General features: G+C 43.1%; 5 protein-coding genes and 1 long non-coding RNA gene across 6 annotated transcripts; 3 read left to right on the top strand and 3 right to left on the bottom strand.

Annotated features, from left to right (window-relative positions):
* Window positions 1–9,477: 9,477 nt before the first annotated feature.
* Window positions 9,478–12,097, top strand: LOC308108570 (tripartite motif-containing protein 16-like). The gene has a single exon (XM_080461643.1). The coding sequence runs from the start codon at window positions 9,509–9,511 to the stop codon at window positions 11,183–11,185; it is 1,677 nt and encodes a 558-aa protein (XP_080317769.1). The 5' UTR covers window positions 9,478–9,508; the 3' UTR covers window positions 11,186–12,097.
* A 279-nt stretch (window positions 12,098–12,376) lies between these two features.
* LOC308120944 (VPS35 endosomal protein-sorting factor-like) lies at window positions 12,377–15,559 on the bottom strand (the record flags this gene model as incomplete). Its single annotated transcript, XM_080481897.1, has 3 exons — window positions 12,377–12,720; window positions 14,016–14,185; window positions 15,520–15,559. 3 exons carry the CDS (start codon window positions 15,557–15,559, stop codon window positions 12,622–12,624), a joined length of 309 nt encoding a protein of 102 aa, XP_080338023.1. The 3' UTR covers window positions 12,377–12,621.
* Window positions 15,560–17,906: 2,347 nt separating this feature from the next.
* Window positions 17,907–32,860, top strand: LOC308120936 (uncharacterized protein; the record flags this gene model as incomplete). Its single annotated transcript, XM_080481884.1, has 2 exons — window positions 17,907–19,586; window positions 31,382–32,860. The coding sequence occupies exons 1-2, from the start codon at window positions 17,913–17,915 to the stop codon at window positions 32,858–32,860; spliced, it is 3,153 nt and encodes a 1,050-aa protein (XP_080338010.1). The 5' UTR covers window positions 17,907–17,912.
* On the bottom strand, window positions 25,396–28,338 carry LOC308108577. The gene is made up of 3 exons (XR_013935287.1): window positions 28,276–28,338; window positions 27,034–27,183; window positions 25,396–25,739 (listed from the first exon to the last, which is right to left on the bottom strand). It is a non-coding gene; the product is annotated as an uncharacterized lncRNA (long non-coding RNA).
* A 1,199-nt stretch (window positions 32,861–34,059) lies between the features above and the next one.
* On the bottom strand, window positions 34,060–46,599 carry LOC308108564 (VPS35 endosomal protein-sorting factor-like). Its single transcript, XM_080461631.1, has 25 exons — window positions 46,521–46,599; window positions 45,241–45,369; window positions 45,077–45,161; window positions 44,943–44,999; window positions 44,735–44,831; window positions 40,759–40,806; window positions 40,543–40,636; window positions 39,695–39,895; window positions 39,545–39,591; window positions 39,295–39,406; window positions 39,082–39,198; window positions 38,936–38,989; window positions 38,781–38,861; window positions 38,648–38,710; window positions 38,468–38,553; window positions 38,306–38,386; window positions 38,148–38,211; window positions 37,871–37,969; window positions 37,683–37,760; window positions 37,472–37,586; window positions 37,246–37,385; window positions 36,746–36,911; window positions 36,359–36,477; window positions 35,700–35,849; window positions 34,060–34,403 (listed from the first exon to the last, which is right to left on the bottom strand). Exons 4-25 carry the CDS (start codon window positions 44,968–44,970, stop codon window positions 34,305–34,307), a joined length of 2,139 nt encoding a protein of 712 aa, XP_080317757.1. The 5' UTR covers window positions 44,971–44,999; window positions 45,077–45,161; window positions 45,241–45,369; window positions 46,521–46,599; the 3' UTR covers window positions 34,060–34,304.
* Window positions 46,600–47,763: 1,164 nt separating this feature from the next.
* Window positions 47,764–52,742, top strand: LOC308120929 (tripartite motif-containing protein 16-like; the record flags this gene model as incomplete). The annotated part of the gene is given in 4 exon segments (XM_080481872.1): window positions 47,764–47,865; window positions 51,382–52,517; window positions 52,519–52,530; window positions 52,664–52,742. Coding segments are annotated over 4 exon segments (1,329 nt in total).
* Between the last annotated feature and the right edge of the window lie 2,529 nt (window positions 52,743–55,271).

Here is a 55,271-nt window from a genome sequence, read left to right as displayed (position 1 = left end):
ATACCCCTAAACACAAACACACCCAAAGTCCCCATATAACCACAGAACAAAGGGGACAGCAGTGTTTCCTGCAACATCCAAGAGTCGTCCACAAGAATATGGAACGACCCAGAGACTGAGCTGAGCTAACAAAAAAAAATACAAAGAGAAAAAGGCTAAAGGTGGGAAAATGAGAATAATATGAGAAAACAACAAAGATAAACTTAAATATATTTCCCCACATCACATATATGTAAGCAGCAAAGAACCCAAACACACACAGGCAAAAAAAATAAAATAAAAAGGGAAATAAATAATATAATTTAAAGACATGAGAACAGGCCATGTCATGTTCAGAAAAATGCAAATAGCATAAAATGAAACATGATACAAAATAGTATAACCTTCTTATTTAACAACAGCATATATATATATATATATATATACACACATACACATACATATATATATATATATATATATATATATATATATATATATATACATACATACACATATACACATATTAAACAAAACTAAATAACAATGACACTAATTTAGTGAGTGCAGTAGAAAACAAAACAGATTAAATGCTGCTCGAACAAACTATTAAGGCAAGTGAGCCCATAATGTAGTTCAGCTACCAGAACTCACCCAGGAATAATTTTTTTAACATAGTCACTGGCTTCCTCCGCTGAGACGAAGTCCTTCTCAACACCATTGTAAGTGATGCGGAGTCGCGCTGGATGAAAAAGACCATACCGAGCACCGTCAATGCCCCGGAGTTGACGTTTGACCTCGTTAAATGCAGCTCGAGCCCGAGCTATCCTAGCAGTGTGGTCAGGGAAGACGGAGATGGTCAGGTCTCCAGCTTTAATCCGCTGAAGTTCTCTGGCGCGGCGCAAAATGTCCACACAGTCACCATGATAATGGAACCTGCACACAATGGCCCACGGACGATCACCAGGCTTGGGTTTCGGCTGGAGGGTCCGGTGGGTACGATCCAATAGCGGCTCCTTATCCAGACCGAACGCTTCCTTCAGTAAGGCGGCTACAACAGTGCTGGTGCTGGTGTCGGGACCCTCCGGTACTCCTACAATCCTGACGTTGTTACGCCGTGATCTGGACTCCAAGTCCTCACATTTATTCTCCAGCTTGGCGACATTGGCTGTGAGGGACTTAATAGTGGACTTCATCTCGGTGATATCATCGGAGCATTCAGTGAGTGCCTGCTCCATCCCGCCGACTGTCCCCTTGATCTCGGAGATGGCAGCATCGGTATCAGCCCTGTCTTTCGCCAGCTGTGTCTTCACCGCCTGCAGGTCGAGTTGAATGTTAGCTAAAACATCCCAGAGAGCATCCTTAAGCTCTTTCTTAAATATATCGGCAATATCTTTCCTCAGCGAAGCCAGCAACTCAAGCTTGAGTGCCTCAGTGTCAGGCGAGCTTGGGGCGACCTCCGCAGGAACCAGCGGGTCCCGCGAGGACGTGGTCGGAGTGAGCTGAGCAGGCCGCAGCTGCGTCTGCGTAGTATTGCGGGTTTTTGAGTTCCTCCCAGTCATTTTACTCACTTCAGAGTTGAACCTCCAAACAAAAGGTGTGCCAAAGTAGAATAAAAATGAATATGTGACCAATAAGCGCGAAGGAATTACAATTTTTTAACGAAATCGGCAGGAGCCCCCAAACTCGCGTCCTACTCCATTTAAGCCCCGCCTCGCTCCCCATGCTAAACTTTTCTGAAACGAATGCGCGAAAACGATGCGTTGCCACTCGACATGTCGTGTAAACAGGGCCTTTGTTTTCTTTAGATTTGTAGATTTTTGCTGAAGTTAAGAATGGCACCTGCTTGGCATCTTGTAATACCGCTTTTTGACACAAGGTGATATTTTGAGTCTGTTCTGGTCTAAGAAGACTACATCTTGGACGGTGGATTTTCACACATCTTTCCAAGTAAATGAAGCGATAGTGAGTCCTTGCTTTTTTCCTAATGTTTCCAGATAAGAACTGTGAGATCGTCCAGCTGGCCGCAGTCAGTGGAGACCACTCGCTGAACCTCTACGTCGTCCCGCGATGTCGGATGCAGAGAGGAGCGTCCGAAGTGACCGGCTTCCGTGTGCGCAGGCGGAGGCTGTACCAGCACCGCCAACACCGTCCGAGAGGTGGTGGTCTCCTTCATCGCGTTCCTCCGGATGCTCCGACGGCCCCTCGTCTTGGGCCACAACATTCAATTCAATTCAATTCAATTTCATTTGTAAAGCGCTAAATCACATCAACAAACATCTCAAAGCGCTCTTACAATGATAGAGTACAACAGAACACAACTAAACCCTTCCAAAGCAAGCAGATGTAACAAGCAACAGTGGCCAGGAAAAACTCCCTCGCATGGAGAGAAGTTCATAAGAAGTCCCTCTTCAGGAAGAAACCGTGGGACGGACCCTAGACTCTGGAAGGGTGGCCATCTGCCTTGACCGGTTGGGGGGAGAAGTACATGGGATAGGACAGGGAGGGAGAGGAATAGAAGAGGGAGAGAGAGAGTGGCAGACAGGCCAGATAAATACAAATACTAAGAAACGTCTATGATGAGCGTTGGTCTGATGATGAACCAATCTCAGTCTAGAGTTTAAGGGCCGTGCCGTTGCGGTGGGGTCCCGGTGCTGTGGTGGGGTCGGGTAGTAGGACCGTGGTAACTCCACTCTGTGAGTCTTGGGTCTGATCCCCTGGATCCTGCTCCCCTCCTGTCAGGGAGAAAAAAAGACGGCGGCAGTATCTGGTGGCTACAGTAATGTTGTTACACAGAGAGAAAGAAAGAAAGACAGGAAACCGAAGCTCCAAATGTAGAGTTACTCCCTTTAACGGGAGAGAGAAAATCCCCTTAGCAGTCTAGGCCTATAGCAGCTCAACTTAGTGCTCCTATTTTATTCCTAATGATAAGCTTTATCAAAGAGGAAGGTTTTTAGTCTACTCTTAAATAAACTAATGGTGTCGGCCCTTCGGACCGAGGCTGCTAGTTGATTCCAGAGTAAAGGAGCCATATGGCTGAAACTCCTGCCTCCTGTTTTACTTTTATGGACTTTAGTGATTACCAACAGTCCTGCATCCTCAGAGCGAAGGGCTCGTGGAGGGTGAGACACTTCTAGAAGTTTCTCGATATAGGACGGAGCCTTCTGATGAAGAGTTTTATTTGTGATCAGAAGGATCTTGAATTCTATTCTAGATTTAATTGGAAGCCAGTGTAAGGATGCTAAGACTGGGGAGATGTGCTCTCTTCTTCCAGTTCTGGTTAGTAAACCTGCAGCAGCGTTCTGCACTATCTGTAAGATCCTAACAGAGGAGTTTGGACAGCCTGACATTAGGGAGTTACAATAATCTAATCTTGAAGTCACAAAGGCATGAAAACAATTTTCTGCATCTTTGAAGGACAAGAAGTTTCAAATTTTTGCAATATTCCTTAGATGGAAGAAGGCTGTCCTGGAGACATGTTTAACATGGGAAATAAAGGACAGATCCTGATCAAAAATAACACCCAGGTTCCTAATATCACTGTTAGAGGTTAAGGTAATATTATCTAAGGTAATCAGACGATCTGAAAAGTTATCCCTGAGCTTTTTAGGACCTACGATTATAACCTCAGTCTTGGATGTGTTGAGCATTAAGAAGTTGATAGACATCCAGGACTTAACGTCCCTGAGGCAGGACTCTAGTTTAACAAGTTGGTCGGCCTGATTGGCTTTAATTGATAAATATAGCTGAGTATCATCTGCATAACAATGAAAGTTAATGTTGTGTTTCCTAATAATATTTCCGAGTGGTAACATATAGAGATTAAACAATATCGGTCCGAGGACGGAGCCTTGTGGTACTCCACACAGGACCCGTTCATGCATTGAAGATTTGTTATTTACATGAACAAATTGAAACCGGTCAGATAAATATGATTTAAACCAGTTTAAGGCTAAGTTTTTAATGCCAACAGCATCTTCTAATCTCCTTAAAAGTATATTATGATCGACAGTATCAAATGCGGCACTAAGGTCCAGAAGAACTAAAACAGATAGAAGACCTCTACCAGTTCCTCTGTTATGGGGCTAACGGACGGTAGGGTTTGATGGATGTTATCCCTAAGCGTTGTAATTTTATTTTGAAAGAACTTCATGAAGTCCTCACTACATATATTGATGGGAATGGTGGGCTTGACGCTATTTTGGTTCTTGGTCAGTTTGGCTACAGTACTGAAAAGAAAGCGAGGGTTGTTTTTGTTTTCTTCTATTGAGGATGAGTAGTAATTAGTTCTACTTCTACTCAGAGCTTTCTTATAAGTTTTGAAGCTATCCTTCCAGGCTATATAATCTATGTCTGTTTTTGTTGAAGGCCAAGTTCTTTCTAATCTACGGGAGCGTTGTTTAAGCTCGCGGGTTGATGAGTTAAACCATGGGGATGACTTTTCCTGTTTTTTCATTTTCATTTTTTCAGGAGCTATGTCGTCTAGCGTTGTTTTTAGCATATCTGTCAGACTGTTTGTTAGGTATTCAATATCTGAGCTAGCAACAGTATACGGTGTGTAGATGTTTATGGGTAGGCCCGTCTACTACCTGAGAGAAACCTAGAGAGTCAAGTGTAGATTTAAAGCTGGCACTGAAACTATCATTTTCTACGTCAACATGAACATTGAAGTCTCCTACCATGATAACCTTATCTTTAGTCAGGGCTAGATCTGACAAAAATTCAGAGAATTCAGTTAAAAAAGTTGAATAAGGTCCAGGAGAACGATAAATGATTACAAATTCTACAGAATTTACTATTTTATTTGACGGGTGTCGCATGGTCATGCTCAGACTCTCAAAAGAACTAAAGTTGGATTTTGGGTTAATACTAATTAGTAACAGAGTTATAGATGGCTGCCACGCCCCCTCCTCGACCACTTTCACAAGCTATTTGAGTGTTAGTATGACTTGGAGGGGAGGCTTCATTTAGACTCACATACTCATCTTTACGTAGCCAGGTTTCTGTTAATCCAAAGAGATCAATGTTGTGTTCGGTGATCAGATCATTGACTAGAAGAGCTTTGGATGATAAAGATCTAATGTTTAGGAAACCACATTTAATTTTTTTGTCTTGATTTTGTCTAGTTTCACACTTGATACGGATTAAGTTTTTGTAGTCATTAGAAGTTGTTTTCCTAGGTTTAGATAGTTTTATACTTGTGGTGGTCCGAGGGATAGACACAGTCTCTATGGGATGTTTAACTAAGTTAGCTATGGTTGGTGACTGCCGAGAGGGAAACTCAGAGAGGCGTGTAGGACTGCGACTCTGTTGCCTGGTCCCCACTCTGGTGCGTCAGGATGGAGGAGCTAAGCTTTTAACTATGTTTCTAGATAAGAGGTACGCTCCATCCAACGTGGGATGGATGCCGTCCCTCCTGATGAGACCAGGCTTGCCCCAGAAGGACTTCCAATTATTAATGAAGCCTACCGAGTTACTGGGACACCACCCTGACAGCCAGCGGTTAAAAGATGACGTGCGGCTAAACATCTCGTCACTGATGAGGTTTGGGAGGGGGCCAGAGAAAACTACTTCGTCTGAAATGGTCCGCGCGTATGTGCACACTGACTCTACGTTAGCTTTGAGGACCTCAGTCTTCTTCAGGTGAACGTCGTTTCCACCGCAGTGGATTACAATCCGTTTAAATCTCCGTTTACTCTTGGTCATTAGCTTTAGCTGGGACTCAATGTCGCCTGCTCTGGCCCCAGGCAGGCAGCTAACTGTGGCCGCTGGTTGTCCTAGGTTAACGTGTCTCACTATTGAGGAGCCAATAACCAGCGTGTCCTTCTCAACCAACGTGCTGCTGAGTGGGGCAAACATATTGGAGACACTGACGGAGGCCTGCGGGGTGTAGAGGGGATGTCCGGTAGACTTCTTGCTGCTACGTTTACCCCTGGCAGTCACCCAACCGCCCTGTTCCCCCGGCTGCTCGGGAGCCACTGAGGGGGGGCTAAAGTTAGCTGCTACCTGCGCTGCTAAGCTAGAACGCTCCGCTCCAGCTAAACCTGGTGGCTGCCTACTAGCTACAGGGCTAGCCCTAAGCTCGACAGAGAGGAGACGTTCCTCAAGCTGACTCAGCCTCGCCTCAAGTGCTACAATAAAGCTACACTTTTCACAGGTCCCTGTGTCAGTAACTGAGGTCGAGGTGTAGCTAAACATCTGACATTTGGAGCAGGAAAAAATAGGAGGAGAGGAGGGGGAAGCCATGACGAGACAGGTGCTAATAGGAGCTAAAACAGAGCACAAACAGAGAGAAACTGGAAGGCAATCACCTTTTCGGTTTAGGAATCCGGTTTTTTCCGTCCAGTAGTTGGGTTTAGCCGCTCACCTGCTCTGAGCACCGCTCACCTTCACAATTCACTAACCGAGTAAATAAAGTACAACAGTGAAGAGTTTGAGAATGTCTGGGAAAAAAACCTAAACCGTCTCCTGTTTGTTTATTACCATCATGTTGTGTGTTTCTATCGCTGCTACCTGCAGCTTTACAACACCAGAAATATTAATAGGAGCCCCCGGAACTGTGAGCAGTTACAGCAAAGAGGCATCTTCTGCATCCAGGTGGGAAGATCTTAAGATGTTGGGAAGAATCACAGCAGGTAAAAGTGATAAACATGAAGGCCTCATGTCATGTTTAGGTTATTAAGTCTGTAAGATGAACTGAAGTAAAACAAGTTTTATGTACAGAGTACTTTATATACAATAAAATGCAGCACAAAGTGCACACACACCTACCACCATAAAAATCGGATTATAAAGACAAATACTGGCAAAGTTAACAAAGCTCATTGGCGGCACTCACCTTTTCCTCCTCCAGATTAAACTTCTATTAAAAAGGCCCAGACATTCAGAACAGTGCTGCCTGGATCCTGATGAGAGCAAATATGAACACATCACATCCGTTCTTCAGTTGCTTCACCGGCTCTCCATCTCAGCAACAATGAGTCAGAAAAATCAACTTTATTAATGATCCAACTTCGTTGAATGTTTGTGCAGCTCGCCATTGTTAGTCTTTATAGCATATTGCATGTGTTTGTGGTTTTATTACAAAAATAAACAACTACGATTCTTCAGAGTGCAGGGGAATTGGCAGCCTTTTATCATCTTGGATATTAAGTGACATTTAAATCCTATAACGGCCCTTGGGTTGAAAGAACAAGACGCTGGAGTCTCGACTGATGCTTCTCAATGCCCCTTTTATTTCGCAGTTGAGCATAGCTGAGCACCGTGAAAACTACAAGACAATACAAAATAAAAGTTATTTAATTAAAAATTCTCATACAGTGCAAACAATTCATAAACATACTTTATTTAACCATTTCAATTTTGTAAAACCAGACACAAGTAACTGTCAATCTTTAATATTGTACCATTCATTAAACCTTAATATTAAATAAATAAACGGAGTAAATAAATGCAGGTACAGGAAACCCGATGGCGAGCCACCTAAGGATCCATTGAACTGTGTGTGAGTCCTGAAAAGCAAACCCCCTTTTTTTGGAGGTTCTGTGGGTTCATCAAAACCTGGTATTGATCCACACTTCTCTGCAACCTGCAGCGGTCTGGGAAACACAGGATTCATGCATGAAGGAAAAGAGACAATTGATTGTTCAGTCGTTTGCTGAATTTAGTTTGAGTTGTGATTTTCATAGGTTTTTTTTTTTCAATCATACATGAAATGCAAAATGGTGTTAAATGAACTATGGTTGTAATTTCTGTGCAAAAACTGAAATGGTTAATAATTGAAACGAACCTTAATCAACTGGAATTAGAATTTTGGAACTAAAGAAATGAACTAAAATTCCAAATAAACCATGAGTTAACTCGAATAATAAAAAGGGAAAGACAAACCTTGAATTTAAATAACCTAATCCAAGTGCAACTAGTATCTCAAAGCCCTAAAGGGCTATTCCTCTAAAAAAGGGAAGTGGAACTTGTTCATTGTATGTCAACTGTCTGTTAATTACATGTCAACTGTTGTTAATTGTATGTCAACTGTTTCTGTTTTAATTTTATAAACTTAAGCCGGCAAAAATTTTAATTATTCTCTGGTCTGTGGTCATTGAAGTATGTGGTACTCATTACTGCTCCAGTAGTCGAACCTAGCACTGACCCTAGTACTGACTTAGGCACTGTAATGACTCCAGAAGTGTTACAAAGCTCATTACAAAAATGATTATTATCAATGGAAAGATGTGGCTGAGCACCAGAACAAGAGAGGAAACACGATCAAATCCATGGGGGCCCTCAGTAACAGAACCCCGGACCACCCGGGGGCCAAACAAGAAGCCTGGTCAGACCCGTGCAGGGGAAGAGCCCAGACCGCCAGAAGGCCATGGCAGGACCAGGACCTCCCACCTCACCAGGGCAGAGCGGACCCCGAGCCAGCGTCACCCGGGACAGAACCAGGAGCCCCCTCCCCGGTGCAGGGGGCTCCGACTGAGGAAACACTGGAGTCCAAAGAAAAGTCCAGCACAATAAACCAAAATATTACCAATGTTGTCAAAGGTGTCACTGGAAATAATGTGAGAATGTAAAAACAGTTTGTAAAAAGATCAAATTAATGAGGACCATGCCAAAAAGTAAGAACAAAAATAAATACCGGTAGTTTGAAACTATGAAATGACTAAACAGCTCAAATGGATAAAAATGAGTCAAAGAGCATGTGGAATACTGAATATTAAGGCTGTTAATATAATGTAAACATGTTACAAGGTTTGCCCAGTAGAGGGCGACCTTCCCTAATGTTACCTACTGAAAGCTACGTTCAGAGTTAGAAACACAGAAGAAGCTGGACTCTAGAAATGTTCTTGTACCTTGTTCACTAAGATAAGTAAAGAGGGAACGTAAGTTTGAGATGTTGTGCAGTTATTTCAGCCACGAAGCAACAGAGCACAAATCAATGAAAACTGCCAAAGTAAGCAAAGCAAAAAAAAAACAACTAATTATTTAATAAAAGTCATTTAAGCAGCTCAAACAAAATGTACAATATGTAAACAAGCTTTGTTTTAAATGTTTGTAGTTCTAAATCGTAGAGATAATCCTTTATAAATAACCTAACAGACATCCATCCATCTTCTATACAGCTTTATCCAGTTCAGGGTCGCAGGGTGCTGCAGCTGAGTTTTTGAACTGAAAACTAAAAATCTACAACTTGATCAGCTTCATCTTTAATTAAAAAAAAAAAGATTTTGGAATTGATTGAGCAATATCATTTATGTCATGTATTGTAACTGTGAAGTTATATACATGTTTGTTCTGTGTAATTACATGATTCAATCCAGACTGAAGTTAAACTAATGAGCTCCACCCCTCCACATAGAACCTTGTTCCCTCCCCTTCAGATCTCTTTGGAAGGCGGAACCATCAGAGGTGGGGAGCAGCAGCTGATAGGCTCCAGGCATTGAACAAACACATGACGTGGAGATCACTTCTCAAAGCAGTTTCTCTTGTCAGGAAGTGAAACTAACAGTCGGAGCCACAGAGAGGAGAAATGGCGCAGAAAGGAGTTGAGCTGGACAGAGAGAGCTTCTCTTGTTCCATCTGTCTGGATCTCCTGAAGGAGCCGGTGACTATTCCCTGTGGACACAGCTACTGCATGAAGTGTATTCAAAGCTGCTGGGGTGACGAGGATGAGGAGAAAGTCCACAGCTGCCCTCAGTGCAGGCAGACGTTCCCAGCCAGGCCTGTCCTGGTGAAAAGCACCATGTTGGCAGTTTTAGTGGAGGAGCTGAAGAGGAGCGGACTTCAAGCTGCTCCTGCTGATCACTGCTATGCTGGAGCTGAAGATGTGGCCTGTGACGTCTGCACTGGAAGGAAACTGAAAGCTTCCAAGTCCTGTTTGGTGTGTGTGGCCTCTTTCTGTGAGCAGCACCTTCAGCCTCATTATGATGCAGCTGCATTGAAGAAGCACAAGCTGGTGAATCCCTCCAAGAAGCTGCAGGAGAACATGTGCTCTCGTCACGATGAGGTGATGAAGATGTTCTGCCGCACTGATCAGCAGTGTATCTGTTTTCTCTGCTCCGTGGACGAACACAAAGGCCACGACATCGTGTCAGCTGCAGCAGAAAGGAGGGAGAGGCAGAGGGGGCTGGAGGAGAGTCGACAGATCATCCAGCAGAGGATCCAGGACGCAGAGAAAGACGTGAAGCTGCTGGAACAGGAGGTGAAGAACCTGGACGTCTCTGCTGATCAGACAGTGGAGGACTGTGAGAAGATCTTCAGCCAGCTGATCCGTCTCATCCGGGAGAGAAGCAGAGATGTGGAGCAGCAGGTCAGATCCCAGCAGCAAACACAGGCGAGTCGAGTGCGAGAGCTTCAGGAGAAGCTGGAGCAGGAGATCGCTGAGCTGAAGAGGAAAGACGAGCAGCTGGAGCAGCTGGAACACACAGAGGACCACAAGCACTTCCTGCTCAGCTTCCCCTCACTGTCTGCTCTCAGTCAGTCCACACACTCCTCCAGCTTCCAGACGGCTCCTCTCAGATACTTTGAGGACGTGACAGCAGCTGTGTCAGAAGTCCCAAAGAAACTACAGGACGTCCTGAGTGAGACGTGGACAAACATCTCACTGAGAGTGACTGAAGTGGATGTTTTACTGCCTCAACCAGAGCCAACGACCAGAGCTGCTTTCCTCAAATACTCTCGTAAACTCACACTGGATCCAAACACAGCAAACACCCAGCTGCTACTGTCAGAGGGAAACAGAAAAGTCACATTAATGAAGAATGAACAGCCTTATTCTCAACATCCAGACAGATTCACTTCATATTATCAGGTTCTGAGTAGAGAGAGTCTGACTGGACGTTGTTACTGGGAGGTGGAGAGGAGAGGAGGCATTCGTGTAGCAGTCTCATACAAAAATATCAGCAGAGAAGGCTGGGCTGAAAGTTTATTTGGTTCTAATGACAAATCATGGGCTTTACTTTGTTCTGACAGCGGCTCTAGTTTTTATCACAACAACGCTAAAACTCCAGTGTCAGGCCGTCCTTCCTCCAGAGTGGGAGTGTACCTGGATCACACAGCAGGTATTCTGTCCTTCTACAGCGTCTCTGAAACCATGACTCTCCTCCACAGAGTCCAGACCACATTCACTCAGCCGCTCCTCGCTGGAGTGGGGATTGATGATTGGTCCTTCTCTGGAAGCAGTGCAGAGTTCATGAGACTGAAATAGACTGAGGTCACAACAGGTGCAGTGATTTGCTTTTATTTTGTAGTTTTCTTTCTACACTGCACACAGATCAGGTGTCAATCAAACAGCCATCATCAACACTTGTTCATCTTTTCTTCTTCTGCTGATGTTTGTTTCTGCAGCTTCTCCACACTGAAGTTGTCTCTCACAGCTTTGTCACAGAAACATGAACAGAGATTCATTTCTTTGTGTTTTAGAAACTTTTCATCAAGTCTGGATGCAAAGAGGGTTTTTGTTTTGAGTTGTGATGTTGTTTGATGCAGATAAACTCCAGAGGAGGCGTCACGTTGGTGCAGTGTGGAGCTCTGTTGTTAAAGTTTGAATCCGCTTTTGTTTTGTCAGTCATCTTGTGTGAGGTGTAATCTGTTAATCTGAAAGCAGCAACATGTACAAATGGGGGAATAGTTGGTCATTTTCATAGTTTTATTTCTTTATTTGAAACTACAATTATTTCTATTTTGATGCAGGTAGTAGATTTTTGTTGTGATCTCTGGATGATTTGGATTCTTGTTTGTTTTCATGACATTTGCATTTGATCATGTCTTTGATTTATATCTTGTAGTGTATCTGTGTTTTCCCTCGGCTGTAGTGTGTGTGTGTGTGTGTGTGTGTGTGTGTGTGTGTGTGTGTGTGTGTGTGTGTGCGTGTGAGAGACTCGGGGTGAGGGATTAACATAATTGCTTGAAAAATGTATTATTGAATATAATTTTCATAAACTTGTTCAGAGAGAAACTGATTAGTCTTTTTATAAAGGTTAATAAATGTGATTTGTAAATCTTTGGAATCATTTCCTAAAAGTCCAATAAGGAAGGTCTGATGATAGTTGATGAAATGTACTTTTCTGTACTGATTGATCAAACACGGATTGAATAAAAAAGTGTTTCCAGACCGTTGACTTTTTAACATTAGTCTATATATTGTTGTTGTTTCGACAGAAAACATGAAGGAATGTTTGAAGAGTGAAGAAAATGACCAGAAGCTTGAATTCCATTAATCAAAAAGCACTTAGTTGTTATTTAATCTTTCAGCTTATTTAATGTGAGAAAGCAATGACGTTTTCTTGGTTGAGCCATAAAGCTTCTTCTCTTTTCTCCTGAAACACACAAGGACAAACCCTCGACTCGGAGTTTCATAAAACTAGTTTGAAAAGATTGACTCTCCAACAACTTCAAACAATTCTTAGTTTCTTTAATCAAAGTTTATTTCTTGACCAGAATGAAAGGGACTGGAAACGGTTTCAAAATGCTTCAATGTTGAACAAAATCAGCCGTTTTGTGGCTGCAATTAGTTTATTATTCATCACAATCTCAACTAAGTGTGTGAATCTGTCAAACCTAAAAGGGCTCTGAAACATTTCTTCAAGATAATTTGTGTTTTTATGGACACGACATTTCTCCAAACGGCCAGACGGTCGGTGTTCAGGTGCGGGACTGTAGCGCCAGCCTCTGGACTGTGTCCGACAGGTGAGCCGTGTCAGGCTGCTGAGCCTGATGCTTGATGGACTCCAGAGTCCGAACCTGAAGCACAAAGAGACCAGAACACCGTCGGTCCACAGTCAAAGAGATCAGGCTTCAGCAGCGAGTCAAATACATTGAAAACGTTCTCCTGCAGATTGAAAGCAACGAGGCAGTCGTATGAAACACTCTGGATGTGGATTTATACGGGAAAACTGATTCAACTCAACAGAAGTCCTGAGAAGATCTGGGACATGGTGTGTTGAGCTGCAGTGTCTGGTGTCCTCAGTCGGTTGGGAGAGAAATAAACATCTCCACTAAACTACAATACAGTGGAAATCTCACATTTTTCATATGATTTAACCCTCGAGAGCTCACCAGTCCATCGCAGGCAAACACGGAGCAATCTCATCCGTCTAAGTTCATCAGATTTCATCAACTTCTTCCTAAAAGTCAGTTGTTTCACTGTTTGACTTAAGACTGCAGATGTTTAGCTCAGATTGCCCGTCTTTCCTGGCGCAAGACATCAAGGAACTGTTCCAGCCGGATTTATTTTCGTTCACAAGAAAGCGTGTTTCTTCAAATGGAAATAACCTCCAGCTGTATGAATCAATAATAATGGCGCAGATAAATGAAGAGTAAAGTAAAACAGCCACCATTTGTGGCTTTCACTGCATATTATGGTGCAAAAGAGTTTTATCTTCTCTTATTTAGACACCAATTATCAAAAATTATCTTGTTACTAAAAGGGCAAACCTTCTAAACCCAGCATGGAAAAACACTGCTCAAAATTGCAAAAATTGCTTCAAATCCATGAGAAAATGTGGAAAGTGAGGAACACTTAAAAAGGCTCAAAATGGTTCAAACAGTTGAAAATCCTGCTTTGAAAAAGCAGTCACATCTACTAAAAACTATTAAAAGTCGAAAAAGATGAACATGTTTTGTGGATTTTATTTGGTGGAAAGTGACAAAAAGTACTTTTCAAAAGTATGTCACACCCAAATATCACACAACATACAAAACATAAAGATCCAAATAAAAGAAACTGGTGTCGTCAGAAAGCTCAAACAATGTTTGTTTGTTGGAGAATTGAACTTTTTGAAAGGAAAACTTGAACTGAACTCTCCTGACTTCTGCTCTTTTGTTTGGTTGCATTTTGTGAACTGTTCTTAAAACATAGCGATTCATTAATGAGACCTGGAGCCCCCTGCAGCGACTCAACAGCACTGCCGGATGTGGGGGAAAAAGGTTGCCATTACAGGACCAGACCGACGTGTGGAGAGGACGGTACTTTCTGGACTATAAGTGAGGTAAGCATGGCTGAGCTGCTGGACAGAAGAAGTGAAACACCAACTCACAGACATCGGAGTCTCGCAGTGTCCGTGTTTGTGGCTGAGGTTCCACAAGTTGACGACCAGCTGGCTCAGCTTGTTGTTCCTCAGCTCACCGTGAGCCAGCAGGACGCCGAACAAGGAGAAGGCCAAGGCGCTTTGGCGCCGTGTGCTTTGCTGCAGGACGGAGGGGAAAACTTGCAAAGGACTCAAAGAAGCACAGTTTCACTGCATCGCTGAAGAATTGACCCATCAAATCTGGATCACATGTTGGTGTGTAAGATTCTATCCTGCGAGTATAAAATACCAGCAGAAGTTTGGTTTCAACATGTAACTGCTGACTAAATATTCTAGGCAGTGAAACAAACAGACTTTATAAGCTTCAGGAACATATTGAATTGTATCTGAGATATAGAAGAAGAGGTAGGATCAAATAAGCTTTGCTTCTTCCTTCCTTTGACTGGTGAGCCCTTAGGACAGGGGTGTCCAACTCAGGTCCTGGAGGGCCAAGCCCTGCATGTTTTCCATGTCTCCCTTCTTCAACACACGTGAATGTCATGATGGTGCCATCACCGAGTTCAACACAACGCCTGATAACGAGCTGCTCACTGCAATCAGCTGTGTTGAAGCAGGGAGACATGGAGAACATGCAGGGCTCGCCCTCCCCAGGAACTGAGTTTGACACCCCTGCCTTAAGAAGTAGGAGCAGTATTGTCATACCTCTGTTTGTGTCGTATCTGGTGACCAATGGCACTTCTGTGTGTATTGATAAGCAGACTGTATCATCACGTGCTGAACAGAATCAGAGTGTTTGCCTCTGCAACAATTCACTAACCAAGTAAATAAAGTACAACAGTGAAGAGTTTGAGAATGTCTGGGAAAAAAACCTAAACCGTCTCCTGTTTGTTTATTCCCATCATGTTGTGTGTTTCTATCGCTGCTACCTGCAGCTTTACAACACCAGGAATATTAATAGGAGCCCCCGGAACTGTGAGCAGTTACAGCAAAGAGGCATCTTCTGCATCCAGGTGGGAAGATCTTAAGATGTTGGGAAGAATCACAGCAGGTAAAAGTGATAAACATGAAGGCCTCATGTCATGTTTAGGTTATTAAGTCTGTAAGATGAACTGAAGTAAAACAAGTTTTATGTACAGAGTACTTTATATACAATAAAATGCAGCACAAAGTGCACACACACCTACCACCATAAAAATCGGATTATAAAGACAAATACTGGCAAAGTTAACAAAGCTCATTGGCGGCACTCACCTTTTCCTCCTCCAGATTAAACTTCTATTAAAAAGGCCCCGACATTCAGAACAGAGCTGCCTGGATCCTGATGAGAGCAAATATGAACACTTCACGTCCATTCTTCAGTTGCTTCACCGGCTCTCCATCTCAGCAACAATGAGTCAGAGAAATCAACATTATTAATGATCCAACTTCGTTGAATGTTCGTGCAGCTCGCCATTGTTAGTCTTTATAGCATATTGCATGTGTTTGTGGTTTTATTACAAAAATAAACAACTACGATTCTTCAGAGTGCAGGGGAATTGGCAGCCTTTTATCATCTTGGATATTAAGTGACATTTAAATCCTGTTTTTTATTTATGCTTGCTTTTTTCACTTTTCCTACACGTGGAACTTTGAGATTTTCTTTTACAAAAGGTAAAGTTCTTTATGAAAATGATTATCATCAATTGAAAGATGTGGCTGAGCACCAGAACCAGAGAGGAAACACGATCAAATCCATGGGGGCCCTCAGTAACAGAACCCCGGACCACCCGGGGGCCAAACAAGAAGCCTGGTCAGACCCTGTGATGGAGCGGCTGCATCAGCAACGGGGCAACAACACACGCACGCGCTCGCCCGCACTCCGCCCCTGCTGTTACGCAGGCAGCGGAGACCCTCGGTCAGTGAAAGCGCAGTGACACTTGAACTCATACACACACATACACACCCTGCGTAGCAGACTGCACACCACGATACACGCCCACGATACACGCCACACTCATTTCCTCATTCCCCTCCGTATTTCTCATGACATCATTCACTGAATTCATCTTTCGTTCCCCACCTGTGAGCATAGTCAGCCAGGGGTGCACACCTGGACTGGAAATGTTTTACCCGTGCAAACATTCAAACATCCTCACGCGCACACAACACTTACCGGTGACATGACGCCCGGGAGCTGGTGACAGGCAAGACGGGGTGGAGTTAACCCGGGTTTATAACAAAGCCTGAGCGCGACTTTAGGGTCATGTGATCATTTGGTGTTTTGTTTAATTATTAATTTTTGTTTATAAGGGGAATTATTTCATGACTTTATTTGGAAAATGTTTTTGTTCATTTTAGTAGAAAAATGAAGTGTCCTAAAGTAGGATGTGATTATTATTGGTTTTATGAAATCATGATTGGTGAAGATGACTCAATCACACCCCTGGGAGGAGTGTAACAGTATAAAAGCAGTGGGCAAAGCTTCAGAAGGGAGTCATTCCTTGAAGTTGCACTGTGGAGCAACACCACTCAGACTAGAACTGTTTTTTTCAAACCCCCCAGCTAAAGGAAGAGCTGGGATCAGCTTATGTTTTTCTGTTCTTGTTGTAAATATTTTTCTCACTGTAAATAACGAGCACCGGCACTGTTTGGGGACAATAAAAGAAAAAGTCGACTTGCCACTTGGAGTTGCTGTGGTTGTTGTTTGAACGGGAGCGCACCCCGCCACAGACCCGTGCAGGGGAAGAGCCCAGACCGCCAGAAGGCCATGGCAGGACCAGGACCTCCCACCTCACCAGGGCAGAGCGGACCCCGAGCCAGCGTCACCCGGAACAGAACCAGCAGCCCCCTCCCCGGTGCAGGGGGCTCCGACTGAGGAAACACTGGAGTCCAAAGAAAACTCCAGCACAATAAACCAAAATATTACCAATGTTGTCAAAGGTGTCACTGGAAATAATGTGAGAATGTAAAAACAGTTTTGTAAAAAGATCAAATAAATGAGGACCATGCCAAAAAGTAAGAACAAAAATAAATACCGGTAGTTTGAAACTATGAAATGACTAAACAGCTCAACTGGATAAAAATGAGTCAAAGAGCATGTGGAATACTGAATATTAAGGCTGTTAATATAATGTAAACATGTTACAAGGTTTTCCCAGTAGAGGGCGACCTTCCCTAATGTTACCTACTGAAAGCTACGTTCAGAGTTAGAAACACAGAAGAAGCTGGACTCTAGAAATGTTCTTGTACCTTGTTCACTAAGATAAGTAAAGAGGGAACGTAAGTTTGAGATGTTGTGCAGTTATTTCAGCCACGAAGCAACAGAGCACAAATCAATGAAAACTGCCAAAATAAGCAAAGCAAAAAAAAAAACAGCTAATTATTTAATAAAAGTCATTTAACCAGCTCAAACAAAATGTACAATATGTAAACAAGCTTTGTTTTAAATGTTTGTAGTTCTAAATCGTAGAGATAATCCTTTATAAATAACCTAACAGACATCCATCCATCTTCTATACAGCTTTATCCAGTTCAGGGTCGCAGGGTGCTGCAGCTGAGGTTTTGAACTGAAAACTAAAAATCTACAACTTGATCAGCTTCATCTTTAATTAAAAAAAAAAAGATTTTGGAATTGATTGAGCAATATCATTTATATCATGTATTGTTACTGTGAAGTTATATACATGTTTGTTCTGTGTAATTACATGATTCAATCCAGACTGAAGTTAAACTAATGAGCTCCACCCCTCCACATAGAACCTTGTTCCCTCCCCTTCAGATCTCTTTGGAAGGCGGAACCATCAGAGGTGGGGAGCAGCAGCTGATAGGCTCCAGGCATTGAACAAACACATGACGTGGAGATCACTTCTCAAAGCAGTTTCTCTTGTCAGGAAGTGAAACTAACAGTCGGAGCCACAGAGAGGAGAAATGGCGCAGAAAGGAGTTGAGCTGGACAGAGAGAGCTTCTCTTGTTCCATCTGTCTGGATCTCCTGAAGGAGCCGGTGACTATTCCCTGTGGACACAGCTACTGCATGAAGTGTATTCAAAGCTGCTGGGGTGACGAGGATGAGGAGAAAGTCCACAGCTGCCCTCAGTGCAGGCAGACGTTCCCAGCCAGGCCTGTCCTGGTGAAAAGCACCATGTTGGCAGTTTTAGTGGAGGAGCTGAAGAGGAGCGGACTTCAAGCTGCTCCTGCTGATCACTGCTATGCTGGAGCTGAAGATGTGGCCTGTGACGTCTGCACTGGAAGGAAACTGAAAGCTTCCAAGTCCTGTTTGGTGTGTGTGGCCTCTTTCTGTGAGCAGCACCTTCAGCCTCATTATGATGCAGCTGCATTCAAGAAGCACAAGCTGGTGGATCCCTCCAAGAAGCTGCAGGAGAACATGTGCTCTCGTCACGATGAGGTGATGAAGATGTTCTGCCGCACTGATCAGCAGTGTATCTGTTTTCTCTGCTCCGTGGACGAACACAAAGGCCACGACATCGTGTCAGCTGCAGCAGAAAGGAGGGAGAGGCAGAGGGGGCTGGAGGAGAGTCGACAGATCATCCAGCAGAGGATCCAGGACGCAGAGAAAGACGTGAAGCTGCTGGAACAGGAGGTGAAGAACCTGGACGTCTCTGCTGATCAGACAGTGGAGGACTGTGAGAAGATCTTCAGCCAGCTGATCCGTCTCATCCAGGAGAGAAGCAGAGATGTGGAGCAGCAGGTCAGATCCCAGCAGCAAACACAGGCGAGTCGAGTGCGAGAGCTTCAGGAGAAGCTGGAGCAGGAGATCGCTGAGCTGAAGAGGAAAGACGAGCAGCTGGAGCAGCTGGAACACACAGAGGACCACAAGCACTTCCTGCTCAGCTTCCCCTCACTGTCTGCTCTCAGTCAGTCCACACACTCCTCCAGCTTCCAGACGGCTCCTCTCAGATACTTTGAGGACGTGACAGCAGCTGTGTCAGAAGTCCCAAAGAAACTACAGGACGTCCTGAGTGAGACGTGGACAAACATCTCACTGAGAGTGACTGAAGTGGATGTTTTACCGCCTCAACCAGAGCCAACGACCAGAGCTGCTTTCCTCAAATACTCTCGTGAACTCACACTGGATCCAAACACAGCAAACACCTGGCTGCTACTGTCAGAGGGAAACAGAAAAGTCACATTAATGAAGAATAAACAGCCTTATTCTCAACATCCAGACAGATTCACTTCACAGTGGCAGGTTCTGAGTAGAGAGAGTCTGACTGGACGTTGTTACTGGGAGGTGGAGAGGAGAGGAGGCATTAGTGTAGCAGTCTCATACAAAAATATCAGCAGAGAAGGCAGGGCTGAAAGTTCATTTGGTTATAATGACAAATCATGGGCTTTACTTTGTTCTGACAGCAGCTCTAGTTTTTATCACAAGAAAGCTAAAACTCCAGTGTCAGGCCGTCCTTCCTCCAGAGTGGGAGTGTACCTGGATCACACAGCAGGTATTCTGTCCTTCTACAGCGTCTCTGAAACCATGACTCTCCTCCACAGAGTCCAGACCACATTCACTCAGCCGCTCCTCGCTGGAGTCTGGTTTGATGATTGGTTCTCCTCTGCAAGCAGTGCAGAGTTCATGAGACTGAAATAGACTGAGGTCACATCAGGTGCAGTGATTTGCTTTTATTTTGTAGATTTTTGTTGTGATCTCTGGATGATTTGGATTCTTGTTTGTTTTCATGACATTTGCATGTGATCATGTCTTTGATTTATATCTTGTAGTGTGTCTGTGTTTTCCCTCGGCTGTAGTGTGTGTGTGTGTGTGTGTGTGTGTGAGAGAGACTCGGGGTGAGGGATTAACATAATTGTTTGAAAAATGTATTATTGAATATAATTTTCATAAACTTGTTCAGAGAGAAACTGATTAGTCTTTTTATAAAGGTTAATAAATGTGATTTGTAAATCTTTGGAATCATTTCCTAAAAGTCCAATAAGGAAGGTCTGATGATAGTTGATGAAATGTACTTTTCTGTACTGATTGATCAAACACTGACTGAATAAAAAAAGTGTTTCCAGACTTTTTAACATTAGTCTATATATTGTTGTTTAGACAGAAAACATGAAGGAATGTTTGAAGAGTGAAGAAAATGACCAGAAGCTTGAATTCCATTAATCAAAAAGCACTTAGTTGTTATTTAATCTTTCAGATCATTTTTTTTTATTTACATTTTTTTATTATTTTTCCACAAACAAAATACAATTATATATACATATCAATGCTTGTATAAAACTCTTCAAACCCATGTAAGACATGTTTTCATATGCAGCAACCTTTGACAGTTCAGCAGTCCATTCATCAAATGGGGGAGTTCCTGGGGATTTCCAGTGTCTGAGCAGAATTTGTTTTCCAATCATGATCACAGTCTGTGTCCAGTCCTTCAGTGCATTAGGCAAGTTCAGCAAAATCCAAGTGTACACCTGATACATTTTGTATAAAATGATGTATTCTCATCCAGAACAATTGAATTTGTGGACAAGACCACAGCACATGTATCAAAGAACCATCAAAGTGTTTACATTTCCAACATAAGTTGAATCTAGCAACCCCATTCTAAATAATCTACTTGGTGTCCAATAAAAGCGGTGTAATATTTTAAACTGCGTTAGCCTCACTCTTAGGTCTCTGGATAAAGTACGACCATTGGCACATATTTTTGCCCATTCCTGGTCATCAAAAGAAATCCCTAAATCTTTTTCCCATACCCATTTCAGAGAGGCCATGTTTTTATTCTCATAGAGGCTGAACAACAACTTGTAATATTTTGAAGCCCCCCCCAAATATCTTAAAAATTGCATTTACTGGATCTGCAGTCTGTGGGGCCTGATAGTGTGAACTAAACACTCCTTTCGAAGCATGACAAATCTGAAAGTACTTCCACATGTGGTTCCTGCCCAGCCCATATTGTTGTGATAGATCCTCGAATGATTTAATTATATTCCCACTGTACAGGTCCCCCATAGTGCCAATCCCTTTATCCAACCATTCGGTCCATAAGAAGGAAACTTTATTAATACAAACTTTTGGATTCAGCCAAATACTCGATGTACAATTTAGATAAGGGTCAACATCTACAATCTTTAGAATTTTTTTCCACATCTCCTGAAGATGTGATATAATAGGGTGGAATTTGTCACCATTCCTAATTTTGCTTGACAGACAGTTTATTAGTGGTAAAGGTGCTGCTGCAGATTGCTCTATGGAGTGCCATGGTGGGGCCCTTTCTGGAGGCAATGCCCAATGTGCACGGTGTCTCAAGCTGTATGCATAGTAATAAAAGAGTAGTCTTGGAAGTCCCAGGCCCCCTCTTTCTACAGGCTGTTGAAGTTTCCCAAGATGCATTCGTGGGCGCTTACCATTCCAGAGAAAATCTTTACAAATAATATCAAATTTATTGAAATAACTTAGAGGGATCTGTAGGGGGAGAGAATGTAGCAGATAGTTGAGTTTTGGAATTGAATTCATTTTAAGTGCATTAACCTTACCCCAGAGAGACAAGGACAATGATGACCAGCGTTTCACATCGACAGAGATTTTTTGCATCAGTGGGTCAAAGTTCACTTTAATAAGATCATCCAGATGAGGAGGAAACAGAATGCCAAGATATTGTAAACCCCGCCTAGGCCGGGAGAAATTACCCTCCTGAAACAATGCTGTGGGACAAAACTTTGTCAGTGGCAGGGCCTCTGATTTTGCCCAGTTAACTTTATACCCTGAAAATTTGGAGAATGAGTTAATTATATTAAGCACTGAAGGAATAGATACCCGAGGATCTGATACAAACAGCAAAATATCGTCCGCGTATAACATCAATTTATGAATAGATCCCTCGATGTCAATTCCGCAAAAGTTCTCATCCTGTGGGATCGCTGCTGCTAGTGGTTCTAATACTAAGCTAAACAAACCCGGGCTGAGTGGTGAGCCTTGGCGGGTTGCCCTGCTTAGTCTAAAGTAAGGAGAAATATATCCATTTGTTTGAACTGCGGCCTCTGGTTGACAGTATAATAATTGTATCCACCTGATAAATATCCCGCCAGATCCCAAAATTTCCAGTAATTTAAACATATACCCCCACTCGACCCGATCAAAAGCTTTTTCAGCATCAAGCGAAATAGCAGCCATTGGAGAGTCCAAGTCTGAAACTGCCCACATAACATCAATAAACCTTCTTATATTGTCTGATGAGTTTCGTTTATTAATGAACCCCACCTGGTCTCTATGTATTAGAGAGGTGATAACTTTGTCTAATCGATTGGCTAACATTTTTGACAATATCTTGGCGTCCAGAGATATCAGAGAAATAGGAAATAGGCCGATAATTTTTGCACTCATTTGGGTCTTTGTCTTTTTTCACAATAAGGGTAATCAGAGCTTGAGATAGCGTTTGAGGTAGTTCCCCTCTCTCAAATGATTCCATGTACATATCATATAATAGAGGAGTCAACTCGGTCACATAACATTTAAAAAATTCTGCCGTATACCCATCAGGGCCTGGAGCTTTATCATTTGGTAAGCCTTTAATAACCCTCACAATTTCCCCCTGAGTTATTGGTGAATCAAGATCTTTCTTTTGTTCTTCGGATAATTTTGGTCGGTCTAATTTCTCAAAAAATTCTTTCATATTCTCATCCTCATTACTACAGTCCGACGTATACAGCTCCCTATAGAAATCTTTAAAGGTATTATTGATATCAATAGATTTAGTGAGGAGGTCTCCTCCTGGATTTTGGATTGCAGGGATCAGTGAAGATAGTTCCCTCTGTTTTAAGCCATGAGCTAACAATTTGCCCATTTTGTCCCCAAATTCAAAGTATTTTTGTCTCATCCTAAAAAGAAAAAACTCTACTTTCTGAGACAGGATACAGTTATATTCATATTTTAGTTTAGTTAATTCTCTGAGACCATTAGTATTGAAGCACCTTTTCAAACCAGCTTCCAATTTCTTAATTTTGCTTTCAAGTTCCGTCTGCTTTATAATATTTTTCTTTTTCTTATGTGACGCATATTCTAGACAAACCCTCTTACCACTGCCTTAAGAGCCTCCCAAGCTACTCCAGCGGAGGGCGCAGTGGTAACATTTTCGGCAATGTAAGTTAATATGACCCCTCAACGCCTCCCTGAATTCAACTTCTTGCAGTAAAGAAGAATTGAACCTCCATCTTGGCATTCGAATCTTCTCAATAACAGGAAGCATCTCGAGCACCACTGGGGCATGATCTGATATCAAGATACTCCCAACTGAGCATGTAATGACCGACTTCAAAAGAGATTTGGAAATCAGATAGAAATCTATACGAGAGAAGGTCTTATGAGGAGCAGAGAAGAATGTGTAATCTCTGTTGGTTGGTTTAAAGTTCTCCACACATCAATTAATCCCAAATTCTCACACATACTTTTGACTGTCTGTGCAGCTTTCTTGCTCCTACACCTCACTAAGCTACTTTGGTCCAGAATTGGATCCATCACTAAGTTAAAATCTCCTCCATTTACAATTTGATAATTTCCCATTTGTTGAATTTTAGCCTCCAGCTCTCCAAAGAAATCTGGCTCATCCCCATTTAGAGCCTAAATATTGACTAATGTAACCAGTTGAGACTGTATTTCCGACAAAATTATAATTACCCTACCTTCTGTATCCTTAAATACCTTAATACATTTAAACTGCAGTTTTTTATTAATTAGAACTATAACTCCCCTACTCTGACCCGAGCCCCCACTACTATACACATGACCAACCCAATCTCTGCATAATTTATCCGACTCTGACCCGGATAAATGTGTTTCCTGCATAAATACTATATCATACTGTTTGGACTTCAGTACTGACATAATTTTCTTCCGCTTATTTAAATGCCCGAGTCCCTTTACATTCCAGGAGGTGAAATGCACGTTATTTATTCTAGATGACATATAGACAGATTACAAAAGAAAAGAACCAGGTACACATACACAAAGCCATATTTCCTATCCTATTTCAAAACTGTAACATTGGTCTCCCCCTCTAACCCCCTCCCCCCAACTAAAAAAACAAGGCGCATTAACCTGAACTCTGCGCCTAATAGGAACAACACAGCACACCTGTCGGACCGTGATCCGTCGATTGAGTGACTCACCCATCACCTCCACCAGCATATACTTTGGAACAGTCCACAACCAACCAAATTTAGCAATTATTATCATGTGATACTCTGCCTGTAACGGCCAGCGCTATTAACCAAGTAATTTCTGCACAGTTAGACTCACGTGAAGTTCAAATGTCACTGAGCTTCCATTTTTTCAATGAAGCCCATCGCTCGTTTCGGGTCTTTAAAGCTCTTGTGGCCCCCGCTGCACTCGATCCAAAGGGTGGCGGGGAACAGCAACGCAAACTTTACATTTCGAGTATGAAGGATCTTCTTGCACTCCCTGAAATGCTCCCGTTTCGCCTGAGTGGCTCTCGCAAAATCAGGAAAAATCATGATCCGCTTGCCTTCCCACCGCAGCTCTCCTTTACTCCGTGCCGCTCCAGAACCAGCTCCCTCTCCCCCGACCTCAGGAACCGGACCAGGATTGTGCGCGGTCTCTCCCCGGGGCTTGGCCGCGGTGCGGGGGCTCGATGGGCCCGTTAATCTCCGGTAGCTTCACGGTGTTTTCCCAGCCGAGAACCGATTGTAAAAACCTGCCAACAAACTCCGTCAGGTCTCCAGATTCGCTGCCTTCTGGTATTCCCACAAACCGGAGATTATTACGCCTGCTGCGGTTTTCTAGATCCTCGAGGTTGTTGCGAAGATCGTCCAACTCAGCCCTGGTAGCCACTGGGTTAGCTTCCAAGGATGTTTTCATCGTCTTGTCCACGTCCTCCAGCCACTCCACCCTCTTCTCCACGTCGGTCACTCGCGTAATAAGTGAAGACAACTTCCCTTCCACCGACATCGTGGTGCGCCGGATATCATCCAGGCTGGCCAGGTCAGTTGAAATCTTCTGCAGCGCAGTGAAAATATTTGCGATGTCTTGAGCAAATTGCTGCGGTTCGGGACACGTGGCCCCGACATCGCCGCCATCTTGGGATGTTGTTTGAGCCCGCAAATGCTTTTTAATATCTCCACTGGTCGCGCTCTTCTTTGGTTTCGACATCCTCGTGCAGTTATGCAGTCTTCTGGCACGCTACATCCGTTGGTTCGTGGTCGTGGACAAAATTTTCAGGATAAATTAAACACTGCTTGACGGAGCGTTTTACCTAGGCAGCCATCTTGCCAATCGTGTCACGTGACTCAGCTCATTTAATGTGAGAAAGCAATGAAGTTTTCTTGGTTGAGCCATAAAGCTTCTTCTCTTTTCTCCTGAAACACACAAGGACAAACCCTCGACTCGGAGTTTCATAAAACTAGTATGAAAAGATTGACTCTCCAACAACTTCAAACAATTCTTAGTTTCTTTAATCAAAGTTTATTTCTTGACCAGAATGAAAGGGACTGGAAACGGTTTCAAAATGCTTCAATGTTGAACAAAATCAGCCGTTTTGTGGCTGCAATTAGTTTATTATTCATCACAATCTCAACTAAGTGTGTGAATCTGTCAAACCTAAAAGGGCTCTGAAACATTTCTTCAAGATAATTTGTGTTTTTATGGACACGACATTTCTCCAAACGGCCAGACGGCCGGTGTTCAGGTGCGGGACTGTAGCGCCAGCCTCTGGACTGTGTCCGACAGGTGAGCCGTGTCAGGCTGCTGAGCCTGATGCTTGATGGACTCCAGAGTCCGAACCTGAAGCACAAAGAGACCAGAACACCGTCGGTCCACAGTCAAAGAGATCAGGCTTCAGCAGCGAGTCAAATACATTGAAAACGTTCTCCTGCAGATTGAAAGCAACGAGGCAGTCGTATGAAACACTCTGGATGTGGATTTATACGGGAAAACTGATTCAACTCAACAGAAGTCCTGAGAAGATCTGGGACATGGTGTGTTGAGCTGCAGTGTCTGGTGTCCTCAGTCGGTTGGGAGAGAAATAAACATCTCCACTAAACTACAATACAGTGGAAATCTCACATTTTTCATATGATTTAACCCTCGAGAGGTCACCAGTCCATCGCAGGCAAACACGGAGCAATCTCATCCATCTAAGTTCATCAGATTTCATCAACTTCTTCCTAAAAGTCAGTTGTTTCACTGTTTGACTTAAGACTGCAGATGTTTAGCTCAGATTGCCCGTCTTTCCTGGCGCAAGACATCAAGGAACTGTTCCAGCCGGATTTCTTTTCGTTCACAAGAAAGCGTGTTTCTTCAAATGGAAATAACCTCCAGCTGTATGAATCAATAATAATGGCGCAGATAAATGAAGAGTAAAGTAAAACAGCCACCATTTGTGGCTTTCACTGCATATTATGGTGCGAAAGAGTTTTATCTTCTCTTATTTAGACACCAATTATCAAAAATTATCTTGTTACTAAAAGGGCAAACCTTCTAAACCCAGCATGGAAAAACACTGCTCAAAATTGCAAAAATTGCTTCAAATCCATGAGAAAATGTGGAAAGTGAGGAACACTTAAAAAGGCTCAAAATGGTTCAAACAGTTGAAAATCCTGCTTTGAAAAAGCAGTCACATCTACTAAAAACTATTAAAAGTTGAAAAAGATGAACATGTTTTGTGGATTTTATTTGGTGGAAAGTGACAAAAAGTACTTTTCAAAAGCATGTCACACCCAAATATCACACAACATACAAAACATAAAGATCCAAATAAAAGAAACTGGTGTCGTCAGAAAGCTCAAAAAATGTTTGTTTGTTGGAGAATTGAACTTTTTGAAAGGAAAACTTGAACTGAACTCTCCTCACTTCTGCTCTTTTGTTTGGTTGCATTTTGTGAACTGTTCTTAAAACATAGCGATTCATTAATGAGACCTGGAGCCCCCTGCAGCGACTCAACAGCACTACCGGATGTGGGGAAAAAGGTTGCCATTACAGGACCAGACCGACGTGTGGAGAGGACGGTACTTTCTGGACTATAAGTGAGGTAAGCATGGCTGAGCTGCTGGACAGAAGAAGTGAAACACCAACTCACAGACATCGGAGTCTCGCAGTGTCCGTGTTTGTGGCTGAGGTTCCACAAGTTGACGACCAGCTGGCTCAGCTTGTTGTTCCTCAGCTCACCGTGAGCCAGCAGGACGCCGAACAAGGAGAAGGCCAAGGCGCTTTGGCGCCGTGTGCTTTGCTGCAGGACGGAGGAGAAAACATGCAAAGGACTCAAAGAAGCACAGTTTCACTGCATCGCTGAAGAATTGACCCATCAAATCTGGATCACATGTTGGTGTGTAAGATTCTATCCTGCGAGTATAAAATACCAGCAGAAGTTTGGTTTCAACATGTAACTGCTGACTAAATATTCTAGGCAGTGAAACAAACAGACTTTATAAGCTTCAGGAACATATTGAATTGTATCTGAGATATAGAAGAAGAGGTAGGATCAAATAAGCTTTGCTTCTTCCTTCCTTTGACTGGTGAGCCCTTAGGACAGGGGTGTCCAACTCAGGTCCTGGAGGGCCAAGCCCTGCATGTTTTCCATGTCTCCCTTCTTCAACACACGTGAATGTCATGATGGTGCCATCACCGAGTTCAACAGAACGTCTGATAACGAGCTGCTCACTGCAATCAGCTGTGTTGAAGCAGGGAGACATGGAGAACATGCAGGGCTCGCCCTCCCCAGGAACTGAGTTTGACACCCCTGCCTTAAGAAGTAGGAGCAGTATTGTCATACCTCTGTTTGTGTCGTATCTGGTGACCAATGGCACTTCTGTGTGTATTGATAAGCAGACTGTATCATCACGTGCTGAACAGAATCAGAGTGTTTGCCTCTGCAACAATTCACTAACCGAGTAAATAAAGTACAACAGTGAAGAGTTTGAGAATGTCTGGGAAAAAAACCTAAACCGTCTCCTGTTTGTTTATTACCATCATGTTGTGTGTTTCTATCGCTGCTACCTGCAGCTTTACAACACCAGAAATATTAATAGGAGCCCCCGGAACTGTGAGCAGTTACAGCAAAGAGGCATCTTCTGCATCCAGGTGGGAAGATCTTAAGATGTTGGGAAGAATCACAGGAGGTAAAAGTGATAAACATGAAGGCCTCATGTCATGTTTAGGTTATTAAGTCTGTAAGATGAACTGAAGTAAAACAAGTTTTATGTACAGAGTACTTTATATACAATAAAATGCAGCACAAAGTGCACACACACCTACCACCATAAAAATCGGATTATAAAGACAAATACTGGCAAAGTTAACAAAGCTCATTGGCGGCACTCACCTTTTCCTCCTCCAGATTAAACTTCTATTAAAAAGGCCCCGACATTCAGAACAGAGCTGCCTGGATCCTGATGACAGCAAATATGAACACATCACATCCGTTCTTCAGTTGCTTCACCGGCTCTCCATCTCAGCAACAATGAGTCAGAGAAATCAACATTATTAATGATCCAACTTCGTTGAATGTTCGTGCAGCTCGCCATTGTTAGTCTTTATAGCATATTGCATGTGTTTGTGGTTTTATTACAAAAATAAACAACTACGATTCTTCAGAGTGCAGGGGAATTGGCAGCCTTTTATCATCTTGGATATTAAGTGACATTTAAATCCTATAACGGCCCTTGGGTTGAAAGAACAAGACGCTGGAGTCTCGACTGATGCTTCTCAATGCCCCTTTTATTTCGCAGTTGAGCAAAGCTGAGCACCGTGAAAACTACAAGACAATACAAAATACTAGTGATTTAATTAAAAATTCTCATACAGTGCAAACAATTCATAAACATACTTTATTTAACCATTTCAATTTTGTAAAACCAGACACAAGTAACTGTCAATCTTTAATATTGTACCATTCATTAAACCTTAATATTAAATAAATAAACGGAGTAAATAAATGCAACAACTGTATTTAAAGATGAGACAACACAACCCGCTTCACCTGCAGTAAGAGGTCAAATAAGATACTGCATTACGTACCTCATTCCGCGCACCAAGGGCGTTAGAAAAAAGGAGTCTTTCATAGTGTAGGGGACTTGTCTTGGACTTGTAGATGCACCACTATTTGAAAGCGCCACGACTTGTAGATGCACCACTTTCACGAATCACGCTGCCTCTGAGCGCACTGCTCTTGTTTGACAGCTCGCTCTGACAGCTCGATCTGAAGGCTCGCGCTGGCTGCTCCTCCCATTACTTTCCATACCAGGAAAAAACGCCGCTCGACACCCCCTTTATTCTGCCTGCACAGGTAAGAGTGCCGCTGGGTCCTCAACCCCATGCAGTTTAGGCGCTCCGACAAGGAATCCTGATGCCCAGTGGAAGCTACAGGTAACTGCAGGGATGAGTTGTCTCAAACACACCAAATCAATTGTCCAAATGACATCCAATACGAAAACAGTGCCCACGACTCCCAACAAGGGAGCCGAGGGTCAGTCACACTGACATTCCGTCAGAATTTGGACTCCAGGTACAGGAAACCCGATGGCGAGCCACCTAAGGATCCATTGAACTGTGTGTGAGTCCTGAAAAGCAAACCCCCTTTTTCTGGAGGTTCTGTGGGTTCATCAAAACCTGGTATTTCTCCACACTTCTCTGCAACCTGCAGCGGTCTGGGAAACACAGGATTCATGCATGAAGGAAAAGAGACAATTGATTGTTCAGTCGTTTGCAAAATTAGTTTGAGTTGTGATTTAAATATTTTTAATTTTTTTCAATCATACATGAAATGCAAAATGGTGTTAAATGAACTATGGTTGTAATTTCTGTGCAAAAACTGAAATGGTTAATAATTGAAACGAACCTTAATCAACTGGAATTAGAATTTTGGAACTAAAGAAATGAACTAAAATTCCAAATAAACCATGAGTTAACTCGAATAATAGAAAGGGAAAGACAAACCTTGAATTTAAATAACCTAATCCAAGTGCAACTAGTATCTCAAAGCCCTAAAGGGCTATTCCTCTAAAAAAGGGAAGTGGAACTTGTTCATTGTATGTCAACTGTCTGTTAATTACATGTCAACTGTTGTTAATTGTATGTCAACTGTTTCTGTTTTAATTTTATAAACTTAAGCCGGCAAAAATTAAAATTATTCTCTGGTCTGTGGTCATTGAAGTATGTGGTACTCATTACTGCTCCAGTAGTCGAACCTAGCACTGACCCTAGTAATGATATAGGCACTGTAATGACTCCAGAAGTGTTACAAAGCTCATTACAAAAATGATTATTATCAATGGAAAGATGTGGCTGAGCACCAGAACCAGAGAGGAAACACGATCAAATCCATGGGGGCCCTCAGTAACAGAACCCCGGACCACCCGGGGGCCAAACAAGAAGCCTGGTCAGACCCGTGCAGGGGAAGAGCCCAGACCGCCAGAAGGCCATGGCAGGACCAGGACCTCCCACCTCACCAGGGCAGAGCGGACCCCGAGCCAGCGTCACCCGGGACAGAACCAGGAGCCCCCTCCCCGGTGCAGGGGGCTCCGACTGAGGAAACACTGGAGTCCAAAGAAAAGTCCAGCACAATAAACCAAAATATTACCAATGTTGTCAAAGGTGTCACTGGAAATAATGTGAGAATGTAAAAACAGTTTGTAAAAAGATCAAATAAATGAGGACCATGCCAAAAAGTAAGAACAAAAATAAATACCGGTAGTTTGAAACTATGTAATGACTAAACAGCTCAACTGGATAAAAATGAGTCAAAGAGCATGTGGAATACTGAATATTAAGGCTGTTAATATAATGTAAACATGTTACAAGGTTTGCCCAGTAGAGGGCGACCTTCCCTAATGTTACCTACTGAAAGCTACGTTCAGAGTTAGAAACACAGAAGAAGCTGGACTCTAGAAATGTTCTTGTACCTTGTTCACTAAGATAAGTAAAGAGGGAACGTAAGTTTGAGATGTTGTGCAGTTATTTCAGCCACGAAGCAACAGAGCACAAATCAATGAAAACTGCCAAAATAAGCAAAGCAAAAAAAAAAACAGCTAATTATTTAATAAAAGTCATTTAACCAGCTCAAACAAAATGTACAATATGTAAACAAGCTTTGTTTTAAATGTTTGTAGTTCTAAATCGTAGAGATAATCCTTTATAAATAACCTAACAGACATCCATCCATCTTCTATACAGCTTTATCCAGTTCAGGGTCGCAGGGTGCTGCAGCTGAGTTTTTGAACTGAAAACTAAAAATCTACAACTTGATCAGCTTCATCTTTAATTAAGAAAAAAAGATTTTTGAATTGATTGAGCAATATCATTTATATCATGTATTGTTACTGTGAAGTTATATACATGTTTGTTCTGTGTAATTACATGATTCAATCCAGACTGAAGTTAAACTAATGAGCTCCACCCCTCCACATAGAACCTTGTTCCCTCCCCTTCAGATCTCTTTGGAAGGCGGAACCATCAGAGGTGGGGAGCAGCTGAAGAGGAGCGGACTTCAAGCTGCTCCTGCTGATCACTGCTATGCTGGAGCTGAAGATGTGGCCTGTGACGTCTGCACTGGAAGGAAACTGAAAGCTTCCAAGTCCTGTTTGGTGTGTGTGGCCTCTTTCTGTGAGCAGCACCTTCAGCCTCATTATGATGCAGCTGCATTGAAGAAGCACAAGCTGGTGGATCCCTCCAAGAAGCTGCAGGAGAACATGTGCTCTCGTCACGATGAGGTGATGAAGATGTTCTGCCGCACTGATCAGCAGTGTATCTGTTTTCTCTGCTCCGTGGACGAACACAAAGGCCACGACATCGTGTCAGCTGCAGCAGAAAGGAGGGAGAGGCAGAGGGGGCTGGAGGAGAGTCGACAGATCATCCAGCAGAGGATCCAGGACGCAGAGAAAGACGTGAAGCTGCTGGAACAGGAGGTGAAGAACCTGGACGTCTCTGCTGATCAGACAGTGGAGGACTGTGAGAAGATCTTCAGCCAGCTGATCCGTCTCATCCAGGAGAGAAGCAGAGATGTGGAGCAGCAGGTCAGATCCCAGCAGCAAACACAGGCGAGTCGAGTGCGAGAGCTTCAGGAGAAGCTGGAGCAGGAGATCGCTGAGCTGAAGAGGAAAGACGAGCAGCTGGAGCAGCTGGAACACACAGAGGACCACAAGCACTTCCTGCTCAGCTTCCCCTCACTGTCTGCTCTCAGTCAGTCCACACACTCCTCCAGCTTCCAGACGGCTCCTCTCAGATACTTTGAGGACGTGACAGCAGCTGTGTCAGAAGTCCCAAAGAAACTACAGGACGTCCTGAGTGAGACGTGGACAAACATCTCACTGAGAGTGACTGAAGTGGATGTTTTACTGCCTCAACCAGAGCCAACGACCAGAGCTGCTTTCCTCAAATACTCTCGTGAACTCACACTGGATCCAAACACAGCAAACACCCGGCTGCTACTGTCAGAGGGAAACAGAAAAGTCACATTAATGAAGAATGAACAGCCTTCTTCTCAACATCCAGACAGATTCACTTTATATTTTCAGGTTCTGAGTAGAGAGAGTCTGACTGGACGTTGTTACTGGGAGGTGGAGAGGAGAGGAGACATTTGTGTAGCAGTCTCATACAAAAATATCAGCAGAGAAGGCGGGGCTGAAACTTTATTTGGTTATAATGACAAATCATGGGCTTTACTTTGTTCTGACAGCGGCTCTAGTTTTTATCACAACGATGCTGAAACTCCAGTGTCAGGCCGTCCTTCCTCCAGAGTGGGAGTGTACCTGGATCACACAGCAGGTATTCTGTCCTTCTACAGCGTCTCTGAAACCATGACTCTCCTCCGCAGAGTCCAGACCACATTCACTCAGCCGCTCCTCGCTGGAGTCTGGATTTATGGTTGGTCCTTCTCTGGAAGCAGTGCAGAGTTCATGAGACTGAAATAGACTGAGGTCACAACAGGTGCAGTGATTTGCTTTTATTTTGTAGTTTTCTTTCTACACTGCACACAGATCAGGTGTCAATCAAACAGCCATCATCAACACTTGTTCATCTTTTCTTCTTCTGCTGATGTTTGTTTCTGCAGCTTCTCCACACTGAAGTTGTCTCTCACAGCTTTGTCACAGAAACATGAACAGAGATTCATTTCTTTGTGTTTTAGAAACTTTTCATCAAGTCTGGATGCAAAGAGGGTTTTTGTTTTGAGTTGTGATGTTGTTTGATGCAGATAAACTCCAGAGGAGGCGTCACGTTGGTGCAGTGTGGAGCTCTGTTGTTAAAGTTTGAATCCGCTTTTGTTTCGTCAGTCATCTTGTGTGAGGTGTAATCTGTTAATCTGAATGCAGCAACATGTACAAATGGGGGAATAGTTGGTCATTTTCATAGTTTTATTTCTTTATTTGAAACTACAATTATTTATATTTTGATGCAGGTAGTAGATTTTTGTTGTGATCTCTGGATGATTTGGATTCTGGTTTGTTTTCATGACATTTGCATGTGATCATTTCTTTGATTTATATCTTGTAGTGTGTCTGTGTTTTCCCTCAGCTGTAGTGTGTGTGTGTGTGTGTGTGTGTGTGTGTGTGTGTGTGTGTGTGTGTGTGTGTGTGTGTGTGTGTGTGAGATACTCGGGGTGAGGGATTAACATAATTGCTTGAAAAATGTATTATTGAATATAATTTTCATAAACTTGTTCAGAGAGAAACTGATTAGTCTTTTTATAAAGGTTAATAAATGTGATTTGTAAATCTTTGGAATCATTTCCTAAAAGTCCAATAAGGAAGGTCTGATGATAGTTGATGAAATGTACTTTTCTGTACTGATTGATCAAACACTGATTGAATAAAAAAGTGTTTCCAGACCGTTGACTTTTTAACATTAGTCTATATATTGTTGTTGTTTAGACAGAAAACATGAAGGAATGTTGGAAGAGTGAAGAAAATGACCAGAAGCTTGAATTCCATTAATCAAAAAGCACTTAGTTGTTATTTAATCTTTCAGCTCATTTAATGTGAGAAAGCAATGACGTTTTCTTGGTTGAGCCATAAAGCTTCTTCTCTTTTCTCCTGAAACACACAAGGACAAACCCTCGACTCGGAGTTTCATAAAACTAGTTTGAAAAGATTGACTCTCCAACAACTTCAAACAATTCTTAGTTTCTTTAATCAAAGTTTATTTCTTGACCAGAATGAAAGGGACTGGAAACGGTTTCAAAATGCTTCAATGTTGAACAAAATCAGCCGTTTTGTGGCTGCAATTAGTTTATTATTCATCACAATCTCAACTAAGTGTGTGAATCTGTCAAACCTAAAAGGGCTCTGAAACATTTCTTCAAGATAATTTGTGTTTTTATGGACACGACATTTCTCCAAACGGCCAGACGGCCGGTGTTCAGGTGCGGGACTGTAGCGCCAGCCTCTGGACTGTGTCCGACAGGTGAGCCGTGTCAGGCTGCTGAGCCTGATGCTTGATGGACTCCAGAGTCCGAACCTGAAGCACAAAGAGACCAGAACACCGTCGGTCCACAGTCAAAGAGATCAGGCTTCAGCAGCGAGTCAAATACATTGAAAACGTTCTCCTGCAGATTGAAAGCAACGAGGCAGTCGTATGAAACACTCTGGATGTGGATTTATACGGGAAAACTGATTCAACTCAACAGAAGTCCTGAGAAGATCTGGGACATGGTGTGTTGAGCTGCAGTGTCTGGTGTCCTCAGTCGGTTGGGAGAGAAATAAACATCTCCACTAAACTACAATACAGAGGAAATCTCACATTTTTCATATGATTTAACCCTCGAGAGCTCACCAGTCCATCGCAGGCAAACACGGAGCAATCTCATCCGTCTAAGTTCATCAGATTTCATCAACTTCTTCCTAAAAGTCAGTTGTTTCACTGTTTGACTTAAGACTGCAGATGTTTAGCTCAGATTGCCCGTCTTTCCTGGCGCAAGACATCAAGGAACTGTTCCAGCCAGATTTATTTTCGTTCACAAGAAAGCGTGTTTCTTCAAATGGAAATAACCTCCAGCTGTATGAATCAATAATAATGGCGCAGATAAATGAAGAGTAAAGTAAAACAGCCACCATTTGTGGCTTTCACTGCATATTATGGTGCAAAAGAGTTTTATCTTCTCTTATTTAGACACCAATTATCAAAAATTATCTTGTTACTAAAAGGGCAAACCTTCTAAACCCAGCATGGAAAAACACTGCTCAAAATTGCAAAAATTGCTTCAAATCCATGAGAAAATGTGGAAAGTGAGGAACACTTAAAAAGGCTCAAAATGGTTCAAACAGTTGAAAATCCTGCTTTGAAAAAGCAGTCACATCTACTAAAAACTATTAAAAGTCGAAAAAGATGAACATGTTTTGTGGATTTTATTTGGTGGAAAGTGACAAAAAGTACTTTTCAAAAGCATGTCACACCCAAATATCACACAACATACAAAACATAAAGATCCAAAGAAAAGAAACTGGTGTCGTCAGAAAGCTCCAAAAAATGTTTGTTTGTTGGAGAATTGAACTTTTTGAAAGGAAAACTTGAACTGAACTCTCCTCACTTCTGCTCTTTTGTTTGGTTGCATTTTGTGAACTGTTCTTAAAACATAGCGATTCATTAATGAGACCTGGAGCCCCCTGCAGCGACTCAACAGCACTGCCGGATGTGGGGGAAAAAGGTTGCCATTCCAGGACCAGACCGACGTGTGGAGAGGACGGTACTTTCTGGACTATAAGTGAGGTAAGCATGGCTGAGCTGCTGGACAGAAGAAGTGAAACACCAACTCACAGACATCGGAGTCTCGCAGTGTCCGTGTTTGTGGCTGAGGTTCCACAAGTTGACGACCAGCTGGCTCAGCTTGTTGTTCCTCAGCTCACCGTGAGCCAGCAGGACGCCGAACAAGGAGAAGGCCAAGGCGCTTTGGCGCCGTGTGCTTTGCTGCAGGACGGAGGAGAAAACATGCAAAGGACTCAAAGAAGCACAGTTTCACTGAATCGCTGAAGAATTGACCCATCAAATCTGGATCACATGTTGGTGTGTAAGATTCTATCCTGCGAGTATAAAATACCAGCAGAAGTTTGGTTTCAACATGTAACTGCTGACTAAATATTCTAGGCAGTGAAACAAACAGACTTTATAAGCTTCAGGAACATATTGAATTGTAACTGAGATACAGAAGAAGAGGTAGGATCAAATAAGCTTTGCTTCTTCCTTTTCAGACATGTTTACTGTTTGTGTGGGTTTATATACACCGTAGCTGCGGGGATATGGCCACATAATACATTAACTGTTATATCAGAGCATATTTCTACACAGGTAAGTTTTTATGATTTATACATCTGAAATGAGTTATTGACATTATTAAACGTGAGTTAAAAAACCTCCACTCTTCCCTATGAGAAAGCTTTTGTGTGTGTAACGGGGGAGGTTGCTCTGTGTGGCCTCACATCGTCCCGGCTGAGCGTCTTCAGATGGTCCAGGATCTGCCCGATCAGGGTCTCGCACAGCTTGTTGATCTCAGAGAGAAACTTGGGGTCTCCTCCGTACAATGTCTCATTGGAGTCGACTGAAACAGGCACAAAAGATACGTTCAGAAAACGGCCTAACTTTCTATAAATTAAAAAAATATATATATACATATATCAGTGCAGCAGCAAAGCCTCATTTGCAACCTGGGAATCACAATATTGGACAAAGGTGTTGGAAAGACAACAAATTAGTGTAAGTCCACTAATATTTCCAGCAATCCGCTGGTAACAGATTACTATCATAACGCATAGCGGTGCTGAGCAATGGCTACAATTTCTAAAGGTGATCAAAACGAGCAATATTACCTTCGGGGATGGAGTAGAGGAAGGACTCCTGACTCATGGCAGCCAAGAGAGGCAGAGCGCTGATGTAGACTCGCACCTTGGCGTCGCTGGAGTCCTCCCAGGTGTAATCCTGCACCATGTTCAGCAGACCCCGGACTAAGTAGAGCACCCCGTGCTCCGGGTGGTCCTGTAACACACGGAGGCGTGTCGGAGAACGCCAGACTCACGCTGAAGCCCCGTTTACATGCTTTCAAGTGAAAATGGAAAACTTTTGTAACATTTTGGGGGTTTGTTTTGTTTACATGGCAACGGTGCTCAGAATCACTAAAAAACGCTCTGATTCCCATCTCCATGGAAACGGGGGAAATCTCAACGTTTTATAAACGGTGCAACTCTGTCGCCATGGAAACTCCGATATCGGGCCTGATACCGATGTCGGTGTCGGGTCATCCCCAGTCATCAGGGTTGTGTGGTGTGATCTGAGGAAGACCAGAGGTCATTCTCATCTGCCTCTTCCTTACCGGGACAACCAGCAGTGTTGCAAGAAAGTTGTTGATGAAGTCCAGCAGGAAGCTCTCAGAGGAGCGCAGCTTCCCCTCCACGCTGATGGAGCGAGGAACCTCGGGGAGAACGCTGACCGCCGCCTTCAGGAAAGCATCGGCTGGAGGAAAAGGCGAAATGTGAGCGGAGTGAAGATTAGAAAAGAGTAGAAGAAAAAAAGGGAATATGTAGAAAGAACTCCCTCACCCTGGGAGAGACACTGGTTGGCCAACGCAACCTGAGCGGACAACAGGTAGAGGTTGAGACGACTGAAGATGCTGCTGAGAGACGGGATGGTGATGAAGCTGTACGCTGCGCATGCCTGGAGAAAAGACGGGTGCACAACCATGAGCTGACAAATCGCCCCCACCCACCCCATACGGCCAAGGAGAGGGAGAGGCCGTGTGTGCTGACTCACCCGGACGAAAGCGGCGGTTTTTCGGGAGTGACTCCCTCTCATCACCCTCCTGGTCTCCATGGCCAGCTGGTTCACCGTCTGCTTACCGCAAGGTCACACAGAGAGCATGAAGCGGGGGGGGCATGTGTTCGTGTGTGTGTGTGTGTGTGTGTGTGCGCTCATTGACAGCGGTACAAACGCAGACTGACATGGATGAGCTGCACCAGCACCGGCTCCAGGTTGCAGAACGTGGCTCGGGCCTCGACACAGAAACTCAGCTGCTGCTCGAAGTCACGGCCAAAGGACACCTGGACGGAAAGAGTCACCAGAGAAACGGCGCTCAGGGATCAAACATGCAGGAGTTGGGAGACCTATGCGTTTAAAGGCGGTGCATTGTGTCAGTGCAGTTGGCTCTGGAGGCTTCATGGGGATGGTTAACAGAAATAATAAAGTCAGAAATAGATTTGAACTGCGGAGGAGTCTCACCACGCGGATGAAACCGATGATGAGCAGAGCCAAAGATCGTTTCTCGTCTTCGAGAGTGAGAGCGCTGCAGGACAAAGCAGAGCAGCTGGATGAAACACACATCGCGGCATCAACAGAACCAAAACTAAAAAATCATTTGTATTTGACAAACACCATACTTGACAGAGTCGTGCATGGTCTTGCAGATGTGCAGCATGGCGTTGAGGATGACCGGGTCTCTGGTGAGCTCCACCTGATGTCTGCACCAAGGGTGAAAGATGTTAAGGAGGAGCATTGTCTGACTGCGGTCAGCCCCCCCACAAAAAAATCTTGATGCTTACTTGATGAAGACCTCCATGATGGATTTGCAGACCTCCACCCTCACGCTGTCTTTCTGGAACATGTCTAGGAAGGGCAGGAAACGCTCCTGAGGAACACAAAGAGAGACAGGTGGCACGAGGGTGGCAGTTCTTCTCAGCCCACCTGGAGTTTCACTGCGTTTGGACTCGAACGTCGCTCACCATTGAGAAGAGAACGGAGAAATCGTGGAAGTATGTGAGGATCTTCTGGATCACTGACTGCAGCTGCCAGAAAAGCAAAACGTTCAGTATGGAGCAGACAGAGTGGAGCGAGGGGGATGGTTCAAGAATCAACCTGCGGATAGGCGTCCTCGAACGCTCGGTCAGGCGTCATGTGTTTGATGATGTCAGCCAGAACTGTGTTGACCTCACGTTTCTGAAACAAACAAGAGGGGCGTCAAGGAGAAGCAAGACGCTTTGCAGAGAGGAATCAGACCTTGCTGTACTCACTGTGAAGTGGCGGCAGGTGAATTCGACCCAGATTTCAGCACAGTTGATGTAATCCTGAAAGACACGAGTCAATCTGGGGTGAGTATCCGGGACATTTTCGACGAGAACGACGTGCTTTTGGAAAGCTGGTGTGAGTCCTGAGTCACCTGCGGACTGCGCACTTTGGTGATGACCTTCCAGGCTTCGTTCAGGATCGTCAGCCTCTCCGATTCTGGAGGGTCTGTGCAGGCCAGACTACGACCCAGAGATCCAAACAACAGATGCTGAGGAGAAAACCACAGCAGGCGTCCATCTATATTTTCATTCAGAACATTTACCACCATGTACATTGATAGTGGCAAAGGTTCATGTCTTCTGACCTTCGGAAAGCCCGATTCGTCACAATCCTTAATCATACTGATGAAGTCTGTTGCCCTCGCTGCAACAAACTCCGGCCTGAACGCCCTCATAACGGAATTTAGAAGCAATGCACTGTGGGTAGTGGAAGAAAAGTGAATGACTCTGGTTGACATACACTGTCAACCGTGGGACCCTATAGAGACAGGCGCGTGAGGGGTATTGTGGGATTTTTAATGGAAAAAAATAATTCATTGCTTAAAGCTTACTTACTTATTACCCAATGTCTTGCATCTCTCCATCATCTCCGTTAGCAGCGGCTGAAATGGAAACACAATCAGCATCCAAAACAGTTTCATCCCCCAACACACCCACCGACCCATTTTCATTCATCCTATCCTACAAGAGTCACAGTGTGAGCACCTCTGGAGCTCGGTAGGCGATGCACTGCAAGATCCAGTTGATGGCCGGAGAGTAGAGGGTCAGATACTCGGGTGGCTCCACCCTCTGCAGGACCAGCTGATTCTGGACCGTCTCGCCGCTGATCTGCCGGAAGGTGCCGAGCAAGTCGAAGAAGTTGCGGTTCAGGTTGTCTTTGAGGTGCGGGGCTACTTCCATGCCAATCTAGGTCATAAAAGAACACGTCGGTTCAGTGAGAACTGGGAGGGAATGGCATCACAGAAAGGCTGCAGTTTGCACGTTAGGCCAGTAGTTGGTGCTATGCTTTACATAAGAGAACAGTATGATACAAGCTTTTCTTCAAGGCCCGTTCAGTATCAGATGTGTCTCCCCTTTGGTCTAAAACACTTTGTTTGCCCCACCCGACACCGGCACACACGCAACTATCAACCAGACACACATTTTATTTTTCAATTTCCACTGCAGTGTCTGTCAAACATCAACCTTTTGAACAGCGATAAATTGGTTGCAATAAAATAAAACTACAAACTCTTTTAACCACCTTTACAGTGTAACTGTTTTACCGTGGAATAGTATTCTTTGCTGTCAGTGTAATTTCAAGCACCTTAACAGTGGAATTATGTTCCGACCCCCCCCCTTTTTTTAAAGCATATTTGACAATGCTTCATCATCTTCTGCTTTGCATTTACCGAGGAGCCCAGCCAAAAACCTGTCAATTATGCTTGCAGTGTCCAAGCATTCATTCAAAACTCAACAAAGTTTCCCCCCTTTCTTCTAAAAACGGTGTCGTGTAAACACAATATGCGGTGCACTGACTGCCTTGAATACTTGAATTACAGGAGCCGTCTCACCCTGCAGAGGTAAGCTCTGGCGTACGCAGCCACCAACGGATCTCCGATCCCCCTGATCATGGCGGTCAAACGTGGGAGAGTCTCCTGGATGCCGCTGTGAAAACAGATATTTCATTTCAACTCACAACAAAACAGTGTCTTTAATCTCGCATTTGATCTTTTATCCAAAAGTGAATTCAGGGTGGAACAACTGACTGATAAACTGTTGTTACTCACGATTTGGTGAGAAACCGGTTACATTTGAGAATGGCAGCTTCAACATATCTGTGTATTGTGGTTAAAGAGTCAACTTCATGGAACAGTCACTTCTGAGTAGGGTTGCCACCCGTCCCTTAAAATACGGATTCGTCCCGTATTTGGTCATTAAATGGTGCGTCCCGTATTGAGCTAAAACGGAACGTTGTTTGTTCCGTATTTGCATAAATTTAACCAGACATGTCCATCAGGCCGTCAATCGCACGCACACACACACACACACACACACAAACCACTAAATATGAGAATTGTAAACAAAATAAAACGCAGGGAATGCCAAGGCCAGCAATATTGTTGTGGCGGGATATACAGTACGTAGGACCCCTGCTCCTCCGGCGCGTCTGCCCCACCCCTAATTTCACCGGACGCGGACACTGACAGCGTCTTGCGCTGTCACGGAGTGTTGGAGAGAGAGAGAGAAAGCGATGACACACACCAGCGATCCTGCGCTGCACAAACCGAATTTTAAAGATGTCTTGTACACCCAGTGCCTCACCTCGTCCTCCTCAAAAAAGAAAGCGTTTGCAGAAGTACAGGAGAGAGTGGGAAGAGGCGCATCATTGGCTAAATAGCGTCATTGGGAGCGATTACAAAGCCAGTTGCAAGGTGTGCCGGCGAGAGTTTTCAGTGTCACACGGTGGACTGTCTGATATCAAACAGCATGCCTCAGGAGAACAGCACCGTCGATATATTCAGTCTGAGAAGACCCAAGCATCAGTGTCACAGTTTTTCATCCCTCAAGCATCCCCTGAAGCTGATACAGTAAGGACCATCATGGTTGTATTGATTTAATAAAATATACTTGGATTTCATTTAATGTTTAGGATGTGGAGGTTTTCGAGTCTGACAATAATAATTATTATTGCAGTGTTACTAATCAATTAATCATAGTGATAGGTTAACATTGAATAAATAAATGCATCTATATATATATTCCCTAGATTAAAAATGTTAAAATGTTTGTAGTAGAGATTTCTGTATATTCAGTGGTTCTCAAGCTGGGGTAAGTGGCGTGTACCCCTGGGGGTACTAAAACCTCTCAGGAGGTACCCAGAAAAATGTGTCTATACAATAATCATATTTATTTTATTTTATTTAACATTATTATTGTTATTATTATTATTATTAGTAGTAGTAGTAGTTGTTGTTTTTTTTTGTTTTTTGTTTTTTACATGCACATACTTTTCCCTCATCCATCAATAACAATTTGTGGCACAACTTTTAAACATACACCAAAAGGTGATGTTCAAATTCTAAAACAAGCAAAACATCAGCAATAAATTAATAAAAAAGGCCTCAATTGAATGTTAAAGGTTGGACAAGACACAGGAAAGAGTTTAGACGAGCCTGCAGACACAAATAAATAATGTAAAACCTTAGCTAAAGGGTACATGGGGCAATAAAGTTTGTGAAATACTGTTCAATGTAAAATATATAGTTTTTTAGTGTGGTTTTATTGTTTGGATGACTTGACTTTCTTTTCAGTCATAAGACAGGTAGCAGAAAAATATTGTTTACAACCACTATTAATGGTGGCACTCTCTCCTCCCCGGTAGGTAACTGCAGCCGAGGTGACACAGGTGTACCACACAGTCAGACACAACCTAAGCTACAACAGTGCTGATTGCTCACATAAATTAAATCAAAAGATTCTACCGGATTCCAAAATTCTAAAAAAAAAAGACTATTGGAAGAACAAAAGCAGAGGCAGTGGTTAAGGATGTCCTGGCTCCAAAGGCAGTGAGTGATGTTCTCAAGACCCTGGCTTCGGATAAACCCCTCCCATTCTCCATACAAACGGATGCATCAAATAAAGGCAACGGGAAGATGTTTCCCCTTGTTGTGCAATATTTCAGTCCACAATGTGGGGTCACCAACAAAATGCTCGATTTCATAGAGAATCCCGATGAGTCTGCTGCTGGGATTGTAGCTCTCATAGAGCAGTCACTGCACAAATGTGGCTTGTCATTTGATCAAGTTACAGCATTTAGTGCAGACAATACCAATGTAAATTATGGAATTCACAATTCTGTCTTCACGAACTTGCAGAAGAAACAAAAACATCTGTTAAAAGGAAACTGCCATGCCCACATTGTACACAATACAGTAAAGCAGGCGCTTGACCAATTCACTGTGGATGTGGAAAATATTGTACTGAAGGTCTTTGGCTATTTTTCCACATCTGCCAAAAGGAGGGAATCACTCAAAGAGTTTTGCTGGTTTTGTGATGTTGAGTTCCAGGAAATTCTACGACATGTCACAACCAGGTGGCTGTCCCTTAATCCAGCCATAAACCGGCTACTACAAACTTGGGCTGCACTGAAGTCTTACTTTATCAGCCTGGGAGAGGAGTGTCCCAAACAACTTAGAGCTTTGTTAAAGCTCAGTGAGGACTCAACTGTGGAAGGTGGAGACATTGTGGAGGTTTACCTTCTCTTTTGCAATAATATCCTTTCTCTATTTGAGGAAATTGTAAAGAAGCTGGAGAGAAATGAAACCACTTGTGTTGAGTTATATTCCATCATGGAAAACTTCAAGCAAAAACTTACACAGAGACGAGATGACCAGTTCTATGGCTACTTAACTAAAGTTAAGCTGCAGCGACTCTGTCCATGTGATGCAGACATGGCAAGAGCAGATTTCACTGCATTTATCAATACAGCACTCTCATATGTTGAAAAATGGTTCAACTTTTCAGAGGACAACTGGCTGTTCTCACTGCAACCTCTTTCTCTGCACAATGGAACCTTGACCTTCAATGACATGGAGAGGGTGACCACCAAGCTAAACCTGATTCATAAAGTCAATATGGATGAACTCCATGATGAATGCTCCACAGTGAACCCCATTCTGAAGAGGTTCAAAGAAGATGCTGAAGATGACTGGAAGTCCAAAGGTGTGGCCACCAGGTGGGTGGCTCTCTTTGAAGAAGCTGACCTGCCTAACATCTTGTCCATCATCAGCCACATCCTGAGTATCCCAGCATCCACTGGATATGTGGAAAGAATATTTTCCAGAATGGCCAACAAATGGAGTGCATGCAGGAACAAATGCTCCTTGGAGCTCATGAGGAGTGAGCTTCTTCTCCTGTTCAGAGTTTTACAACAGCGCTTTAAAAGACAAAGAGTTACTCAGTTCTGCAAGGAGTAACAAGAAGTACACTTGGAAAAAGAAGTGATTCAGGCAGGAAAAGAGTGAAATCAGTTCAAATGTGGCCTACTCCACAGACCGGTTTTGATGAACCAGACGGTTAAGTCTGTTTTGCACTTTTTTTTTCTTATTTGAATAAGCAGGTGAATATGTTTAGAAGTGTATGTTCTTTTTTTCCTCTCTAAGTGTTCATAGAATGTCAGTTACGCATTTTAAATTGCATTATGTTTTAAATTGATTTAATTTATTTTTAAAAGTTCATTGTTGCACACTCCATACAGACATCTTTTAGATGCTCCTGCTAATACCATGTTTCAGATAATAGATTTCATTCAATGTGTTAAGTGATAACACATTAGAATGTGTTCCTTATAATAAAGCATTTCAAGCTTTAACTTTGACTAATTGATTTCTTCATCACCCCTTTACTGAAAACACTGACACAAATTAGATACACCAGTTCTATGGGTGCCGCACCCCACAGGGGACGGGCCCGTGGGGGCCATGGCCCAGGGGCGTCCCTTATTTTTTTTTCTGAAAGGTGGCAACCCTACTTCTGAGTCCAATGAGGAATAATCCCCCAGAATGGGATTAATGAGTAAAGTAATATGAGTTCAATTGATTTGCAGAAGTATGCAGACAAAACTGGAATGAAAACATTAGCCCTCATGGGAAAACTCCTACACTCAAGCAAATATGTTATTTCCGTATTTGATGGATTTAAGATAACTCAAATGTAGAAAGTTCAGTGCACAGGTTCTGAGCTGTGATGGGAGGCGGAGGATACAGTCTGGGCAGGAGCTCTCTGATGGAGGCGATCTTGAAGAACCAGTTGAGGCACGTCTCCTTCGCCGTGTCATTTACATCTTCCACCGTGAAGTTGTCTGAAACAGGACAAAAAAACGAGCAACCACGGCTCGCAAAAAAAGTGGGCGATTAAAACTTGACCGCAGCAACGGGTGCAAAGAGAACGCGGGTTGGTTTTTCATCCGTACCCGGTAACGGCCGAGGGTCCGAACACATGGTCCAGATTCTGTCGAACACAAGCCGACCTGCAAGCAAAGCGAGACCGCAGTCAGGAACGATGCTTCTGACAAGGAAAGAACTGAAACCTGGCGTCATGACGCACCGAACGTGTCGAGGATATCGGTGATGAGAACAAACTTGCTGGGGTAGAACTGGATGACCGAGGTGTCGGACAGCAGCTTAGAGCACTGCAACAAAGACCACAGCTTCATGGTGATACTCTCGAACAGAAAGGTAATGCACCAGTGTTTCAAACCAATGGATTACCTGGATGACGATCTTCAAGGCTTTGACCTTCTGGTCGGAGGCCCAGGCTTCTTTCAGGGACTGGTTCAGCTCCTCGATGCGGTTGGCGTAATCCTGCTGGGAGAGGTTCAGGAGCTCTCTCTGGGAACCCTGGCGACACACAAACAAGGAGCATGTAGCTCACTGAAAATCCTGGCGTACTGGAGTTATGTTATATCATACCTATCGAGAATAAATATGTGCATGCATGCATTTCTTTTTATTGATGTACGTATATTTACAACAAGTGTATACAACTATGTTTAACTGTAATGGATTGGATCGTGACATAGTGCTTTGACTTAATTTAGTTTCAAATGAGTCGAGTTAAAAAGGCGTTTTTTTTCTACTTCTTCCAATACTTAATATTTACATATCAAATGTATCCTTTCTTTTCTGAATCACATTCATCCACTCACACTCACACAAACCAATGGTAGCCCCCCGGCGAGCTCAGTTGGTAGAGCATGAGACTTGAGATCTCAGGGTAGTGGGTTCATGTCCCACGCCGGGCGCCACCTTCCCGTGGGCTCACCACCAGCAGGAAAGGTTCATAATCGGTGCAATGTGCTCTGGGTGACGGTGCTCAGACTGCCACCCCCGCCACCCGGAGACGGATAAGCGGGAGAAAATGGATGGACGGATGGACAAACCAATGGTGCCGTGCAAGGTGATCAATCCATCCAATGGGAAGTCATTTGGATTCAGGCCCCGTTAATACGTTTTAAGTGAAAACTCATCATTTTTGTGTTTTCGTTTCAGAAAACTTTCACATTTACACGGCAACATTCTAAAGACGAAGTTGGTTTACGTGGGAACGGCAGAAACACTGAAAACGATGTAGTGTTCCTATTGAACCACGAGTGAGTGCTGTCGGTTGTTTTTGTAAATAAACCACACACATAGACAAAAATACACTATAAACATCAACAATGATGAGTACAGGGAGATTTGCATGGTCAGACAACGAAGTTGGATTGGTATTACGGGAGACTCTCAACTATAAAACGACCAAGTCCCAGGAGAATATGGACAGGCAGTCATGACACTCGTGCATGTGCAAAACAACTATTTACTACAGCCGTGGTCCGGTTGCACAGTAGCAGCATTTAAGAAAAGTTGCTTTTTTTAAATTTCCACGGAGACAGAGCGTTTTCAAAAAGTTGCACCTTTTCCCTTCCGATCCTTACTCTGGACTTCAGTTAGATGCTTAAATTCATGTTGTGGCTGGTGATTGTAAAACTGAGCAAAAACAAAAATACCTCCTCCAGATCATCCAGTTCCTCCAAGCGAGTGCGAACTTTCTCCGAAACAGCTGATGTGCCTGGGCTGGGGGCTTTTCCTTTTGAAAAACAGGAGAGAATCACTTTCAACAGGAGCTCACAGAGTGATATATTTGGTTCCTTGAGAGATGGGATAACATGCAGTATACCAAAACCAGCTGGAATCTAAAACTGCAGTGTCATAGCGTAAACTCGGGCGAACAAATACATTACTAACTTACAGGGGTGCACAGGGGTGTCAAAAATAAGGCCCGTGGGCTAAAACTGGCCTGCAAGAGGCTCCAGTCTGGTCCGCCAAACCACTAAGCAAAAACACTTTGACTTTTTTTAAAACAAATGTCTTAAGGCTCTATTTTAGCAGTTCAGCCCACTCAAGATGAAATTGGGATGTATGTCGCCCCGGAACTAAAATCTGTTAGACATCCCGCATAAACATTTACTGAATCAGAAAAAATAAGGATAACCACCAGACATTAAAAGAAATTATAATCATAGTGTATCCATGTAGAATTGTAGAATATAACTGCAGGTTCTACCTTTTTCTGAGCCCATGAAGAGATTCTACAAAAACAAAGAAAGTGTAATTAAGATTCAACTTCATGAAGTAAATCCAAGTCGAGGACGAGTGCAATGTTGGTCGATAAAAGTCTTTGATCCAAGCAGACATGAAACAAAATTGTGAATCATTCAAGCAAACGTAAAACTATGATTGCAGAAGAACTTGGCTGAAATTTAAAGGACGACTCACAATTGAGAGTTTTTCAGTTGTGGTGAACCTGGACAGTATTTCCCCTCGTTTGGATGACCATGGCTCGAAGTCTGATCCCACGGCTTCTTCCTCCTTCTCTCTCATATTGGTGTGTAAGATTCTATCCTGCGAGTATAAAATACCAGCAGAAGTTTGGTTTCAACATGTAACTGCTGACTAAATATTCTAGGCAGTGAAACAAACAGACTTTATAAGCTTCAGGAACATATTGAATTGTATCTGAGATATAGAAGAAGAGGTAGGATCAAATAAGCTTTGCTTCTTCCTTCCTTTGACTGGTGAGCCCTTAGGACAGGGGTGTCCAACTCAGGTCCTGGAGGGCCAAGCCCTGCATGTTTTCCATGTCTCCCTTCTTCAACACACGTGAATGTCATGATGGTGCCATCACCGAGTTCAACACAACGCCTGATAACGAGCTGCTCACTGCAATCAGCTGTGTTGAAGCAGGGAGACATGGAGAACATGCAGGGCTCGCCCTCCCCAGGAACTGAGTTTGACACCCCTGCCTTAAGAAGTAGGAGCAGTATTGTCATACCTCTGTTTGTGTTGTATCTGGTGACCAATGGCACTTCTGTGTGTATTGATAAGCAGACTGTATCATCACGTGCTGAACAGAATCAGAGTGTTTGCCTCTGCAACAATTCACTAACCGAGTAAATAAAGTACAACAGTGAAGAGTTTGAGAATGTCTGGGAAAAAAACCTAAACCGTCTCCTGTTTGTTTATTCCCATCATGTTGTGTGTTTCTATCGCTGCTACCTGCAGCTTTACAACACCAGAAATATTAATAGGAGCCCCCGGAACTGTGAGCAGTTACAGCAAAGAGGCATCTTCTGCATCCAGGTGGGAAGATCTTAAGATGTTGGGAAGAATCACAGCAGGTAAAAGTGATAAACATGAAGGCCTCATGTCATGTTTAGGTTATTAAGTCTGTAAGATGAACTGAAGTAAAACAAGTTTTATGTACAGAGTACTTTATATACAATAAAATGCAGCACAAAGTGCACACACACCTACCACCATAAAAATCGGATTATAAAGACAAATACTGGCAAAGTTAACAAAGCTCATTGGCGGCACTCACCTTTTCCTCCTCCAGATTAAACTTCTATTAAAAAGGCCCAGACATTCAGAACAGTGCTGCCTGGATCCTGATGAGAGCAAATATGAACACTTCACGTCCATTCTTCAGTTGCTTCACCGGCTCTCCATCTCAGCAACAATGAGTCAGAGAAATCAACTTTATTAATGATCCAACTTCGTTGAATGTTCGTGCAGCTCGCCATTGTTAGTCTTTATAGCATATTGCATGTGTTTGTGGTTTTATTACAAAAATAAACAACTACGATTCTTCAGAGTGCAGGGGAATTGGTAGCCTTTTATCATCTTGGATATTAAGTGACATTTAAATCCTATAACGGCCCTTGGGTTGAAAGAACAAGACGCTGGAGTCTCGACTGATGCTTCTCAATGCCCCTTTTATTTCGCAGTTGAGCATAGCTGAGCACCGTGAAAACTACAAGACAATACAAAATACAAGTTATTTAATTAAAAATTCTCATACAGTGCAAACAATTCATAAACATATTTTATTTAACCATTTCAATTTTGTAAAACCAGACACAAGTAACTGTCAATCTTTAATATTGTACCATTCATTAAACCTTAATATTAAATAAATAAACGGAGTAAATAAATGCAACAACTGTATTTAAAGATGAGACAACACAACCCGCTTCACCTGCAGTAAGAGGTCAAATAAGATACTGCATTACGTACCTCATTCCGCGCACCAAGGGCGTTAGAAAAAAGGAGTCTTTCATAGTGTAGGGGACTTGTCTTGGACTTGTAGATGCACCACTATTTGAAAGCGCCACGACTTGTAGACGCACCACTTTCACGAATCACGCTGCCTCTGAGCGCACTGCTCTTGTTTGACAGCTCGCTCTGACAGCTCGATCTGAAGGCTCGCGCTGGCAGCTCCTCCCATTACTTTCCATACCAGGAAAAAACGCCGCTCGACACCCCCTTTATTCTATCTGCACAGGTAAGAGTGCCGCTGGGTCCTCAACCCCATGCAGTTTAGGCGCTCCGACAAGGAATCCTGATGCCCAGTGGAAGCTACAGGTAACTGCAGGGATGAGTTGTCTCAAACACACAAAATCAATTGTCCAAATAACATCCAATACGAAAACAGTGCCCACGACTCCCAACAAGGGAGCCGAGGGTCAGTCACACTGACATTCCGTCAGAATTTGGACTCCAGGTACAGGAAACCCGATGGCGAGCCACCTAAGGATCCATTGAACTGTGTGTGAGTCCTGAAAAGCAAACCCCCTTTTTCTGGAGGTTCTGTGGGTTCATCAAAACCTGGTATTTCTCCACACTTCTCTGCAACCTGCAGCGGTCTGGGAAACACAGGATTCATGCATGAAGGAAAAGAGACAATTGATTGTTCAGTCGTTTGCTGAATTAGTTTGAGTTGTGATTTTCATATTTTTTATTTTTTTCAATCATACATGAAATGCAAAATGGTGTTAAATGAACTATGGTTGTAATTTCTGTGCAAAAACTGAAATGGTTAATAATTGAAACGAACCTTAATCAACTGGAATTAGAATTTTGGAACTAAAGAAATGAACTAAAATTCCAAATAAACCATGAGTTAACTCGAATAATAGAAAGGGAAAGACAAACCTTGAATTTAAATAACCTAATCCAAGTGCAACTAGTATCTCAAAGCCCTAAAGGGCTATTCCTCTAAAAAAGGGAAGTGGAACTTGTTCATTGTATGTCAACTGTCTGTTAATTACATGTCAGCTGTTGTTAATTGTATGTCAACTGTTTCTGTTTTAATTTTATAAACTTAAGCTGGCAAAAATTAAAATTATTCTCTGGTCTGTGGTCATTGAAGTATGTGGTACTCATTACTGCTAAAGTAGTCGAACCTAGCACTGACCCTAGTAATGACTTAGGCACTGTAATGACTCCAGAAGTGTTACAAAGCTCATTACAAAAATGATTATTATCAATGGAAAGATGTGGCTGAGCACCAGAACCAGAGAGGAAACACGATCAAATCCATGGGGGCCCTCAGTAACAGAACCCCGAGCCAGCGTCACCCGGGACAGAACCAGGAGCCCCCTCCCCGGTGCAGGGGGCTCCGACTGAGGAAACACTGGAGTCCAAAGAAAAGTCCAGCACAATAAACCAAAATATTACCAATGTTGTCAAAGGTGTCACTGGAAATAATGTGAGAATGTAAAAACAGTTTGTAAAAAGATCAAATAAATGAGGACCATGCCAAAAAGTAAGAACAAAAATAAATACCGGTAGTTTGAAACTATGAAATGACTAAACAGCTCAACTGGATAAAAATGAGTCAAAGAGCATGTGGAATACTGAATATTAAGGCTGTTAATATAATGTAAACATGTTACAAGGTTTGCCCAGTAGAGGGCGACCTTCCCTAATGTTACCTACTGAAAGCTACGTTCAGAGTTAGAAACACAGAAGAAGCTGGACTCTAGAAATGTTCTTGTACCTTGTTCACTAAGATAAGTAAAGAGGGAACGTAAGTTTGAGATGTTGTGCAGTTATTTCAGCCACGAAGCAACAGAGCACAAATCAATGAAAACTGCCAAAATAAGCAAAGCAAAAAAAAAACAGTTAATTATTTAAACAATGTCATTTAAGCAGCTCAAACAAAATGTACAATATGTAAACAAGCTTTGTTTTAAATGCTTGTAGTTCTAAATCATAGAGATAATCCTTTATAAATAACCTAACAGACATCCATCCATCTTCTATACAGCTTTATCCAGTTCAGGGTCGCAGGGTGCTGCAGCTGAGTTTTTGAACTGAAAACTAAAAATCTACAACTTGATCAGCTTCATCTTTAATTAAGAAAAAAAGATTTTTGAATTGATTGAGCAATATCATTTATATCATGTATTGTTACTGTGAAGTTATATACATGTTTGTTCTGTGTAATTACATGATTCAATCCAGACTGAAGTTAAACTAATGAGCTCCACCCCTCCACATAGAACCTTGTTCCCTCCCCTTCAGATCTCTTTGGAAGGCGGAACCATCAGAGGTGGGGAGCAGCTGAAGAGGAGCGGACTTCAAGCTGCTCCTGCTGATCACTGCTATGCTGGAGCTGAAGATGTGGCCTGTGACGTCTGCACTGGAAGGAAACTGAAAGCTTCCAAGTCCTGTTTGGTGTGTGTGGCCTCTTTCTGTGAGCAGCACCTTCAGCCTCATTATGATGCAGCTGCATTCAAGAAGCACAAGCTGGTGGATCCCTCCAAGAAGCTGCAGGAGAACATGTGCTCTCGTCACGATGAGGTGATGAAGATGTTCTGCCGCACTGATCAGCAGTGTATCTGTTTTCTCTGCTCCGTGGACGAACACAAAGGCCACGACATCGTGTCAGCTGCAGCAGAAAGGAGGGAGAGGCAGAGGGGGCTGGAGGAGAGTCGACAGATCATCCAGCAGAGGATCCAGGACGCAGAGAAAGACGTGAAGCTGCTGGAACAGGAGGTGAAGAACCTGGACGTCTCTGCTGATCAGACAGTGGAGGACTGTGAGAAGATCTTCAGCCAGCTGATCCGTCTCATCCAGGAGAGAAGCAGAGATGTGGAGCAGCAGGTCAGATCCCAGCAGCAAACACAGGCGAGTCGAGTGCGAGAGCTTCAGGAGAAGCTGGAGCAGGAGATCGCTGAGCTGAAGAGGAAAGACGAGCAGCTGGAGCAGCTGGAACACACAGAGGACCACAAGCACTTCCTGCTCAGCTTCCCCTCACTGTCTGCTCTCAGTCAGTCCACACACTCCTCCAGCTTCCAGACGGCTCCTCTCAGATACTTTGAGGACGTGACAGCAGCTGTGTCAGAAGTCCCAAAGAAACTACAGGACGTCCTGAGTGAGACGTGGACAAACATCTCACTGAGAGTGACTGAAGTGGATGTTTTACTGCCTCAACCAGAGCCAACGACCAGAGCTGCTTTCCTCAAATACTCTCGTGAACTCACACTGGATCCAAACACAGCAAACACCCAGCTGCTACTGTCAGAGGGAAACAGAAAAGTCACATTAATGAAGAATGAACAGCCTTCTTCTCAACATCCAGACAGATTCACTTTATATTTTCAGGTTCTGAGTAGAGAGAGTCTGACTGGACGTTGTTACTGGGAGGTGGAGAGGAGAGGAGACATTTGTGTAGCAGTCTCATACAAAAATATCAGCAGAGAAGGCGGGCCTGAAACTTTATTTGGTTCTAATGACAAATCATGGGCTTTACTTTGTTCTGACAGCGGCTCTAGTTTTTATCACAACGATGCTGAAACTCCAGTGTCAGGCCGTCCTTCCTCCAGAGTGGGAGTGTACCTGGATCACACAGCAGGTATTCTGTCCTTCTACAGCGTCTCTGAAACCATGACTCTCCTCCGCAGAGTCCAGACCACATTCACTCAGCCGCTCCTCGCTGGAGTCCAGATTTATGGTTGGTCCTTCTCTGCAGAGTTCATGAGACTGAAATAGACTGAGGTCACAACAGGTGCAGTGATTTGCTTTTATTTTGTAGTTTTCTTTCTACACTGCACACAGATCAGGTGTCAATCAAACAGCCATCATCAACACTTGTTCATCTTTTCTTCTTCTGCTGATGTTTGTTTCTGCTGCTTCTCCACACTGAAGTTGTCTCTCACAGCTTTGTCACAGAAACATGAACAGAGATTCATTTCTTTGTGTTTTAGAAACTTTTCATCAAGTCTGGATGCAAAGAGGGTTTTTGTTTTGAGTTGTGATGTTGTTTGATGCAGATAAACTCCAGAGGAGGCGTCACGTTGGTGCAGTGTGGAGCTCTGTTGTTAAAGTTTGAATCCGCTTTTGTTTCGTCAGTCATCTTGTGTGAGGTGTAATCTGTTAATCTGAATGCAGCAACATGTACAAATGGGGGAATAGTTGGTCATTTTCATAGTTTTATTTCTTTATTTGAAACTACAATTATTTCTATTTTGATGCAGGTAGTAGATTTTTGTTGTGATCTCTGGATGATTTGGATTCTGGTTTGTTTTCATGACATTTGCATGTGATCATTTCTTTGATTTATATCTTGTAGTGTGTCTGTGTTTTCCCTCAGCTGTAGTGTGTGTGTGTGTGTGTGTGTGTGTGTGTGTGTGTGTGTGTGTGTGTGTGTGTGTGTGTGTGTGTGTGTGTGTGTGTGTGTGTGTGTGTGTGTGTGTGTGTGTGTGTGTGTGTGTGTGTGTGAGAGACTCGGGGTGAGGGATTAACATAATTGTTTGAAAAATGTATTATTGAATATAATTTTCATAAACTTGTTCAGAGAGAAACTGATTAGTCTTTTTATAAAGGTTAATAAATGTGATTTGTAAATCTTTGGAATCATTTCCTAAAAGTCCAATAAGGAAGGTCTGATGATAGTTGATGAAATGTACTTTTCTGTACTGATTGATCAAACACGGATTGAATAAAAAAGTGTTTCCAGACCGTTGACTTTTTAACATTAGTCTATATATTGTTGTTGTTTAGACAGAAAACATGAAGGAATGTTGGAAGAGTGAAGAAAATGACCAGAAGCTTGAATTCCATTAATCAAAAAGCACTTAGTTGTTATTTAATCTTTCAGCTTATTTAATGTGAGAAAGCAATGAAGTTTTCTTGGTTGAGCCATAAAGCTTCTTCTCTTTTCTCCTGAAACACACAAGGACAAACCCTCGACTCGGAGTTTCATAAAACTAGTTTGAAAAGATTGACTCTCCAACAACTTCAAACAATTCTTAGTTTCTTTAATCAAAGTTTATTTCTTGACCAGAATGAAAGGGACTGGAAATGGTTTCAAAATGCTTCAATGTTGAACAAAATCAGCCGTTTTGTGGCTGCAATTAGTTTATTATTCATCACAATCTCAACTAAGTGTGTGAATCTGTCAAACCTAAAAGGGCTCTGAAACATTTCTTCAAGATAATTTGTGTTTTTATGGACACAACATTTCTCCAAACGGCCAGACGGCCGGTGTTCAGGTGCGGGACTGTAGCGCCAGCCTCTGGACTGTGTCCGACAGGTGAGCCGTGTCAGGCTGCTGAGCCTGATGCTTGATGGACTCCAGAGTCCGAACCTGAAGCACAAAGAGACCAGAACACCGTCGGTCCACAGTCAAAGAGATCAGGCTTCAGCAGCGAGTCAAATACATTGAAAACGTTCTCCTGCAGATTGAAAGCAACGAGGCAGTCGTATGAAACACTCTGGATGTGGATTTATACGGGAAAACTGATTCAACTCAACAGAAGTCCTGAGAAGATCTGGGACATGGTGTGTTGAGCTGCAGTGTCTGGTGTCCTCAGTCGGTTGGGAGAGAAATAAACATCTCCACTAAACTACAATACAGAGGAAATCTCACATTTTTCATATGATTTAACCCTCGAGAGCTCACCAGTCCATCGCAGGCAAACACGGAGCAATCTCATCCGTCTAAGTTCATCAGATTTCATCAACTTCTTCCTAAAAGTCAGTTGTTTCACTGTTTGACTTAAGACTGCAGATGTTTAGCTCAGATTGCCCGTCTTTCCTGGCGCAAGACATCAAGGAACTGTTCCAGCCGGATTTATTTTCGTTCACAAGAAAGCCTGTTTCTTCAAATGGAAATAACCTCCAGCTGTATGAATCAATAATAATGGCGCAGATAAATGAAGAGTAAAGTAAAACAGCCACCATTTGTGGCTTTCACTGCATATTATGGTGCGAAAGAGTTTTATCTTCTCTTATTTAGACACCAATTATCAAAAATTATCTTGTTACTAAAAGGGCAAAACTTCTAAACCCAGCATGGAAAAACACTGCTCAAAATTGCAAAAATTGCTTCAAATCCATGAGAAAATGTGGAAAGTGAGGAACACTTAAAAAGGCTCAAAATGGTTCAAACAGTTGAAAATCCTGCTTTG

This window comes from Lipophrys pholis (genome assembly GCF_963383615.2).
Source record: "Lipophrys pholis genome assembly, chromosome: 1".
Lineage (NCBI taxonomy): Eukaryota > Metazoa > Chordata > Actinopteri > Blenniiformes > Blenniidae > Lipophrys > Lipophrys pholis.
Note: the sequence above shows the minus strand (reverse complement) of the source record. Positions and strands in the feature narration are given on the sequence as shown.

What these genes read in the sequence shown, in the direction of transcription:
- LOC308108570 (XM_080461643.1), top strand. Translation starts at nt 9,509, where the DNA reads ATGGCGCAGAAAGGAGTTGAGCTGGACAGAGAGAGCTTCTCTTGTTCC.
- LOC308108564 (XM_080461631.1), bottom strand. Translation starts at nt 44,970, where the DNA reads ATGTGTTCGGACCCTCGGCCGTTACCGG. An exon ending in ACCATGCACGACTCTGTCAA is followed by an intron (nt 38,212 to 38,305) that starts GTATGGTGTTTG and finishes TTTGTCCTGCAG; the next exon opens with CGCTCTCACTCTCGAAGACG. An exon ending in ACTGCGAGACTCCGATGTCT is followed by an intron (nt 34,404 to 35,699) that starts GTGAGTTGGTGT and finishes TTTGTGCTTCAG; the next exon opens with GTTCGGACTCTGGAGTCCAT.